General features: G+C 42.2%; 1 protein-coding gene across 1 annotated transcript; it reads right to left on the minus strand.

Annotated features, from left to right (window-relative positions):
* Positions 1-35,312: 35,312 nt before the first annotated feature.
* Positions 35,313-59,535, minus strand: LOC126175640 (general odorant-binding protein 72-like). Its single transcript, XM_049922530.1, has 7 exons — positions 59,412-59,535; positions 51,528-51,603; positions 43,232-43,284; positions 41,456-41,491; positions 41,130-41,244; positions 39,261-39,331; positions 35,313-35,498 (listed from the first exon to the last, which is right to left on the minus strand). The coding sequence occupies exons 1-7, from the start codon at positions 59,463-59,465 to the stop codon at positions 35,463-35,465; spliced, it is 441 nt and encodes a 146-aa protein (XP_049778487.1). The 5' UTR covers positions 59,466-59,535; the 3' UTR covers positions 35,313-35,462.
* Positions 59,536-60,948: the final 1,413 nt, after the last annotated feature.

Below are 60,948 nucleotides of genomic sequence, written 5' to 3' on the forward strand. Positions count from 1 at the left end.
TATCACAGCTAAACTGCCCCTTTTACATCACTTTCAGAGTTGATTGCCAATGTGGATAGATTACTGTGCAGTACATCCATTCATTGTTATTAGCGAACACAGACATGATCAAAGTATACGAGACACCGCTCTACATATTCCTATCACCTCGAATATAGTCTTTAATTTTCGATCTATCTCTCAGCGTATGGGGGTCACAGAGCATTCTCATCGTCTTAGGGTAAAAGACCAACCTCACACAGTCATTGACCAACATACCCTGCAGCACCGTTAGAGAGAATTAATCTACAAGCTAACAGAAGAAGAGCACTACACTCCACGCCTCATGAATGAATATAGCTTTCCAAGTCCCAACCTATCCATGTGCAGGAGATTTCACGAGATGTGACCATTTCGAGGACCTTAGCACTTCTGATTGATGTATAGTAACAGATTTCAAAGTGTTGTAATGTAATAGCATACAGTTAAGAAGAACAAGAAAAGACTTATTTCTATACGCGATGGAGTTCGAGACGAATTGAGTTGGATACATTTTCACTTAAATCAACGAAGCTATCAACTCTAAATTATTGTTCTAGAGTCTGGGATCTGTACATGGAAGGTATTGGTAAGATAGAGAGCATAAACACACACACTCCTAAGACTACAACGTTCTGCACTTAAAAACCGGCTGTAATGTTAGATGGAATACCTTTCCAGCCTATCAGACGTACACCCTTCTTCACAGTTTCTCTATGCTGAACTATCTTGTTGTTGTTGTTGTTGTTGTTGTTGTCTTCAGTCCTGAGACTGGTTTGATGCAGCTCTCCATGCTACTCTATCCTGTGCAAGCTTCTTCATCTCCCAGTACCTACTGCAACCTACATCCTTCTGAATCTGCTTAGTGTATTCATCTCTTGGTCTCCCCCTACGATTTTTACCCTCCACGATGCCTTCCAATACTAAATTGGTGATCCCTTGATGCCTGAGAACATGTCCTACCAACCGATCCCTTCTTCTGGTCAAGTTGTGCCACAAACTTCTCTTCTCCCCAATCCTATTCAATACTTCCTCATTAGTTATGTGATCTACCCATCTAATCTTCAGCATTCTTCTGTAGCACCACATTTCAAAAGCTTCTATTCTCTTCTTGTCCAAACTATTTACCGTCCATGTTTCACTTCCATACATGGCTACACTCCATACAAATACTTTCAGAAACGACTTCCTGACACTTAAATCTATACTCGATGTTTCTCTTCTTGAGAAACGCGTTCCTTGCCATTGCCAGTCTACATTTTATATCCTCTCTGCTTCGACCATCATCAGTTATTTTGCTCCCCAAATAGCAAAACTCCTTTACTACTTTAAGTGTCTCATTTCCTAATCTAATACCCTCAATATCACCCGACTTAATTCGACTACATTCCATTATCCTCGTTTTGCTTTTGTTGATGTTCATCTTATATCCTCCCTTCAAGACACCATCCATTCCGTTCAACTGCTCTTCCAAGTCCTTTGCTGTCTCTGACAGAATTACAATGTCATCGGCGAACCTCAAAGTTTTTATTTCTTCTCCATGGATTTTAATACCTACTCCAAATTTTTCTTTTGTTTCCTTTACTGCTTGCTCAATATACAGATTGAATAACATTGGGGAGAGGCTACAACCCTGTCTCACTCCCTTCCCAACCGCTGCTTCCTTCTCATGCCCCTCGACTCTTATAACTGCCATCTGGTTTCTGTACAAATTGTAAATAGCCTTTCGCTCCCTGTATTTTACCCCTGCCACCTTTAGAATTTGAAAGAGAGTATTCCAGTCAACATTGTCAAAAGCTTTCTCTAAGTCTACAAATGCTAGAAACGTAGGTTTACCTTTCCTTAATCTTTCTTCTAAGATAAGTCGTAAGGTCAGTATTGCCTCATGTGTTCCAGTATTTCTACGGAATCCAAACTGATCTTCCCCGAGGTCGGCTTCTACTAGTTTTTCCATTCGTCTGTAAAGAATTCGTGTTAGTATTTTGCAGCTGTGGCTTATTAAACTGATTGTTCGGTAATTTTCACATCTGTCAACACCTGCTTTCTTTGGGATTGGAATGATTATATTCTTCTTGAAGTCTGAGGGTATTTCGCCTGTCTCATACATCTTGCTCACCAGATGGTAGAGTTTTGTCATGACTGGCTCTCCCAAGGCCGTCATTAGTTCTACTGGAATGTTGTCTACTCCGGGGGCCTTGTTTCGACTCAGGTCTTTCAGTGCTCTGTCAAACTCTTCACGCAGTATCGTATCTCCCATTTCATCTTCATCTACATCCTCTTCCATTTCCATAATATTGTCCTCAAGTACATCGCCCTTGTATAGACCCTCTATATACTCCTTCCACCTTTCTGCTTTCCCTTCTTTGCTTAGAACTGGGTTTCCATCTGAGCTCTTGATGTTCATACAAGCGGTTCTCTTATCTCCAAAGGTCTCTTTAATTTTCCTGTAGGCAGTATCTATCTTACCCCTAGTGAGATAAGCCTCTACATCCTTACATTTGTCCTCTAGCCATCCCTGCTTAGCCATTCTGCACTTCCTGTCGATCTCATTTTTGAGACGTTTGTATTCCTTTTTGCCTGCTTCATTTACTGCATTTTTATATTTTCTCCTTTCATCAATTAAATTCAATATTTCTTCTGTTACCCAAGGATTTCTACTAGCCCACGTATTTTTACCTACTTGATCCTCTGCTGCCTTCACTACTTCATCCCTCAAAGCTACCCATTCTTCTTCTACTGTATTTCTTTCCCCCATTCCTGTCAATTGTTCCCTTATGCTGTCCCTGAAACTCTGTACAACCTCTGGTTCTTTCAGTTTATCCAGGTCCCATCTCCTTAAATTCCCACCTTTTTGCAGTTTCTTCAGTTTTAATCTACAGGTCATAACCAATAGATTGTGGTCAGAGTCCACATCTGCCCCTGAAAATGTCTTACAATTTAAAACCTGGTTCCTAAATCTCTGTCTTACCATTATATAATCTATCTGATACCTTTTAGTATCTCCAGGCTTCTTCCATGTGTCTTATCAATTGGAAAAACATTTGCTTTGCATGATACGAATGCAATATACACTCCTGGAAATTGAAATAAGAACATCGTGAATTCATTGTCCCAGGAAGGGGAAACTTTATTGACACATTCCTGGGGTCAGATACATCACATGATCACACTGACAGAACCACAGGCACATAGACACAGGCAACAGAGCATGCACAATGTCGGCACTAGTACAGTGTATATCCACCTTTCGCAGCAATGCAGGCTGCTATTCTCCCATGGAGACGATCGTAGAGATGCTGGATGTAGTCCTGTGGAACGGCTTGCCATGCCATTTCCACCTGGCGCCTCAGTTGGACCAGCGTTCGTGCTGGACGTGCAGACCGCGTGAGACGACGCTTCATCCAGTCCCAAACATGCTCAATGGGGGACAGATCCGGAGATCTTGCTGGCCAGGGTAGTTGACTTACACCTTCTAGAGCACGTTGGGTGGCACGGGATACATGCGGACGTGCATTGTCCTGTTGGAACAGCAAGTTCCCTTGCCGGTCTAGGAATGGTAGAACGATGGGTTCGATGACGGTTTGGATGTACCGTGCACTATTCAGTGTCCCCTCGACGATCACCAGTGGTGTACGGCCAGTGTAGGAGATCGCTCCCCACACCATGATGCCGGGTGTTGGCCCTGTGTGCCTCGGTCGTATGCAGTCCTGATTGTGGCGCTCACCTGCACGGCGCCAAACACGCATACGACCATCATTGGCACCAAGGCAGAAGCGACTCTCATCGCTGAAGACGACACGTCTCCATTCGTCTCTCCATTCACGCCTGTCGCAACACCACTGGAGGCGGGCTGCACGATGTTGGGGCGTGAGCGGAAGACGGCCTAACGGTGTGCGGGACCGTAGCCCAGCTTCATGGAGACGGTTGCGAATGGTCCTCGCCGATACCCCAGGAGCAACAGTGTCCCTAATTTGCTGGGAAGTGGCGGTGCGGTCCCCTACGGCACTGCGTAGGATCCTACGGTCTTGGCGTGCATCCGTGCGTCGCTGCGGTCCGGTCCCAGGTCGACGGGCACGTGCACCTTCCGCCGACCACTGGCGACAACATCGATGTACTGTGGAGACCTCACGCCCCACGTGTTGAGCAATTCGGCGGTACGTCCACCCGGCCTCCCGCATGCCCACTATACGCCCTCGCTCAAAGTCCGTCAACTGCACATACGGTTCACGTCCACGCTGTCGCGGCATGCTACCAGTGTGAAAGACTGCGATGGAGCTCCGTATGCCACGGCAAACTGGCTGACACTGACGGCGGCGGTGCACAAATGCTGCGCAGCTAGCGCCATTCGACGGCCAACACCGCGGTTCCTGGTGTGTCCGCTGTGCCGTGCGTGTGATCATTGCTTGTACAGCCCTCTCGCAGTGTCCGGAGCAAGTATGGTGGGTCTGACACACCGGTGTCAATGTGTACTTTTTTCCATTTCCAGGAATGTAGTTTTGCAGAGACAAATAGTGTCCACTGTTCACAACTGATCACGTTTCAGAAATTATACTATGCCTGCGTAAGGCCTACATAAAATGACAGTAGCGGGGGATACATCCCACAAAGAAACAGATAAATGCGTAGCACCAGCGTCCGACATGTGAAAATTACGAGTCATCCCGTCACTAGCTCTGTAAACAGCGCATCAGTCGGGCAAATGTGTAGACAAGGACTGCACCTCATCACAAGTTCTTACCGCTAAATTAGTTATGACCCTGAAGTCTAGATTTTTACACCCAAGACGCGACAGGGGTGGTCACATAAATCATAGCTCCTTTAGACGAGTATGTCAAGCTTCTTTACTCTTGAGATGAAAGTCCTCTGATGACCGACAGGTTTACCGTTAACGATCGCAATAGACAGTGCTTTAAAACACATACGGAACACGCAGCTGTATACGAGTAGAACACAGGCTATGTCATGTGACTGATGCATTCGGAATCACTGGTGCCTCAATAAAAATGGTTCAAATGGCTCTGAGCACTATGGGACTTAACATATATGGTCATCAGTCCCCTAGAACTTAGAACTACTTAAACCTAACTAACCTAAGGACATCACACAACAGGTGCCTCAATAGATTTTCAGTATAATGCACCCTCAATGGGAAAAAATTGACTGCCTCCCTTATTTCCTTCATTTCGATGTCTATGTTTTCCGGGATTCCTCCTGTTGCAGCATACTTGGACTGATATACAAATTGTTTGATGGGAGTCAGTAGATAGCAAAGTACTTCCTCAATTTCACCCTATTAAGCTCTATATTCGGTCAATATATACCTATTCCCTGGTCGCTTTTCGCAATTCTATCTATTTGAGGTCAGATCTATATGTGTGACCATCTCATAACATCTCGTTCTGTGTTATAAAATTGACTGTAAATGTAGCACAGATGCCACCACCTAGCCCTAAAGCATTGATCGGGACGTGGAATATAGCACTGCACTCGACTGTATCCAGTCACCTCCACATTCAGAGAGAGTTTGCTCTGCTTGCGACAGCTGAGAAATTTCTATTATGTAATTCACAACACGAAAATACACATATTGGTGGAATAAAATAGTGAAATACGTCAAAGTAGTGAAATATAGTGAAAGAAGCAAATGGAAAAGTGAACTTACCACACGGAAAATCGAGGAATAACAGAAGCTCGCCTAGACAGACAGTAACGAAAATCACATACCCACACTCACAACAAACACAACATTACGAAACCTCTCTCTCTCTCTCCCTGTCCCTGTCTCTCTCTCTCTCTTTCTCTCTCTCTCCCTGTCTCTCTCTCCCTGTCTTTCTCTCTCTCTCTCTCTCTCTCTCCCCCCCCCCTCTCCCCCCCCCCCCCACACACTCATTCAGCAACACCTCCTCCCCCCCCTCCCCCACTGTGAACTTAGCTGAGATGTTTTGGACGGTACATTTTGCCAACATGTTTGATAAAACATTTAAAAGGCAATATGTCCGCGGAATTCTTTGTCTCCACGAATACTCATCTAGGTGGCTTTGAAGTGTCGAAATATGTTTCCCTTTCCCTACAAGAGATTTCACCGCTGACCAGTACCTCTCTATACTGTTAGTGCAGGCGCCTGTGGATAATGATATAAATTCAATGTTGTGGTTTACTACAAGATGTTGATAACCCCTATCCCCTAAATCCCTATATGAAGAAAATCCGTCTTAAATAACGATAGAACCCTCTGCAACCTGTTCTTCAATTAACCTAACCAAAACTTCCTTACTTCTATTTGGTACTACTCTGAACACTACAACGTCACAATGCCGACCTGAAACTATTGCCACCCACACCCGTAATCCCACCGCAGGTTCCCCACTGTTGTACTTCCTTTTCCCAAAATGCGACTCGTCAATTTCGACCATAACACCCGCCCCCCCCCCCCCCCCCCCACCCAACGGCCCCCTATATTTCATATATTCCCCACAAACTTCCCTACAAAACTAGTACCAGTCCACTACCGTACGATTACACACGCGTCGTTCACGCATACGGAGCCACACAGGATATCTTAAACACCAACAGTAAGTGATTTTCATTATGTCTCTCAGGGCGAGCTTAGATTTCTCGAACCACGTTCCCCTCCTAACAGATCGCCACAACCGGTCTCTGCTGCTCCTCCGTACAAATACACTCCTGGAAATTGAAATAAGAACACCGTGAATTCATTGTCCCAGGAAGGGGAAACTTTATTGACACATTCCTGGGGTCAGATACATCACATGATCACACTGACAGAACCACAGGCACATAGACACAGGCAACAGAGCATGCACAATGTCGGCACTAGTACAGTGTATATCCACCTTTCGCAGCAATGCAGGCTGCTATTCTCCCATGGAGACGATCGTAGAGATGCTGGATGTAGTCCTGTGGAACGGCTTGCCATGCCATTTCCACCTGGCGCCTCAGTTGGACCAGCGTTCGTGCTGGACGTGCAGACCGCGAGAGACGACGCTTCATCCAGTCCCAAACATGCTCAATGGGGGACAGATCCGGAGATCTTGCTGGCCAGGGTAGTTGACTTACACCTTCTAGAGCACGTTGGGTGGCACGGGATACATGCGGACGTGCATTGTCCTGTTGGAACAGCAAGTTCCCTTGCCGGTCTAGGAATGGTAGAACGATGGGTTCGATGTCGGTTTGGATGTACTGTGCACTATTCAGTGTCCCCTCGACGATCACCAGTGGTGTACGGCCAGTGTAGGAGATCGCTCCCCACACCATGATGCCGGGTGTTGGCCCTGTGTGCCTCGGTCGTATGCAGTCCTGATTGTGGCGCTCACCTGCACGGCGCCAAACACGCATACGACCATCATTGGCACCAAGGCAGAAGCGACTCTCATCGCTGAAGACGACACGTCTCCATTCGTCCCTCCATTCACGCCTGTCGCAACACCACTGGAGGCGGGCTGCATGATGTTGGGGCGTGAGCGGAAGACGGCCTAACGGTGTGCGGGACCGTAGCCCAGCTTCATGGAGACGGTTGCGAATGGTCCTCGCCGATACCCCAGGAGCAACAGTGTCCCTAATTTGCTGGGAAGTGGCGGTGCGGTCCCCTACGGCACTGCGTAGGATCCTACGGTCTTGGCGTGCATCCGTGCGTCGCTGCGGTCCGGTCCCAGGTCGACGGGCACGTGCACCTTCCGCCGACCACTGGCGACAACATCGATGTACTGTGGAGACCTCACGCCCCACGTGTTGAGCAATTCGGTGGTACGTCCACCCGGCCTCCCGCATGCCCACTATACGCCCTCGCTCAAAGTCCGTCAACTGCACATACGGTTCACGTCCACGCTGTCGCGGCATGCTACCAGTGTGAAAGACTGCGATGGAGCTCCGTATGCCACGGCAAACTGGCTGACACTGACGGCGGCGGTGCACAAATGCTGCGCAGCTAGCGCCATTCGACGGCCAACACCGCGGTTCCTGGTGTGTCCGCTGTGCCGTGCGTGTGATCATTGCTTGTACAGCCCTCTCGCAGTGTCCGGAGCAAGTATGGTGGGTCTGACACACCGGTGTCAATGTGTACTTTTTTCCATTTCCAGGAATGTAGTTTTGCAGAGACAAATAGTGTCCACTGTTCACAACTGATCACGTTTCAGAAATTATACTATGCCTGCGTAAGGCCTACATAAAATGACAGTAGCGGGGGATACATCCCACAAAGAAACAGATAAATGCGTAGCACCAGCGTCCGACATGTGAAAATTACGAGTCATCCCGTCACTAGCTCTGTAAACAGCGCATCAGTCGGGCAAATGTGTAGACAAGGACTGCACCTCATCACAAGTTCTTACCGCTAAATTAGTTATGACCCTGAAGTCTAGATTTTTACACCCAAGACGCGACAGGGGTGGTCACATAAATCATAGCTCCTTTAGACGAGTATGTCAAGCTTCTTTACTCTTGAGATGAAAGTCCTCTGATGACCGACAGGTTTACCGTTAACGATCGCAATAGACAGTGCTTTAAAACACATACGGAACACGCAGCTGTATACGAGTAGAACACAGGCTATGTCATGTGACTGATGCATTCGGAATCACTGGTGCCTCAATAAAAATGGTTCAAATGGCTCTGAGCACTATGGGACTTAACATATATGGTCATCAGTCCCCTAGAACTTAGAACTACTTAAACCTAACTAACCTAAGGACATCACACAACAGGTGCCTCAATAGATTTTCAGTATAATGCACCCTCAATGGGAAAAAATTGACTGCCTCCCTTATTTCCTTCATTTCGATGTCTATGTTTTCCGGGATTCCTCCTGTTGCAGCATACTTGGACTGATATACAAATTGTTTGATGGGAGTCCGTAGATAGCAAAGTACTTCCTCAATTTCACCCTATTAAGCTCTATATTCGGTCAATATATACCTATTCCCTGGTCGCTTTTCGCAATTCTATCTATTTGAGGTCAGATCTATATGTGTGACCATCTCATAACATCTCGTTCTGTGTTATAAAATTGACTGTAAATGTAGCACAGATGCCACCACCTAGCCCTAAAGCATTGATCGGGACGTGGAATATAGCACTGCACTCGACTGTATCCAGTCACCTCCACATTCAGAGAGAGTTTGCTCTGCTTGTGACAGCTGAGAAATTTCTATTATGTAATTCACAACACGAAAATACACATATTGGTGGAATAAAATAGTGAAATACGTCAAAGTAGTGAAATATAGTGAAAGAAGCAAATGGAAAAGTGAACTTACCACACGGAAAATCGAGGAATAACAGAAGCTCGCCTAGACAGACAGTAACGAAAATCACATACCCACACTCACAACAAACACAACATTACGAAACCTCTCTCTCTCTCTCCCTGTCCCTGTCTCTCTCTCTCTCTTTCTCTCTCTCTCCCTGTCTCTCTCTCCCTGTCTTTCTCTCTCTCTCTCTCTCTCCCCCTCCCTCTCCCCCCCCCACACACTCATTCAGCAACACCTCCTCCCCCCCCTCCCCCACTGTGAACTTAGCTGAGATGTTTTGGACGGTACATTTTGCCAACATGTTTGATAAAACATTTAAAAGGCAATATGTCCGCGGAATTCTTTGTCTCCACGAATACTCATCTAGGTGGCTTTGAAGTGTCGAAATATGTTTCCCTTTCCCTACAAGAGATTTCACCGCTGACCAGTACCTCTCTATACTGTTAGTGCAGGCGCCTGTGGATAATGATATAAATTCAATGTTGTGGTTTACTACAAGATGTTGATAACCCCTATCCCCTAAATCCCTATATGAAGAAAATCCGTCTTAAATAACGATAGAACCCTCTGCAACCTGTTCTTCAATTAACCTAACCAAAACTTCCTTACTTCTATTTGGTACTACTCTGAACACTACAACGTCACAATGCCGACCTGAAACTATTGCCACCCACACCCGTAATCCCACCGCAGGTTCCCCACTGTTGTACTTCCTTTTCCCAAAATGCGACTCGTCAATTTCGACCATAACACCCGCCCCCCCCCCCACCCAACGGCCCCCTATATTTCATATATTCCCCACAAACTTCCCTACAAAACGAGTACCAGTCCACTACCGTACGATTACTCACGCGTCGTTCACGCATACGGAGCCACACAGGATATCTTAAACACCAACAGTAAGTGATTTTCATTATGTCTCTCAGGGCGAGCTTAGATTTCTCGAACCACGTTCCCCTCCTAACAGATCGCCACAACCGGTCTCTGCTGCTCCTCCGTACAAATACACTCCTGGAAATTGAAATAAGAACACCGTGAATTCATTGTCCCAGGAAGGGGAAACTTTATTGACACATTCCTGGGGTCAGATACATCACATGATCACACTGACAGAACCACAGGCACATAGACACAGGCAACAGAGCATGCACAATGTCGGCACTAGTACAGTGTATATCCACCTTTCGCAGCAATGCAGGCTGCTATTCTCCCATGGAGACGATCGTAGAGATGCTGGATGTAGTCCTGTGGAACGGCTTGCCATGCCATTTCCACCTGGCGCCTCAGTTGGACCAGCGTTCGTGCTGGACGTGCAGACCGCGTGAGACGACGCTTCATCCAGTCCCAAACATGCTCAATGGGGGACAGATCCGGAGATCTTGCTGGCCAGGGTAGTTGACTTACACCTTCTAGAGCACGTTGGGTGGCACGGGATACATGCGGACGTGCATTGTCCTGTTGGAACAGCAAGTTCCCTTGCCGGTCTAGGAATGGTAGAACGATGGGTTCGATGACGGTTTGGATGTACTGTGCACTATTCAGTGTCCCCTCGACGATCACCAGTGGTGTACGGCCAGTGTAGGAGATCGCTCCCCACACCATGATGCCGGGTGTTGGCCCTGTGTGCCTCGGTCGTATGCAGTCCTGATTGTGGCGCTCACCTGCACGGCGCCAAACACGCATACGACCATCATTGGCACCAAGGCAGAAGCGACTCTCATCGCTGAAGACGACACGTCTCCATTCGTCCCTCCATTCACGCCTGTCGCAACACCACTGGAGGCGGGCTGCATGATGTTGGGGCGTGAGCGGAAGACGGCCTAACGGTGTGCGGGACCGTAGCCCAGCTTCATGGAGACGGTTGCGAATGGTCCTCGCCGATACCCCAGGAGCAACAGTGTCCCTAATTTGCTGGGAAGTGGCGGTGCGGTCCCCTACGGCACTGCGTAGGATCCTACGGTCTTGGCGTGCATCCTTGCGTCGCTGCGGTCCGGTCCCAGGTCGACGGGCACGTGCACCTTCCGCCGACCACTGGCGACAACATCGATGTACTGTGGAGACCTCACGCCCCACGTGTTGAGCAATTCGGCGGTACGTCCACCCGGCCTCCCGCATGCCCACTATACGCCCTCGCTCAAAGTCCGTCAACTGCACATACGGTTCACGTCCACGCTGTCGCGGCATGCTACCAGTGTGAAAGACTGCGATGGAGCTCCGTATGCCACGGCAAACTGGCTGACACTGACGGCGGCGGTGCACAAATGCTGCGCAGCTAGCGCCATTCGACGGCCAACACCGCGGTTCCTGGTGTGTCCGCTGTGCCGTGCGTGTGATCATTGCTTGTACAGCCCTCTCGCAGTGTCCGGAGCAAGTATGGTGGGTCTGACACTAATACTTAGTATGTGCTGGGCTGCTTTCGTAATCAAGAAGATGGTGCATTAGTGGTGGAGCGTTAGTCCTTCACATGTAAATTGTTCGGTCGACTGCTTCTAGACATTTGGTGTCTTTATTTAGTTGAGGGAAGATCGATTGTGGTGTGTTGGACACACGTTTGCCTGTCCTCTAGACGTGGGAAAGGCAATAGTTGGTTTGTAAAGAATATTGATCATCTCGAATCTATTAGATGACCGACTTCGGTATTCGAGAGTTCGAATATCAGTCTACTCTACTTGTTTCTAGTTAGTCAATGGTTTACAGCACGCTGCACCTCGCTAAATTTGGTGTTTGTGGAGAAATAATTTACAGTGTATATGTTGGGCATTATTTTGCGTTAGCGATCGGCAGGCTAGTGCGGTATTCTTGATATCGAGAAGTACAGCGAAAATTGACAGTAGTCAGTGATATAATCCCTGGTTGGAGATCGGTTTGACGGCCCCATGTTCTTGCGAGTACCGTTTGTATTTGGTGACCTGTACACAATTTTGCAATGTTTAGTTGTATGTGGAAAATGATGATCAGTGTAAAATATTTATTAGCACTGAGTGTAGTGTCTGTAGAAAGAAAGAACAGGTTGGTAGTGTATAGATTGAGGGAACTGTCGGTACAATTTAATAATATTTGCAAAATTGCGAAAGAGTGTCAGAGAAAGAAAAGGTGGATGGTGCTTCGATAGCGACGGCGTTAATAATTTACCAGAAATTCGGTAAGAGCTAGTTAGAATACTCGATTGACTGTGGTGGGATATAGGAGTGGTGAGAACATTTTCGTATGTTGCGAGCAATAAGGTTATGTCGTTATGTGCGGGAGGAAGACTGGACTAGGCGATATTTTGGTAAACAGGTTCTGTTAGGGTAGGAATTTTGTCTCATACATGCTGAGAGAACAAGAAAGCGAGCGTTAATTGTTTCTGGGGGGCTATGGAATTTAGTAGAGTTAGACTTGATTATTATTTTAGATAGCAGTGTGAGTTGAGGATAAGATTGATAACGTTCTGACGCTGCAGTCCGGAACCGCGGGACTGCTACGGTCGCAGGTTCGAATCCTGCCTCGGGCATGGGTGTGTGTGATGTCCTTAGGTTAGTTAGGTTTAAGTAGTTCTAAGTTCTAGGGGACTTATGACCTAAGATGTTGAGTCCCATAGTGCTCAGAGCCATTTGAACCATTTTTTGATAACGTTGCTAGATGCGTTTGCGATTGTATGTAGCTAAGTGCGGTGAAGCATGAGTCTAACGTGATGTAGGGTCCATTAGAACCGCTAAGGAGAAAGCAGGTACTGCTATTGTGGAACGGAATTGTGCAGTGTCTTCGCCAGACCGCAGTTAGAGTGAGGGTACAGAGGAACGCCGAATGTGGCTGTCTCTGCTTTGAGTGCGCACTTTGTAAATAAACGATTGGTCATTAACGGCGCGTACATACAACTTTGGCCTGCCTTCAGCTGCAGCTCATGGTTGCGCTCCCGCCCGATCACGTCAGCAAGTTTGTGTAGGTGAACACATATTTGGATAGGAATTTCTCAGGTGTTACGTATGAATGTGGTCGCCGCTACCTCATGCTTGCAAAGCCGAGCAGAGGCTGTGCGCGGTTTGACACCTGAGGGATGCATCACTTACCGGTACCTCCTGTGTACTGTAAAGGACAGTGGGCGGTGGACTGTGCTTGCGCCCGTCGATTGCATTATTTCGGGGAAGGGTCTGTAGGCCGTGATGTGTGTTATTTGAACAGTTTACGAGTACTTAGCGTGTCTACACATCACTGTCCTGTATTGTTTAGGAGCAGTTTGCAGGACTGTACTGAAATTATTTCGGAAAATTAGGAGTTGTTTGGCTACTTGGACGTAAATGGTTTCCATTTTTTATGAGCGGTTCGAATGTCTGTAGGCTGTGCAATTCGTTATTTTTCATGGTTTACAATTAGCAAGTGTGTGTGTAGAGCATTATAAATGAGCTATGTAGTAGTGGTTTGCACGTCTGTATGCTGTGGGACATGTCAGTGCGTGTGTTTTGTGATACATATACTCCATCCCTAAATAAAGTACGTTCGTTTCTCCATCCATGGACCTAGTGCAGGCTGAGTCCTTTTACCAGAAACCCCTAGGAAGAGGTTGCATCCTCGAGGCTTAGGTCAGTGGTGGTGACCTTCGTTCGCAACAATTTTCTTGGGTTGGTGGCAGAAGTGCAAGTGACCTTTCTTTACTGCCAGAATTCAAACTCAGCGCCGGTTCCTAGTAAGAGGTGGCGGTCGGGTGACTTGGTTAGTACAAGTGTGCTTTCTTTCCCCCAATTTTCTTAGGTTGGTAGCGAAAGCACAAGTGACCTTTCTTTACTGGCAGAATTCAAACTCGACTGCGGTTCGTGGGAAGAGGTGGCGATCTGGACGTTGAAAAGTAGTTGCAACTAGATAGTTGAAAGTGTAGTGAACACATTTTCTTACCTACACGAGTTGTTAATTTTTTCTAGTTAGGGATTTGTGTTGGTTGCTTTGTGTTAGATTGACTTGCGGAGGTAGGTAGCTTGACGCGAGTGATGGTTCACGCGTACGCGCATGTGTTCGCGACGATCTTGGATTAGGTTCAAATGGTTCAAATGGCTTTGAGCACTATGGGACTCAACTGCTGTGGTCATAAGTCCCCTAGAACTTAGAACTACTTAATCCTAACTAACCTAAGGACAGCACACAACCCCCAGCTATCACGAGGCAGAGAAAATCCCTGACCCCGCCGGGAATCGAACCCGGGAACCCGGGCGTGGGAAGCGAGAACGCTACCGCACGACCACGAGTTGCGGGCTCTTGGATTAGGTAATTGGACCATGTGGGTTGAATAATGAGGTAGGTAGCTTGACGCGAGTGATGGTTCACGCGTACGCGCATGTGTTTTCGCGACGATCTTGGATTAGGTTCAAATGGTTCAAATGGCTTTAGGTAATTGGGCCATGTGGGTTGAATAATGAGGTAGGTAGCTTGACGCGAGTGATGGTTCACGCGTACGCGCATGTGTTTTCGCGACGATCTTGGATTAGGTTCAAATGGTTCAAATGGCTTTGAGCACTATGGGACTCAACTGCTGTGGTCATAAGTCCCCTAGAACTTAGAACTACTTAATCCTAACTAACCTAAGGACAGCACACAACCCCCCAGCTATCAAATGGCTTTGAGCACTATGGGACTCAACTGCTGTGGTCATAAGTCCCCTAGAACTTAGAACTACTTAATCCTAACTAACCTAAGGACAGCACACAACCCCCAGCTATCACGAGGCAGAGAAAATCCCTGACCCCGCCGGGAATCGAACCCGGGAATCAGGGCGTGGGAAGCGAGAACGCTACCGCACGACCACGAGTTGCGGGCTCTTGGATTAGGTAATTGGGCCATGTGGGTTGAATAATGAGACTTGCGTGATCAGTTAACTTAGCAAGAGTGTTCTTTGTCGCGCAAGCCACATATTGGACTGGCTGTTGTGTGATGTCAGGGCACTTTCCACTGTCCAGCAAAACAACTTTGGCGCCATACGACCGAGGGCTGAGACGGGAGTGGTCACTGGACCAGTGGCGCAGTCTACCGCTGACCGGTCGCGCCAGAAGTAGCCTCATCTGATGGCGACGATTTGAACTAAGTCAGTTGGAGTCTGGACGTAGTGGCGAGCGCACTGGGTGTTGCCGCCTCGAAGATGTGTACTAAATCTGTTGGAGCATAAGTGATGACCGTACTGCTTGAAATAAAGACTTCAGTCCTTTTCCCGCCAATCGACAGGAGGTGACTTAAGTTAGTACAAGTGTACTTTATTTGACGCGATTTTCATAGCTTAGCACCGAAAACATAAGTGACCACCAAACTTCAAACTTGGCAAGAATTCATAGGATCGGGTGCAACCAATTATTTTCTGGAGGGTTAGGTTAGTGGCGATATCCCAATTGACCTATCTTCCCGCCAAAATTCAAACTTCCTGCCAAAATCCGCCATCTTGAGTGATGTCACAGTGGCTCTGTCTGGTGGCGACGATATCAACTAAGCCAGTTGGAGTCTGCACCTTGTGGCGACCAAACCTGCATGATATTGTTTAAATAATAAAGACAAGTCCGGGTTTCCCGCCTTTATCATGCTGGAATTTAACTTCGTGCGATTTTTATTGGGGATGGGGTTCGGTTAGTGGAGGTAGGCCAACTTTGTAATCTTACACCACGTGGTGAATACATTTGGTGCAGCCATCTTGACTAACGGTACATGCATCATGACCTGACGTCACAGTAGTGTCCTCTAGTGGTTGCACTGTGTACTAAGTCAGTTGGAGTCCAGACCTCATGGTGAATACACTGGGTGTCACCATCTTGCATTATGTCACAGATGAGAGCGCCCTCTGGTGGTCGTGATGTGTACTAAGTCAGTTGGAGTTCTTACCTTGTGGTGAACATACCTGCATGGAACTGTATAAATAAAGTCTTACGTCAAGTCCTTTTCCCCTGAATCCTTAGGAGGTGGTGGCAGTCTGACGACTGAGGATAGTGAAGTGTCTTTTCTTTGGCGCCATTTTGTTAGCTTAGTAGACATATGGGAATTGAATTTTGTTTACCACAAAAATTAAAAGTTGGTGGCAGTTCGTAGGAAGAGGTGGCGGTCGGGTGACTTGGGTTAGTGGAGGTAGGCCAAGTGAGCTATTTTCTTGCAATTTTCTTTGCTTAGTAGAGATAAGAGCTGTGTGGTGCATAATCATGTTGGAATTTGAACTTGCCGCCATTTTCTAGAGGGTTGTGGGTTAGATTAGTCGCCGTAGCCCAACTGGTCTATTTTCTCACCATTTTCGTGGTGTGACTCATTATCATGCTGGAATTTGAATTTCTGCCCAATTTTTTCCTGGACGGTTTGGTTAGTGGAGGTAGCCTAATTGACCTATCTTCCCACCAAAATTCAAACTTCCTGCCATAATCCGCCATCTTGGATGACGTTATGCGCTGTTGCCAAGTCTACAGGCCGCCACCTTGGATGACGTCATCGCCGCCGCCTTGAATAAATTTGGCAACAATGGAATGTGGGGTGGTACATACTTTGTCCCACTAATAACGTCGCCAAGGTTGGCGATGTATTACAAATGTTTTCATACATTCACTCCTTTGCTTTTACGCACACTTTATTCAGATGTAGGCGTATTGATGCTCGAATGTTCAATTGTTGAAAGTGTTAGAAGTGATTCATGTGGTGAAAATTTTGGGTAAATACTCTTAATGTAATAAACCATCATTACTATCATTCGATACGATACCTGCAGTAAAGTATTGGTATCGGGATGAATGTAATCGACATCAGTAAGTATCGATATTCCTTCTGTGATCCTAGGCGCAGGTTGACACACTGGGTACGTCCAGCGACCACGTCAGCGAGGCCTTGGAGCGACGCATCTCCAAGGCGGGGGTCCCATTGAGGTCCGATGGCCTCCTCACTATCAGCATGTGTCCCTGCTGAACTCACTGCTTCTCGTCTATCCATCTGAGCGCAGTTCGGAAAGTAATCGAACATGAAGGTCACTGATGAAGACAATGTATCTGAACAATCGAACTTGAAAGCAGTGGTGATGGAAATCAGTATGTGTCACAGTTTGCAAATTATGAAAATCCTTGGGTATCTTTTGTGAAATGATGAATACATTTAAAAAATTAACGAATTTTTGAGGAAAAAATTTTAGTGAAGAAACTGATAGTGTTTTACGTCTAACGTTCCTGTTTGTAGAACAATTAAATTCTTTGGAAAAAAATCATATATTGTCCTCAGATTTCAAGAGACTGATGAATGTATCCTCTTTCGTTTTTTTAATGTTTAATATGACAGAATAATAAGAGCATTTCATAGCGCCACAACTGGTTTCGACCAACCAGTGGCGACAACTTTATCCATTTTCTTGATGTTACTAGTGTCCCAACGTTATCAGGATTTGCTCTTCTACACAACACTGGGCACACAAACTTTGCTAAATATGATAGTTTCTGCTAATTAAACTGTAGTACTGCATAACTTTGATGAGTTTATTACTGGTTTCAAAATATTTATCTTTTGATGTATCGCTAGCGACAAGGTACCGTGACAGTCATTAACTCTTACTAATACTTTTAAACACCTGTGCTACAGTCGAAACTAACAATTAGATGAACTTTCCAGTTAATTTAGCCTACGAGTCAGCTTCGAAACAATTTTTTGCTAAATAGAACAGGAAGTTTTTAAATGTATTTTGGTTCTTGCTATGTACACATGACGCTGCTCATTTTGTTCACTTTCGCTGACAGTTTTTTTAAAGTCCAAAGATATATGCATAGAAGTCTCCAATATCTCGTCATGTATGAAGGTGGCATGGAGGTAAAAAAAGAAGGGACGTAACCCTACAGACATAGGCTGTACGTTGTTTTGAAGCCAGAATGGGCGGACCTGCTGCCATGTTAAGTAGCCCAAAACATTAGCAGTCTGCTGTTTACGATTTCTGTTGTCCATTATTTCCATCGTGTGCGCACAACTGTTTCAAATACTAAAAGTTATACAGCTTACGTGAATAACATAGTCTCAGGAAGGAAATTTCGAACTTTTTCTGTTCTTGTATGCGTATTTTCTCTAGTAATACGACGCATTTGGACTCGTGAACGTAACTTGTTTTTGCTGCTACATTTAGGATAAACAGAAGCTGAAGGTAGTGGTGTGAAAGCATTCTTTCGTAATCCATTTAGTTCCACTTTCACTTTTTTTTGTATAGGCAACAAATGAAACCGGAACTCCGAAACCAACACTTGTGTCATTACTGGCAACGGTACTGCTTCTTGTTCGTTACATTTTCAGCTTTCAACTCGTATGCACAACATTTTTAATGTTCACGTTTGCTCTTACTTGTGTGTTCTTTCATAGCTCATAACCATGGGAAATGAGGAAAGAAGCAAGGCATTCTATCGTATGTTGTGCATATCAACAAAGCAAATGATTATTTGAATGTCAAAGAAATAGAACTGCATAGATACTTCCATGCATAATAGAATTCTTTTTTTATTAGACTGTTAGTCTCGCTGTAGTTTACCCATCTTCTTCCTCTGAAATCTTACCTAAGATGCGTCATTCAGTGTGTAGCTAATAATAACAACTTGCAGTGTAAAAAAGATGCAATTTTTAAACATCTCCCAGGATTATGGAATGCTATAAATGTAATCAAGTGAATTGTCTCAATAGCTTAAGACCCCTTAAAATGGATATTTTGCTTCAACATGTATGTGAGTAACTAATTTAGTGATGATAGGCCTACATCTTGTATAGGTTAGGCTATCTTTCCAACAGGAGTCTATTTGATTTTTTCCCGTAATATTTCTCGCCAGTAACTGTGTCAGTTTTTCAGGAACAACAAACACAGCACAATTGAGACGTACATCTACTTTGATCATCTGGATGGTTTTACTTTTGTATTACATTTTGGGCTTTTTCAACGTATGTGAGTCTATACCATGCATTAGAACATAACAACAGTTAGATACTTAATTTCATGTTCCACGAATCATTTGCAAGATAAATCGTAATGAAATGGAACGATTCAGTATATATTGACATAAATTTTTTTGTAAATTTGCGTCCATGCTTATCATTTATTAGTTTTTATATTTTTTAATTAAAGAGAGACAGATATTAATCAGTAATTCCTACCTATGCCATTTATACATTGCAGTAAGAGATAAACTTCCACAGAATAGTAGGAGTTAGAGAAACGTTATCAGTTTAGTTTGAAATTTTACTTTGCAGTGTGTCAGGAATTTTATATCAGTGGGTAAGTGATAGTGTGTTCTTAGTGCCACAGACAACCTTAACGTGGCGTAATCAATGTCATTTTTTCTTCTGGTACTGCAATTCTGTACATCATTGTTCCTGTTGAAGTGCTGTGGATTATTTACAACAAAATTCAGGAAGAAATAACTGTACTGTGAAACGGATAGATGGCTACTCACACGCCGAGCACAAGGCAGGTACGACGAAAATGCGATGCACATAAATTTTCAGCCAAAACCGTCTTCATAAAGGAAGCACAGCACACATACACATACAATCATACACACAAAACTCACGCATACATAACCGCTGTCCCCGGCTGTTCTGGCCAGAATCTTTTTTTAAAGGGGGAGAAAATGTGAAAAATGAATAATAATAATTATCGGTGAGAGTAATTTAGGGCATCAGTTGCTGCCGCAAACAATCACCACGGTTACTTAGCAGTGTGTTACGCAGGGGCAAGACTGTTGATACAGTGTGGCTCGGGTGTCGAAGCATTTGCGACTTGGAAGGCAATGAAAAGCACAGGAAAGAAGAGCACCAACAGACACTGAGTAAAGTAACGCAAATCTAAAGTCAAATGATACAAATAAAACCATTACAATAAAAGTAAAGAGTGCAACAATAATTCATGTATACAAAAGAAAATATTGCTAGAATTGCTTCACTTATGAATGAAATGTAATTCCTCTAAACTTTAATTTACATTCGGATGGATTAGAATTTTTGATGAAACAACTACGTCTCCATACAACCAAAGCGTCAGATACCCTTTGGGATACGGCCTCAAAAATCGATAGATATTCCCAATGGACGAAACTTGGCACGGGGGCGTCAGAGTGACGTCCCGGGAAGTATCAGCGCGATGAACGTAATGTTTTGAGCTAGTTAAGATGGCGAAAATCGGCTTCAAGTTTGTGACTTAATGACACGTCACTTTTCTGTTACCTTCATGATAGGTTGCGATTAATGCTATAATGCCTGCATTCGATGATTTTGCTAAGACGGCGTGGCGTCTTTCTTGATAATAACCAAATGTACACCAGAATAACTATTGACGGCATTATGTAACACAGTGATTTGAATCGAACAGGTTTTCTGAAATTTGCATATAAATTCCCACCAATGTATGGAGGAATATCGAGGTGAAGCCAACATTCTCACTTCATTCACAATTGCGATTTCTGGTCACATTTGATAACAGCGCTCCGCGACCTTTTTTTAAACAGAAAATCAGTTCTAACCGTGATTCAGTAAAAGGTACAATCTTCTGTCATTTTAAGCTCACACATCAACTTCTTTATGCTCCTAGAGCGCTTGCAGAATTTTAACAGCTTCGATCATTTGGAATCTCATATCCGTTACTCTACATTTATACACCTTATTCACTAAATGTTAGTCACTGACTTGTTCTAATCCTTATTTTTCATACATTCGATGCCCAGAACATCACTCGTAACCCTCTTTTTACTCATTGGTCTTTAACTGCGCGTTCCTCTGATTTTTCATAGATAGGCCTTTAAGCTCCTTGGGCATAGCGCCTGTGCAAAATAAAATATGCATGTTCAACGTATCCATATATACAGATTTATATTATGTGATATATAATATCAGCTTAAGAGAAAGAACGAAAAAAATAAATACACCAGGAAAATTCCGTCACGTTATGATACTCAGACTGTCAAAGGATAAAAAGAGGACACAAATAATGATCATAGAATCTATAAATTTGTACCAGTGTTCCTGTTCAAGACTTTGTGGAATTTATTAGTAAAATCTTATTAAACTGAGTGATGTCGTTTCTGCAGTTTTTTAGAGCTGATTCTTTACCATGGTTCAGAACAGCTATATTGCTTTTGTCGGCTTTTGTAACAAATACTTCTGCCTCACTTACTTTACTTTTTGCAATATCTATTTTCGAAAAGTTCTTTTTGATATAAAGTGCATGGATCTTGTAACGCTTTTTTACATTTGATTGCTCTGGTAAACGGCCTCCTAGAAGTGTTTTCTGACATTCACAGTGCAAAAGTGAGCCGTGAGTTGTTAAGTGACTGCACATAGGCCACTAAAGCACTGCAGTATACTTCTACATACCAATGTGCTGTTTATATATATGCATGGGATAAATTCTAGTGTCCGATTCCACTCGTCGGCTTTGACCAATGACGTCACCCGTAAGGCAAAGATGCTGCATATCGGCAGTCTATGAAGGGAACGCATAATATCCGTAAACAAACGAATATAGCATGCGATAAAATAATACATTTAACGCGATTTTTATTTACGCACGAATTACATGTAGACGAGTTGAAGATAACCGAAATAAATAAGGACAGGAGTGTAAAAAATTTGTGTCTAATTAGAATTATTATCATAAGGGGCAGAGAGAACCATAAACAATAATACAGTATAGCTCATGGTAAAATCGTACTACTGCAAAATTACGTTAATTCTAATATTGATTATTCATTCAAACGCGAGAAGTGCAGAAAAGTTGGAGTTTTGGGCGGGGAGAAATTAAATTAGAACAAAACATCGGAAAAATAAAGCGAATTATAACAAATACGAATTACTAACATAAAATATGGAGAAACGAACACCGCCAATCCTAAACGAAGCAGGAACTCACGTAACGGAAATCCATTAAAAATTAACAAATATTGGAATCGGTAACTAGAACTGACCTATATGGTATAAGACGTCAATTCTAGTTATCAGTTCCAATATTACTAACTTTACTGTAGAAGTTCAGAGAGCAGAGCATCTACGAGTGCAGAAATGCTATTATATTTAACCTACATACCAATTCCAGTAATCGATTCCAATGTTTGTAGCTGTTTCACGGTAAATCAGAGAACAATTAAGAGCGGAAAAATGTTATTACATTTGAGACGCCTGCTAGAAAAAAACGATCCAGTTAATGAACCACCGAATAGAAAAAAGGACCTAATGAATGAACTATCGAATAGTTGGAATCGGTAACTGGAATTGACCTATATAAGAGATCAATTCTAGTTACCGATTCCAATGTTTGTAGTTGTTTGCAGTAATTCAGAGAACAATTAAGAGCAAAAAAATGTTATGTTACGGAAATATAAAGTCCCAATTACTGAGCTTTCGAATAGCTGGAATCGGTAACTAGAATTGACCTCATATATAGGTCAATTCTAGTTACCGATTCCAATATTACTAACTTTTTCGCAAAACTTCAGAGAGCAAATACGAGTGCTGATATTGTGTTATATTTTCCACACATACTGCAAAAATGATCTAAGTAATGAACTACCGAATAGTTGGAATCGGTAACTAGAAGTAACCTATATAGGAGGTCATTTCCAGTTACCGATTCCAATATTACTGTTTCGCGGTAGAACGAAAAAGCAGTTACAAGAGCAAAAATCTTATATCATAAGAGAAACTTGCTCAAAAATCGATCTTGTTAGTGAACTACAGAATAGGACTCGATTTTCAAAAAATGAAAATCTTTGCAAACATTACGGCACACTCAAAAAAATAAAACGCAAAAATGACCAATCCTTGCAGCCGATAACTATAATTCACGAAAGTCACAAAAGCTACAGTAGCTCCAAGATAACACTCAGTAAAATTGATAGATCAGGAATGAAATAAAATTAAGAGAAATATAGCAAAAACGTCGAAGAGGAAAACAAACGTGGCTCCATATAAATAAACCTACCATATATGAACTTCCAAAGGAGTGAAAGATCGAGGCTGATAGGAAGAACAAAATAAGGGCATAACAAGAAATATTAATGTTAGGAGGTGAAACTATAACGAAATAGGCAAAATACAGAATAACCAGTCAAAAAATTAATAAGAAACGCAAACTGCCAGGCACGAAAGAAGCAGCACCCAAATAAGTTCTTCCCTACCACCCGCCCTGGATGAGACGCAAAATTTTAAAATAATAAAAAAATGATATCAAAAGTCAGTTACGTAAACGTACCAGCACAAGACATAGCAACCCACCTCGCCCCACCGTTGTAACCAAAAAATATTAAAACGACAGAAAAACCTGCCCCCAGAGAAACCAAAACAGTATCAAATCCACAGTCCAGGAACAGACAAATACGCAACATAAAACAAGAAAAAAATATCAGACCCACCAAAACCTAACTAACAAAATGAGGCTTGTACATTTTGCTGACTATTTTCATAAATGCAAGAAATACACAATAACCTTTAGGAATACTCTCCCTCCAACAGTGTTCATCGAAAACCCCTTACAACATTGAAACCGTGGCCCGAAGATAAGGCCTATTGATCGATAAGTGTACCTCTTTCCCTTCCCGACAACCGATTTTACAGCCCCCCAATACCCCTCGATAGTAGTGGTACAGGACCCCGTCTCGTAATCTTTAAACTAAATATTGTGGTTCACGACCAAATGATGATAACCCCTTTCACCCAACCGCTTGTACGAAGCAAACCCATCCGACATGACTATGAAACCTTCTTTCATATATTCTTCTAATAAAGATGTCAACACTTCCATTGTACGATTTCGTACGACCCTAACTACAACATCAGCACAATTCACTCCAGAACTATACTCCAAAAACCCAAAGCGGAACAACCTCATGCCCCCTTCCGCACTTTCTCTTTCCAAAATATGACTCGTTTACCTCAACTGTAACTCCTGCCCCCCCCCCCCCAATGAACACCTATACTTTATAAATTCCCAGCAGCATTATCTAAAAAATGATAACCAGTCAACTACAGTGCCACACGAAACCCCTGCTCCCACACTCGAACCCTACCAGCAGTTCATACCAACTGAATTCGGAGTTCATCTTATAACAGAACGTAAAATCATGTATGTCAGTAATTTCTTTACGTGTAATGTTTTATGTAAATATAGCCTTTGACTGTGAGTTTAACAACTAAGGGACGGTTATCTTTGGTCAGGGGAGAAGGAGGTCGATCTTTGGAAGAGGTGGTAATACAGATGTGGTGTAAAACAATGTCTTACTTCATATTATTGTAGAAGTGTTAAATGTGAATAAATGAATTAAATAGTGATGTGCAAAACTAATTTAACGTTTGCTCTCTAAAAATCAAAATACCACATCGCCCTACAAACCAGTTAGTCTCATCCAAACACAAAGAAAACCGCGGGAACATCGCAGTGGAATCACCTCTAGACTTCACGAAGACAACAACGCAGTCATCGATATGAGTTAAGTACCAAACTGTTCGTACTTGTTAACGACCTCGGACTATAAATTTGAATCTCCTGTAGTGCCTGACGTCACCATGTGGACGAAGGAGTAGGACTACTTATAGACTGTGGCAATCATAGGAAGAGGTCTGTTAAACTTGGGGGCTCGTCCGGGATATTACAGTTAAATGCGATGAGACTAATTGTGCTTCGTTTGCGGAACATTATAAACTATAATTCGTAAAACATGAATAACATTGTACACGTTTCATGGACCAGAAAAAGTAGTGTGAGAACCAACAAAGTGCTGGCTTATCGGAGAGGTGGACCTGTGATCGACGTCGTAGTGTGAAAAGATAAATACAATTCTGCTTTGTTTTAAACTTTTCATCAAAACTGTGTCCAAACACGTGTTGTCATCATGACGCTATCAGAAGAAATTAAAAAGGAAGCGGGAGAAATGTTAGACTCGAACGTGTGTGGTGTAAGTGACGAGCCAGATGACTCACAAACCGAAAGAAAATCGGATCAACAGGACTGGGTAAGTTTACTCTTTGCCAGAATGGGACAAATGCAGTCCGAATTAACAATGGCAATTAATTCAAATAGTGAATTCCTAGAATCAAAAATAAATGCATCCACTGAGTCGCTAGAAGCGAAATTAAACTTAACTAGTGAATCGCTGGAAGCAAAAATGAAAAGCAACAGTGATGTACTGAAAGAAGAGATCTCAAATTTAAAACTTCAATTAGGAGAAAGTTTGAAGGGCGTGAACTCCAAAATTGAAGCTATAGAAAATAAGTTTGTGACCTTAGAAAATAAGTTGGCCACAGTTAGCTCAAGTCAAGGGAACGCGATTGAAAGGTTAACTGCAGCTAAAAGAACTGTGGAGGAGAGGGTAGACAAATTAAGTCTAGATACAGAATCAAAAGTTGACTCCTTAGATGATGAATTAAATAAGATACAAGAGTCTGTAATATGTAATTTAAGTGTAATAGACAAGAGATTCACTGAAATGCAAGATAATTTTGTGTCTAGGAATTTATGTATGAATGGTGGAAGGGTGTGGAGTAATTCACCTGTAAAAAGTTTTCCTTGTGATAATTTACACCCTGTAGACTTTTTACAACACTGCTCTGACAACCTTGTTCCTGGCATGTCTGATAATCTAAAGATTAAATTTGTCAAAAAGTTTCTTGAGGGAGAAGCTTTGTCTTGGGCGAACCAACATTTTGATGAGTGGAAAACGTTTGATGATTTTAAGAAGAGTTTCTTAAATAAGTTTTGGTCTGAGACTGAACAGGGTAGAATAAAAAGTGAATTTTTAAATGGGCCTAGTTTCAGGGGCAGAAACCACTCAATGAAAGACTTTTGCAGGGATCAACTTAGGAAATTGGTGCATCTAGATAAACCCTTCGACGAAATGACGCAAATTGATGCCCTTAAAAGAAGGTTACCTGAAAGAATACAGTGGGAATTAGTGCATGGACCTGACGACTGTTTAGACCAGTTTCTAAAATATATAGACAAATTAGACAGGGCAATGGAGAGAAATGTGCAACAGTTTAGTAACGGAAACCATTACAGTGGGAGGTGGAATTCTGATTACCGTGGGGAGAACCCTAGAAGGGACGATAGAGATTTTCGGAATGAACACCGATGTGATAGAACAAGAGACTACAAGGCTAATGGGAGAGGGAGTAACTGGGAAAACAATGGTGTGACTAGGAACAATAGATGGGAAGGTAACAACAGAATGAATACAAAGTGGAGGAGTGACAATAGAGGTAGACATCCAGAAAACTCCGGACCGCCTCAATGAGGGTCCACAGCTTTGGGGCGAACAGATTTAAACATAATAGGACCACTAACTTTCACACAAAACCCAATAGTGTAAATAACTGTACCATTAACAAACAGGTTAAAAACCAGGAATACCAAGTGAATTATATAAATTTTGATAAAAAATTTTGGGATGCTATGTGGCACAGTAGACCACCACAAAATAAACATAGGAGAGATCAAAGTTTTGACTCAATTCTGGATGAGGAGATGTTAAATGATTTTTACAGCTGGGCAAAAAGGGGAGAGCAAGCTAATAATGAAGAGAGTAATAAATGTTTTAGTTCAGAATTGGGGGGGTTGTTCACACAAGAAGGTAATGGTGAATCAGCTGACGATAAACCTAAGCAACAGGAAAAAGAATTAACCATAGAAAGTGAGAAACAGAGAGAAATAGATGAAACTGGCAGTAAAGTATACCATAGTAGTGATGATGTTAGTAATTTTGATGTGGAAAATATGGTAAGCAAACCAGAAAGTGAGTACAATGTTTTTATTGAAATAAATAATGAAGTGTTGGAACTTGATGATAGTTGTGGTGACGAAGCAAAGGAATATAATAAGAATAATGAAGTGACAGCTGAAAATCAATTGCTACATGTCTGCCATGATGATTTCATGGTTAATCAAAGTGGTGATAACAAAAGTGAAAATATTGTGAAAGAATTAGATTTGTATGATATTATTGAAAGTAAAGGAAGCCAATTTTTAGAAATCCTGTGGAACCAGTATAATGAGAGTTATAGTAGCAAAGTGTTTTGGTATCATCTAAGTATAATTAGTAGAGTTTTATGCCCACGCTGGTGGGAGAGTAAAAGAAAGAGACTGAGTGAAAGGTACATAAACAATAGGGAGATATTTTGTGTGCAGCCAAAGTGTAAACTTGACACTAGTAACTTAGAATCTGAAAATCAGGTAAACCTGATGAAGACTGAATGGGAGGAAGTAGATGGAAATTATAAAGAAATTGAAAAAGATTTATTATATGAAGTCCCCGAGGGGAAGGCAGATGAAAAGGAATTAGGCTGTCCATAGATTAAAATAAGAGTAAATCAGTGGGAAGGGCACTGTCTTATTGATACAGGAAGCCCGATATGTGCAATATCAGAAAAATTTAGAGATAAAATTAGAGATGGTAAGACCTTTGTAGAAATGCTGGTTGTAGGGGTAAAAATCAGAGGTGCCACTGGTAGGCAAAGTAAGGTAGTTAAGAGTCAAGTATTGTTAACGTTTGAAATTGAAGATGTGGAATTTGAACAGGGTTGCCTTGTGGTCCCAAGGTTAGAAGAAAATATCATTTTTGGCATGTATTGGGTCTTAAAAGTGGGTGTAAGCTTCTCTTGGGAAGATAAGTGTGTTATGATTACTGAACCTGAGAAAAATAGTATTCTGAAAACAGAAATGTTCATCCTTAACTGTAGTAATTCTTGCAACCATATCAAAGCTGTTGTAAGCGAGGTAGATAATCAAGGCATAAGTGATAACACATCCTTTGACCTTATAAATGAACAAAATTTCGAAGAAGTAGTCGAAGTCAAATTGAAGGAAGCTGTAAATCTAAGTGAAAGTCAGAAAAATCAGTTAAGAGAAATGTTATGCGAATTTCAGGATACATTCAGTGAGAGACCAGGGAAGGTAAAAAACTATCAGTGCAGACTTCAACTCAGAGATCATTATCCTTTCTTCCTAAAACCATATGGCATTCCATTCTCCAGGAAAAAAGATGTAGAAAGGGAAATCCAAAAAATGGAAACTTGGGGGATTATAGAAAGAAGTAGAAGTGCTTACAACAATCCATTAGTAGTTGTGTCTAAGAGAAATGGTGGGGTTAGACTTGTACTTGACTCTAGGCACCTTAATAAGTTTTTGATTAGAGAAAATGACCATCCTGACAATATGGATGAACTCCTGCACAAATTTGATAATGTAAAATTTATGAGTAGCCTAGACTTGACATCTGGTTTTCACCAAATACCACTTGAACTTGATTCTAGGAAGTATACTGCCTTTTTGTATGGTGGCAAAAGTTACCAATATTGTGTTGTCCCTTTTGGATTGAATGTATCTGTGGCTGAATTTATCAGAGCACTGGATTATGTATTAGGCGATGAATTGTCTTCAAAATTAATAGTATATGTAGATGACATCCTTGTAACTGGAAAAACCTGGGAAGATCATCTAAACCTTCTGAGACAAGTCTGTTCAAAATTGAGGGAAGGGGGAATGACTGTAAAATTGGAAAAATGTTGTTTTGGAGTTAATGAACTGAAATTTTTGGGGCATAATATTTCAGAGAAGGGAATCTTACCTGATAAGGATAAACTTGAGGACATTGTAAACTTCCCTATTCCCAAGAACAAAAAACAACTCAAGTCCTTTTTTGGTCTCACTGGATTCTATAGAAAATTTCTTAGTACCCAAGCTTTAAATGCAAACTGCTTATGTAACTTACTAAAAAAGAATACTGTTTGGGATTGGACACAAGAATGTCAGGATGCATTCGTGGAAATATAACAACAACTGTCCCAAAGTCAGATGTTGTATAGACCTGTTATGTCGTTACCATTCTGTATAATGACAGATAGTAGTGAGACAGGTTTAAGGGCACACTTGTTTCAAAACATAGAAGTAGAAGGAAAATCAGAACACCATTCTATTGCTTTTGCTAGCCGGGTTTTACAAAAGTATGAAAAATCATATACAGTCACAGAGAAGGAACTACTTGCCATCCACTGGGCATTTAATAAGTTTAAAAGTTACCTGTTAGGGCACAAGGTAATTGTTTTCTCTGACCATAAAGCTCTATCGTACATTCAGGAGTGCAGACGCTATCATGACCGTATAACAAGGTGGGTTTTATTCCTTCAACAGTTTGACTATGAGATCAAATTTATTCAGGGTAAACATAATGTCATTACAGATGCCCTTTCCAGACTACCAGTAGGTGCAGATGTTGAAAATACTTATGGAAAAGAGGAGAAAGAGTTCAAACTTATGTACTTAAAGGGTGTAAAAGATGAAGCTGAAATACTGAAAATCTGTAATGATATTCGTAGAAACCAAAATCATGATGAAAATTGGAAGTTGGTTAAAAGTTATATAGGGAAAAAGGGAGGAGAAAAGGCAGATCAGTATTATAAAGTACAAAAAGGGATTTTGTTTAGGAGACCTAGACCTGACTTAGATAATTGGAAACTATGCTGGCCTGAGCAATGTATTGACACGTTAATCAGTTACATACATGAAAGCTTCGGACACTGCGGAGCAACAAAATGTATACAGAAGATACAGGAAAATGTATACTTCTATAACATCAGTAGGAGAGTGAAGAAAAAACTTGAAACCTGTGATCGTTGTCAGAGGGTAAAAGTGAGTAACCAGACTTCTAAAGGATTGCTGCAAAACATTTTACCAAATAAAAACATTGAATTGACAGCAATTGATCTATATGGACCACTACCAAGATCAAGGGGAGGGTATAGTTACATCTTCGTTATAGTTGATGTTTTCTCTAAATTTATAAAATTGTATACATTAAAGAGAGCAACCAGTAAACAAATTATCATCAAGCTGACAAAGCATTATTTCACAAATGTTGGTATACCCCAGGCCATCATGTCTGATAATGGGTCACAGTTTACATCTAAATTATGGAAAAATTTTATTGAAGATACAGGAATAAAACATATTTTGATTTCGGTTTGTCACCCATCAAGTAACCCAGCAGAAAGGTACATGAGGGAAATTGGAAGGCTCTGCAGAACATACTGTAGTAAAAATCATATTAATTGGATTGAAAATGTTACTGACTTCGAGCATATAATGAACAGCCTACAGCATTCATCCACTGGTTTTTCACCTTATGAAGTAATGTTTAATAGACGACCTGCAAATTTGATTTCTGAGAATGTTGATTTCCCACCTTGTCAAACTATGACACCCCAGGAAAGAGAGACAGCTGTTAGGAACACTATGAAAAGACAAGGAGAGGTAAGAAAACGGAGACATGATGCAAGAAGTAAAGGAGTACAGTTCAGGACAGGAGATCTGGTTTTAGTAAAAACACAGGAAAAATCTAAATTGATGAGTTCTGAAATAAAGAAATTTTTGACATCTATATAGGCCCCTTTGAAATCAAGGAAAACCCTCACCCTAATGCCTATAGGCTAATCTACCCAAAATCCAAGAAGTTATTTGGACTGCGCAATGTTACAGAGTTAAAACTCTACAAACATGACCCATAAAATAGTCATTAATAAGTAAAATGCTACTCGGAAAGAACTAGTTGACCGGCCCAACTATACCACTTTATTGTTTTATCATTCAAGGAAAACTTCATGTCAAAGTGTGGGACTATGTCAGCTAAAAGTATAAAGTAGATTTTGTGTTAATGTGAATTGTGTCTGTACTATTTTCTCTTTGTTCTCTAATATACCCATCCTTTAAATTTGGTATGAGATCAGTGTGTTGGACTATGAACCATTCTACAGTGTCATAGTAATGTCTCTTAACAGAAACCGAAGTTAATGATGTGGGCACTTTTAAAGTAATAAGATATGAATAGTGATTGTGTGTAAGAAGACAAGACCTTGTCATTTGTAAGCTATGTCAGATGGAACATTATTTAATGGATAAAGCAAACTGGAGGTACTTGTCAGATTACGAGAGTGTGCTTTGAAAGACCAGGTATGTTATAGTGTGTTAAAAATATAGTGAGTAGTCTTCATTTTAATTATGCAAATTAAGAATGTATTGAGGTTTAGAGCATTATGGAAACAGATGTTGGCGTGTTACTTTTGAAACCCTTGTGATGGATCGAAAGTTATGTGATACTAATTTTGAAGTTTATGTTGTGGGAGAATATTTTGTAATAGTTTAGATAATTTAATGTTAAAGTGAATGAAGAGCTGGTAGGAATTCATTCCATACCCTGTTACACAATTTGGAATAATTTCTATTCATGGTAATATGCTATTTGAGCACAGGAGAGTAAACAAAAATGAAACACTGCTTAATAATGATGTAAAGTTAAGGTATAAATACTAACAATCTTACACAATTTAAGTGTAGAGTTTGTCATAATTTGACCTATAAAGCTGACATAGATGTACAATGTGTGGATACTGCAATGATAGTCACAATCATATATGGAACGTCTCAGCTACCTCATTATAAAGGAAACATTCAATCATAAATATGTAAACCAATCTGACTCTGAAAATACAGTGCTGATCACACATAATTGAAATTGCACTGAATTCACCATGTGATTACATTCATCACGTATACATGAATTTTCCCTAAGAGACAACCATTTAACATTGTATATAAGTATTATAATATTTTGAACTATGTCTATTTTATGTATGTGGTTAAAAGAACCTGTTTATTTTAGAATAATGATTTCTTTAGATTTAATGGTTGTTTTGGGCACAAGCCATGCCATAAAGTATTTTATTGAAGCACTTATATTAAAAGATTGTGAGGGATGCCTGCGTTCCACAGTTCACTTAATATATTCTAAAGAAACCACTGACAATTTTTCCTGCTATCAGATGAGTGAATTTAACTAAGGTGCCATATTTTGTTGTTAGTTATAAGCTCATTACACTTATTACTTAATACAGCCAATATAACCTTCAAATTGTACTTCATGGAAAGTATATATATATAACTAAGATCACTGGGGAAACCAATTTTATTACTAACTTTTGGAACTGGAAATTTTATTATGATGTGTGTATTAGATATATTTTATTCCATAGTGATACACAATCCCATGCATGGACTTGCGTGTGTGTGTGTGTGGGGGGGGGGGGGTATTATAACAGAACGTAAAATCATGTATGTCAGTAATTTCTTTACATGTAATGTTTTATGTAAATATAGCCTTTGACTGTGAGTTTAACAACTAAGGGACGGTTATCTTTGGTCAGGGGAGAAGGAGGTCGATCTTTGGAAGAGGTGGTAATACAGATGTGGTGTAAAACAATGTCTTACTTCATATTATTGTAGAAGTGTTAAATGTGAATAAATGAATTAAATAGTGATGTGCAAAACTAATTTAACGTTTGCTCTCTAAAAATCAAAATACCACATCGCCCTACAAACCAGTTAGTCTCATCCAAACACAAAGAAAACCGAGGGAACATCGCAGTGGAATCACCTCTAGACTTCACGAAGACAACAACGCAGCCATCGATATGAGTTAAGTACCAAACTGTTCGTACTTGTTAACGACCTCGGACTATAAATTTGAATCTCCTGTAGTGCCTGAAGTCACCATGTGGACGAAGGAGTAGGACTACTTATAGACTGTGGAAATCATAGGAAGAGGTCTATTAAAATCTGACCAGGCTACGATTTTCGAGTCTCTAGGGCCCAACCGATATGTCACGATCCCAGCAAAGTCGCTGCAGGCGATGTCGTGCTGTTTTCAAAGGCACTTGCGTAGGTCGTCTGCTGCCATATACCATTAACGCCAGATTTCGCAGCTCTGTCCTAATAGATACGTTAGTTGTATGTCCCATACTGATTTCTGCGGTTATTTCGCGCAGTATTACATGTCTATTAGTATTGATAATTCTACTCAGACGCCGCTGCTCTCGGTCGTTAAGTGAAGGCCCTCGGCTGCGTTGTCCGTGGTATTCGCGGTACACTCTTGACACTATGGATCACGGAATATTGAAATCCCTAACGATTTCCGAAGTGGAATTTCCCATGCGTCTAGCTCCAAACGCCATTCCGCATTCAAAGTCTGTCAGCTCCCGTCGTACGGCCACAATCACATCGGAAACTTTTTCACATGAATTACCTGAGTACAAATGACAGCTCAGTCAATATACTGCTCTTTTATACCTTGTATACGTGATACTATCGGCATGTGTATATGTGCATATCGCTATCCCATGACTGGGAGTCGTGAGAGAAGTGAAGGTCTTTAAAGTTCGAAAACCCGCCTGTCTCTAACGAGGCGATATTGGACAAAATGAAAAAGTTGTGGAATGGTTGTCAGATTTCTGCATACAGTTTCGAACATGGCAAATGTCGCCGTTCACTACGTTTCGTGACTGGTCACACGCGTTCAGATAATCTACTGAACGGAGTTAGCAGCGGAAATGCTGAGACTATGGCAGGCCAACCACATGCAAGATTGAGAAGGCTAATCACATTAGACGAGTGCTGGGTTTACCACTATGACTCCGAAACAAAGGAGCTAAGCAAAGAGTGGAAAGATGAGGATACCACATTACCTAAGTCCAACCATCATTGGCTTAGTATTTTTGGCTGTTTCAAGGTATGGTGTTAACAGAGTATGCTCGCAAGAGGCAAACCGTATCAGGAGAATACTACCGAAACCTCCTGACGAGTTTACGGGAGGCTGTGAGGACAAAACTGCTGTGTACAGGCTGTACGACCTACAGTGCGGCATTCCTTCTCACAGCAGTGGTTTGCCAGTACGCTAACCTCAAAGGGGTTACATAAGTAGAGCATCAATCACACACGTTGCCTAGGCCAGCAGGCGGCAGCGCGAACGCCGACCACACGGACCTATTTGTCTCCGTGGGCCACGTGACAGGAACTAGTTCCACTAGTCTCTCTACGTGGCTACTGGCGTGTGTATTTAGGGTAGTGTAAAGCAGCTCCGAAGCATCTTCCTTCGAGTATGATGTTTGCCCCATTTGAGATGTGCAGCATTAAACGCCGCTCTAAGGTACCCGACTCAAAATGTCCACTGCACGCAGTTCCATTGGCAATATTCGGACGAAAATTGGTTGTGATAGTCTTGTATGTACTGGCAGCAGTGATTCCTGTCGGGGGTTGAAACCGGTTGTCATTGACACGCGTGGCAGTTGTCTCGGGTCGCTGTAGGCCAGAAACTATTTACGACCACTGTTCTTACGCCATACTAAATGGTTGCCATTGTTACACCATTACTTGTAAAAAAGTTGGACACTCCACATTGATAAACCAACAAAATTAGCTACTTCATTCGTAGAGTGGCCAAGGGCCCGTCCATTCTGCCACATCTCGACGGCGATCCCTCTTATTATGCTCATTCCATACAACCAACTGCCTCCCCTCCCCCCAAACCCCCCTCCCCTACATACACACACACACACACACCAATTAACTGCTAAGACACGTCAGCGCCTGAGTGTAACATGACTAGTTCTACAACGTTTACAGCGCTCCAAAGCAACTATTGTGATCTTTGCCCACGGAAATTATGTTTGTAAATACGGGGTATAACGGGTATAAGTGCACATATTTCTATTGGTGTCTGAGGACGGTTTATGGAATAACATTACATCAGTATTTACGTCTTCTGCGGATTAATAATTATAGCTATTACAAGTCGTATGTATTTAGGTTGGTTACTGCCTCCAAGTACATGTCGCAAGAGCAAGCCATTAATGCTTCGTTTCCCCGGGGCTGCAGCTCAGGTGTTCAGGTATGGACGTGTCTACGCAAAACTGTTAGTCTATACTGGCAGGCGTAGTCCACGTAGTGCTGCAGTTACGGCCGTGCAGAGAACATCAGGTCGTTAAGTTTGTGATGTGTTTGTGCGAAGACTATTCGACGCAGAGAAGAAACAACAGACACACGGATGTGTGTGCATATTAAGGTACTACGTATACAATCTCTTCACTTATACACGTTACACCTGTATATGTCTCCATACAGCTGAGTAGGTTACCTTGAGTTCAGTACTATTATGATAGAGAAATTGTGCCTGAAGAGGAGTTCATTTTAAAGGTAGTTATGAAGTGGACGACAGTTGCTTGGCATTTAATATCTACCGTTATTTTTTATTTAGTGAGCACAGAGCATTACAGATATCAACACTTCTTCTTGTCTGGGTGCCGTCGATGTCACTCAGTGTGGACCCACATGGTTGCCGGGTCGTCGACTTCAGCATCTTCAACGACGCACAGCCTTTATTTGGACGGGGCGTGTGGGAGGGCAATGTCAAACTGCAAACACAACAGAGAAATGTCACGTACAAGACAGGTCTTAACGTAAGGCATTCAACTGTTAGTCTGTACAATAGGTGAAGGCCTAACTCAAGTGCCTTGTCTCTTACTTCTATGTCGACATGCGAAGAAACGTCCTTCCAGTACTGGCAAAGAGTGTGCTCAAATAAGGCTAAGTTTTATCATAAAGAAATAAAACGACAGATGTATGAATAATATGACAGAAAAAGAGGACACAAAAAAGGAAAACGTGTCGTTTCAGTATAGACTTTTCACGAGCTAATATTCGAAAAATAACAACAAAAAATCTGCCGTGTGACGTTTATCTGAGTGTATTTGTTTAAAGGTGGGCTTTCCGGCCACTCGGATGAATCTCGCGGGAAAGTAAACTATTAAACAAAAATAGTTAATAAATGGTGGCATTCATATCTGAATAACGTGAACATGTTCTTAATGTCTACAGTTGCTTTGTTTAACTCTTGGCTACGAACTGAAATCCAAGTGCTAACGAAGAAGTAAGTCAGATCTCTCTTTATCATGCAATTTTCACTCTGTTGGATTGTACTTCCATAAATATCCTCCACGTTCCACTTGGAGTGAACATATCAACACCGTAAAGTAAACGTGTCCCAATTACGTTCCTGGAAGCCACTTCATCTGTTAGACACACGAATCATTTAAATACGAACGGCTGTGCAACGGCGTGATTCCCAGGTGGATAGTGTTGTACCATTGCTATAAAGTGCGAACAACGAATTTTAGTACATGATGTTCATATTGTAGATGCTTCAAGCATATGCGAACCTGTACCCTGAAAACGGTATCCATGTCTTAGAGGATATTTGCTATTATGTTTACTTTGACCGTTGTTTTTTGAATAACGTATAAAGAAATGTTATTTGCTTTTCACTAATTTTTGAACATTTTATATACTTTTTCCTTCATGTTCTCGTAACATACTTTCACTATATTTGCTATTTGTTGCATAAGACAACCATCTAGCATATGTTATACAATTTCAGTAACCATTACATTATAATTTCTGGCGTATTTTATCATGTTCGGAAGTGTTTGACATATTTTGTGGATGTAATAAAAGATTAAATATTACGAAAACAAGACTGAAATGCCAAACATGTTACGTAAATCCGTGTGATATTACTGACGACAACATCGTGATTGTGGTTTCTCTACCGACTGTTGAATTATGTTCTATATTCGTTTTCTCCTTATTAGATCACTGCCACCTAGTAAACAAGCCTTTACGATTTTGACCACAATTAAACATCCTTGACTTTGGAAGCTTATGTAGCCGGGAAAATTCGTCGATACAACCCACAAAATGATGTAAGAGTTTTGTTCAGCGAGTGTGTATTTTACATTATTTCTTCATATTCTGTATATGTAGTGAAGTAAGCAAACTGCAGTTCATGTACCTTCGTTATTGTTCGCCTGTTTTCTCTTAAAAACGATTCCAGCAGAGTGTAATATATTAAATGTCACTTCGCTTAAATTTTTTAAAAACTTGTGTATTCAGTAAGTACGAAACACTTTGGAACGTATTAATGACGTGATAAGAATGCATCGATGTTTGATATGCTTTAACTGTTGATTAAATGTCTGTGAGTAGGCCTAGGTATATTCTGAAACACTATAGTTTTTAAATCTTGAATTCCGGAAATTTTTGCCGGTTGTGAAAGGTATCCTATGAAGGGAAACTAAACAAGTCAAATTGGGGTGTAGCTACTTTAGCATTCAGATTCTTCTGAGTGGGCCCCACAGCCTCAATAAATTTGAAGAAAGACGTTATTCTACCAGGCTGTGTTTTAAATTACTTTATTTAGACTGCCAGTTTCAGACACAGCTCGTTTTTCAAATTCAGATATGAATCTCCAACTATTTGTGAGCACTGCTTGGACTGATTCTCCTTCAAATAAAAAATGAAACATTTTTCTTCCTTTTCATTCTCATGCAGATGTGGTGAAAATTAACGAATCTCTCTCACTGTAAACAACAGTATACTATAATCAGTGGTGGTACTGAGAACATATAAAATTTATTGTCTCTGATATTCTGTTCGTGCTCGTCACAGTTGGCCAAGAGTGAGAGCGAGTGTAAATACATCAAAGTCTATTTATTTGTCACTCTCACACATGGCTACGACCTGTTTCGACTTCTACACATTATCTTCAAACAGTTCTGAGAAACAAAATAATTCTGATTTGTAATCTAAAGAAATATTTACAGATCGCTTATAATGAGTTGTAGAGATATTATACTATGATGTGTATCAGCTAAACCTCAGGTCAGCTTGAGCACTCAAGGACCAAATTGATCATACGATTTAAGAATAAACTTACTGAGCTATAAACATAACAAAAATGGTTCAAATGGCTCTGAGCACTAAGGGACTTAACATCTATGGTCATCAGTCCCCTAGAACTTAGAACTACTTAAACCTAACTAACCTAAGGACATCACACACATCCATGCCCGAGGCAGGATTTGAACCTGCGACCGTAGCAGTCGCGCGGCCCCGGACTGAGCGCCTAGAACCACTAGACCACCGCGGCCGGCTATAAACGTAACAGCATTAATGGCAATCTCTCTACGGTAGACAATGGTAAGCTGACTTCCGCTTTGAAAGAAACAGAAATGTACGAAATGGTGAAGAAATCTGATAGTGTGTTAGTTGAAAAAGAAGAATGTAACATAATTTATGTTCTAAATATTTATAAAAAATATATGATTACTCTTTTCCGAATAACGTGGGACGCTACTGCTTACAGTTAGTGATTTTCGTCAGCACACATTCACGATACTGCGCTGACGAGTAAACATGTGTTGGCAGTTAGAGCCACTTGGAGGCTGCATGTAGTGGGAGATACAGGGTGCTTCAGCGACGTTGTTCACCTCATATTTCCGGAGCTGTTTAAGGTATCGTATTTCTGTTGTCACCCAAAGTAACTGTAAGATATTCCTCACTAAATTACTTACAGTCTTTCATCATACCTATATAAATTATTGACTTAGCAGTGTCAACTTCTTTTTCCAAAATTGACCTATAGTAATTTCCGCTGCTAGTGTCGTACTTCATTCCAATCGCATTCGTTCTCAGAAATTTGATAACAAGTTTCAAAGAAATTACATTTTTTGGGACTTAGTATTTAGCTCTTTTGACAATCTCTGTACATCTATTTTCAGTTTCATTGGTATAAATCTATTTAATTTGTGACATTCACTCTCTTCCTTGGCTCTGCAGAAACAAGATCAGAACTGCTACTGTAGTTACCGGATGAATTATCCTTGGATACTACGTCATGTGTTTTACAGTTGCTGTTTCGGCCCAGCCACATGTAGTGTGATTAGTATCAGTTTTAAAGTTTCCGCAATTATTCAGAATAAGTGATCAGACTCCTCTAACTGTATCAAGCTGAAGCGTTCCACTAGCCGTATGCGACACTCCCAATTGAAAACACGAACGTCCGCATAAGACGGCAGTCCCTCTGATGTTCAAATCAGATGTTACGTTAAATACAGTGAATTCCCCGAAGCAATTAATCGGATTTCAAATACTGAAATGGCGTTGAATTCTTCTAATTCGCTAATTCGCCCTCTTTTTCAGATCTACGGTATTTTGTCTCCTGTTAACATTATTAGGGAACATCCTTTTAAACAGATGGCAAGAAATTACATCTAAACGAAGCTGAAAATAGTATAGTAAATAGGCAACATGTTCAATATTACCCAAATCGACCTTACCTCTGGGGCAAACTGCTTGATACACTCCATCAGCTTCGGGCCAATTCCGCAGGAGTCCTTCTCGCCATCGACTGCAACAAGATTCAGAGCAGTCAATGAATTGTTGCATCAAAAACCCGTAATGTCAACTCACCGTAAGGAACTGTCGATAACCTTCTACACGAGCATATGACATCACATGTGCAAATGATAGAAGTTTAGAGATGAAACTAGCAACGTTCTCAGATATATGTGGAACAAACAATAGATGACTGAAAAAAAACACGGAAGGGGACATGATAAATATTTAGTACGAACATAGTTGTTCCCACTTTATTATTTGGAACTGAGTCATGTGTCACATCGGCAACAAGAGAATAGAACTGAGGCAGCAGAAACGAATTTTGTAGGAGCAAAAATAGGTTGTAGTAGGTAAGACAAAATGACTTCTTTATCCGTATGTTCAGGAAATCCGTGTACCCCTCCTGATGAGGTATAATTTGGGAAGTACTTGTTTTACTGATTTCCCTGAGTTGAAGTTGGCGGAGACCATTGGAGTCAGTATTGTATTTTTTTAAATACAGTATTGCAGTGTTACAATTTTGATGCCATAGCTGACGTGGGCGGACATAGTTGCACCGTTGAGGAGCGCTTAGTGGCATGTACATTGGGGCACAAACGTCCACAAGCAGGGTAAACAATGTCAGAGACATGAGAACCTTTTGAGGACGCTTTGGCTGGGGCCCATGTCGCATAGGAAACATGCTTGATGGAAAAGTGCTTTTCTTACAAAGGCAAGCAATGTAATTTACACAAAAAAAACGTGATAAAGAAAGTGAACTGACTTGTCACTCGGCCAGTTCAAGCGTCTCCAACGAAATGCCCTCGCAAAAGATTAGGTCAACAATGTATGAGCACATTAAAAAAGATTTGAAAATGACAGGATTTAGTTCGATGTTTGCAAGTGAATTATCTGATAACGACATGGAAAGTCGAGTTGCAACGTGCAGTTCATTTTTGGTACAATTTCCAAATGCCATATCTCGCTCAAGAGCGTTATTTTCTGATGAATGTGCCCCAGAAAAATGGGGAGGATAACAGGTTTCCGAATAGAGCTTAGTGTAAAGACAGAACGGATGTGAAAGGAATAAATGTCAGCTCAATTTAACGCATTATCTGATTTTACCTTACTGCAACTTGAACTTCAGTACACATGTGTACTTCAATTATACCATGACCTGTGAGTGTCGAATTAATCGTTGCCCCTGGTGTTTACACGTCCAACGATATATAGTGTATACATTAAAGTCTTAACATCAGACATGTAGGGGTGACAGATCGCGTCATGAGGAACAACTTTTGTTAGTGACAGAATGTTCGCTGATGCTTCCCACAACGCTAAGATACTTTTGTTATTTGTTATGCCCTTGAGAAGCACCAGGGCGTAGGCTCTCTGAGATGGATGTATGAAATGTGTATTGCCTATATCCAGTCATAAGCTCCGTGTCAAAGGGGGTAGGCCAAATACCTGATTCGCTTCTAAAATATCTTTCTCTGCATAAAGACACCCATTCTTAAGGTTTCCTTGCAGAGAATCATTCTGTCGCCTTACTCCGATAGCTATTATGAAGATGCTGCACAGCTGTTTAGTGGACCCTGCTAGTTCCGTGAAACCTCATCGTCCCAGGGCCGGCTAATGCTGAATTACACCTAATGTCACTGGCAGGAATCAGCGGACATCTGGTATCTAACAAAAGTTGTTCCTCAAGACGTGATCTATCACCCTAGGCGATTGATGCAAGGACTATGAAACAACCTGTATAACATCTGCCGCAGTAACATTTAACCCTGACACTCTGCTGAGTGGTCTCCTACGTTCTGGTTTCTTACCTTCTTGGCTGCATTTGTCAATGAGCTGCATGTGCTTCTCCAGCTCGTCTTTGTCGGACATCTTGGCTGCGGCGTGTTTCTTCGCCTCCTCCTTGTCGAACTTGCCATCCTTAACCTACAAATGAATTCACAAATCTGTTATGCTGTATGCTGTCTTTTTTTTAACTTTCGAAGTATATATATTATATATAAGTATATATTCTAAGCTTCTTCCATAAAGAATTCGTGAAAATTAATGTGCACGTGGTTGAAAATCGCTCAAGATGGTTTAAAATTCTTAAGAATAATGTAGTGATATCACAGACCATTGTGTTCTGAGTACTTACCACTCCAACTTCCTGTAGAACGCACCCCATGAAGCACTGAAAAGACAGAAAAAACGAACATATTATTGTTTGTAGCGTTTCACACTGCCTTAGGTTGCAATTAATCAAGGTCACATGCGTAATATTGTAACCTAGAAGCCCCAAGAACAAGGGAGAGTTTTCTGGCAGTGTTCTGGTAATCGGCTGAAATACAATAGCGCCTTTTTTCCCGTCACTGGTGATGATCTACGTACAATCGCTCATGAGTTCGTATTCTAGTGCAATTTGCGAAGCGGTACTTCCATGTCATCTTACATATTTGATATTCATACTGGAATCATTCACATTCTTCTCGTCTCGTGATATTTACAGGAAAATGAGGAGATATCGCAGTAGTTGGCTCTGAGCACTATGGGACTTAACATCTCTGGTCATCAGTCCCCTAGAACTTAGAACTACTTAAACCTAACTAACCTAGGGACATCACACACATCCATGACCGAGACAGGATTCGAACCTGCGACCGTAGCAGTCGCGCGGTTCCGGACTGACCGCCTAGAACCGCTAGACCTATCGCAGTAGTTATAAAATATTTACTTGTAGAGCTAACATTTTTGAAATCCGTACCACAGTGACATCAGAAAATCCTTTTCGTTTACCAGTTATTGCACGAGATATTGTCATACACTGTTTGAAACTATTTGAAAAAATATTTGCAACTATATTTGTAACGCTCAAAACCCGTACTGCTATAGCAGCGTATTCTTAGTGGCATCACTGTTTATCACCCTCTTATTTCATTTACGCATGCTACGTGGGAAACAACGTCCTACACCTTCCTGCAAGTGCTCAAATCGCTCCAGTATTATCATAGTTTTCATCACAGAGACTAGAATAGTATGTATCTAGAATATTCAGTGAAAGCGGACTCTTGGGTTTTAAAACAAGCAAAGGTCATGAGGTCATGAGGAAGACGATGGTTTTGTACAAACTGAGTTCCCAGTGGAACTTTTGGGCGTCGCAACACAACCGTCATGCCGAACGAACACGTCGTCGCGAACCGTGCAATAGTTCTTTGAATTTACCCATTCGCAATTATTTTTAGGTGACACGGATGACTGAATCACGAAAGTTTCTCGTAAAATTTTCTTTCTTTTTGGGGAACTGCGTAGCTCCAAAGTTCTTCCAGACAAGTTACGTCTTGTATTTACGTTCCCGTCATAAAATTCACTTCTTTATTCAATTTGGTACCTATATGATTCTCAAGACGAGTTATTCGGCCTAAGCCACACATGCCAGTTATTGTAATCCCAGTGTCTCTCACAAAGTAGACTATATTGATGTTCACGTTTTATCCGACCTGCTCCCCCCCCCCCCCCCCGTATTTACAACGAAATATCTGTCACTTTAGAAAGCGTTGATTTTGCAGTACCAGGCGAGGTGCAGCGGTGCTTAAGACACTGAACTTGCGTTCGGGATGACCATGGTTCCAGTTCCAATCGGGCCCTCTAGACTTAGGTTTTACATGGTTTCCTAAATATCTTAAGGTTTTGTAAGTCTCCTAAGGTATGTTCCTAAATGGATCCCTCGAAAGGGGACAAGGTCTGACGCACTCCGAGCACGCATCGTCGGCCGGAAGTTAAACTTCACTGTAAGTTGTGCCGGATTTATCTACAGTTTTATCAAATCAAATTTTTTCTGAGAAAAAGATATCTGTGAATCGGTAGGAACGAGGGTGAACGTTTTTTCAAGTCCTGTTGCAAGCAGATATCGGAGATTTAGCTGAAAGAAACTCACCTTGCCGTTCGCGCTGTCTGGAACCTTCATCATCATGATCCCTTTCAGCTCATCTGAAAAAAAGGTAATAATTTCTAAGTTTACGGTTTTCGATTCACTAACGATCATAGAAATATCGTTTATTCCCAAGTACTTTCTCTGTAAGGAGTTTCAAAGCAAAAAAATGTAAAGCAAGTCTTATGTCCGCTCTTTGATGGACTGATCAATTGCAGCTTCCTTCAGATAGGTGATATTATTGACAATGCTGTTCCAATAATGTGCTCAGCAAACTACTGTCACCAGGAAGGCAACGTAAAGTATACTAGAGTCCAAAAGATGAGCATAATAACGAAAAGAGAATATACTGGCTAATCAGAATGTCGGAAAGATTACTGAACACGCCACAGGTTAATTACAAGACATTTAGCATACAATAGTGCCCGAAATAAAATGCTAGAAAACTTCTGATAGCTGAGATTAATGTTTGTAAGAAGATAACACTACTGGAAAATCTCTTCCACAGCACAAAAGCTGTTAGTAGTGGACATGGTTACCCCTAACAGCCACACATGCCGCACAGCGAAGTATCATGCCCTCTATGAGATGGTTCAAGAGCTGTCTTGGCGGTCGATTCTATTCCTCTGCAAGAGAGGCGAGGAGGTCTGGAAATGTCCTTACTGCAGGCTGACGGGATGCAATTCGCTTCCCTAATGCTCCTCAGGCATGATCTAGTATAAGAATCAGATCCGAGGACCTCGCTGGGCAGTCCTTGCGGTGGATATCTCCACCTGCAGGAAATACATCCACGATTGCAGCTCGATGCGAACGGGCGTTATCGTCCATAAGGAGGAACTTAGGACCAACTGCAGCCCTGACACGGCGAACTTGTGGTAGCAGCTCCTCATCTCTGTACCTCTGCGCGTTTGCATTATTCCCCCGACCACCAACGGTGATGTGCAGCTCAGTACAGCCATTCAACATCATGCGTCCCCGTAGCATCACGCAATCACCACCAAACCGATCTCTTTCCACGATATTTTCGGGTTTTGTATCGGCTACCAGGTTGCCTCCAAGGTATTGTGCGATTCGTATTAGTTCGCAAACTGAAGCAGAATTCAGGTGTGAACAGCACATTTTCCCTTTCAGTCATGGTCCAATCTGAATGTTGCATACTCCACAGTATAAGGGCCAGTCTCGGTGTTTGAGGAAGCGGGTTGCACACGGTCGGACGTCTGACAAACAGACCTGTTTTCCTGATCCTCCCATACACAGTTTGTCGGGGAACACCAGCTCTTGAGGCCGCTGCGACCTCTAAAGCCAACTATCTGGCAGTTACGGGCAGATATCGGTCTTTCTGTGGGGTATTTAGTCTTGATCGACCTTGTACTGGCCTGAGACAAACGTTATCCCTTTGTCGAAACCGTCGCCAAAGCTTCGAAATGACACTTTGTGTCACATACTAGGATAATGAGACTTCGATCTGCGCCTGGCCTGCTCCCAGGGGGCCGAATATTTTACCCTGCAAAACAGGGTTCAGGTGGCGTCTTTGTGGTATTATGTTGTCAACGTCACCAAGAGACTACACTCTGCTCACTGTGCCAAACAAGACTGAGACATGATTGGTCTCATGCATTGTTAGTGTTTACCTTTAGGTTTCGCCGCTTTTCACTGTACGGAGTACTCCTTTCCTATACAGAGTATAGGCTCGTACGTAAATATTTACGGTGATGTTGGATGATTGCTTGTATTTTCTCTTTTTGTTTTCGTATTTTCGTAATTGCACTTAACTTTTGGACACAAGTGTTCATTAGTTGGGACAACAGCTTCAGTCAGCAAGTTTTATAAGGTAGTTTTGCGCAAAGGAGATTACCAGGAACTCCATATGAGTCTCTGTTAAATCATCACTAGTTATGCCCGGCCAGATGGCAAACGAGTTAGAGCAGTAGGGATCGAGACCGTAGGTTTTTAGGCGAGTCGTGCAAACGTCCGTCTGAACAGAAAAGAGTGGCCGAAGCACGCTCTTCAATGAGTTCTTTTGGTGACAAATTGTTCCTCGTGTCTCGATTTCACCGAAAATGTTTTTACGTCTTTTCTGTTCACCAGATGCCCCGTTGAGTGTATGAGTACCTAGACTATCCACCGCTCCACTTGTTTTGCACCGAGCGAGGTGGCGCAGTGGTTAGCACACTGCACTCGCATTCGGGAGGACGACGGTTCAATCCCGTCTCCAACCATCCTGATTTAGGTTTTCCGTGATTTCCCTAAATCGTTTCAGGCAAATGCCGGGATGGTTCCTTTGAAAGGGCACGGCCGATTTCCTTTCCAATCCTTCCCTAACCCGAGCTTGGGCTCTGTCTCTAATGACCTCGTTGTCGACGGGACGTTAAACACTAACCACCTACTACCTACCTACTTGTTTTGCAAAACTTTGGGAAGCCATCAGGAGGATTTGCGGTAAACACAGTCGTTTACCAATAGAAGCAATGCTGAAACAGGGTTGTCTCCAAACGACGCTCAGAGATATCGCTCCGACGCTGGCAGAGAATTTTGTAAAAACTGCTGCCCATTCCAGCTAAGATGTGACGTTTCGCGCCTACCGTGCGACTATAGAGAGGAGCAAGCCAGACTTTCTATGCAATAGTTCTGAATCCTACAACTCCTCTTTCTCCATGTGAAAGCTGGAAACTGCACTGTCTGAGGCACGTGACACTGCAGCCGGTCATGACCAAATCGGGTACTGCAAGCTTCGATATTTGCCACGAGCGTCGAAGGTAATCCTCCTCGAATCTTTTAATCTTATATGGCAAACTGGTAACTTCCACAACTCGTAGAGGGAGGCAGTTCTGATACCTCTCCTCAAATCAGAAAAGGACCGCACGCGTTCCAGTAGTTACTGGAATATTGCCTCAAGAGCTGTATCGAAAAGTCCCTGGAGCGAACAGTTAACCGTCGTCTCGTGTGGTTGTTAGAGACCAACAACTCCTAAACTGCTCTTGGTGCGTATTCCGGAGATTTCGGTCCATTGTCGACAACCCGACCCTGATAGAGAAGTCTATTCAGCGGGCCGACGCGTCACTGTATCGGCATATTCTTAGATATCAGTAAGGCATACGATTCTTCATGGAGACACAGTATTCTCATACAACTGCATCAACAGGGCTTTCGTGGCCACCTCCCTATATTCATAAGATCTTTCCTGTCTCAGCGGTTTTTAGGATTCGAGTTAGTGTCATGCTGTCAGAATGTTTTGGGCAGAGTGCTCTTTGCCATGGTCTACAGTAAGAATTTCTGCGCAGTGCTCCTTATTTGTGGACGCTTTTGATGTTTTCTGTTTCTCTTCCATTGTTGCAATAGCCAGCCATCAGTTGCAGCTTATACTGAGGAGGTTGAGGGGTGGGGCTGCAGAGACGAGTTTTCAGTTTTATGCAGATAAATGTGTGTGTGTCTTCATTTTAATCTTTCTCGTCGTATTTTAAATCTACCTGACTTGCAGGTGAGGGATTCCATTCTACATTTTAGAGACTCAGCGAAGTTTCTGGGTCTCATTTTTTACTCTAAATTGTTGTGGTTGCCACATTTGAGGGATCTGAAATCAAGGACCCTGAAGGCACTGGACATCATAAAGTACTTTAGCCACAGGTCTTGGGGAGCAGAAAGGGCACGTCTGCTCCAGTTTTATAGGGCTTTCGTGCGTTCGCGGCTCGATTATAGACACGCGGTGTGCGGATCGGCAAAGCCTTCTTATTTGAAGATCATTGACGGTGTTTACGGATCGGCAAAGCCTTCTTATTTGAAGATCATTGACGCTGTTCACCATGAGGGGATTCGGCTGGCCACAGGTGCTTACAGGACCTGTCCCACACCCAGTTTCTTTGCTGAGGCCGGGGAATCACCATTCACCATCCGACAGCTGCTCATGGTGCGCCAGACATGCAAGTTCCTTGCAGCTCCGTCTTCGTCCGCATGCCACATTGTTGCTCGTCCGCCTCTGGAATGTCTTTTCTTCAACCATGACCCATAACGCCGTTTGGCATCCGTGTGTAGCGTGTGTTGGAGTCAGTCGGTATGGCGCAAATACAACCTCAAATCCAGGGTCTGCCATCCTGGTTACTGCAGAGGCCCAGAGTGATTTTAGATTTGGTGCAGTACAGGAAAGACGCACTCCTGCCTCTGTTTTTAATGCGATATTTTCTGGAATTTTGTCTGAGCAACACAACTATGTAGCTGTCTTTACGGATGGGCCCAATCTGAGGGCCTCAGTTGTTTGCTCTGTTGTTTTCCTGGATCGTATCTTCAAGGCCCAACTGCCTCAAGACTTTACAGTGTTCGACGCAGAATTTTATGCGATCTTGCGGGCACTGGAGCAGATTAGACGTTCTTCCAGTGCTAAACCTCTTTTCTGTTCCAATTCTCTGAGTGATCGGTGCCCTTCAGTCTACGCAAAGTTTGTACCGAGCAGACTAAGTAGTCCAGAATACCCAGGATGCCCTCCTCCAACTACAACGGCTGGGAAAGAGGGTATCTTTCTGCTGGGTACCAGGGAACATGGGTACTGCAAGTAACAAAAGCGTGGATCTAGCAGTCAAGGAGGCATGTCGTGATTCTCAGTTATTTCAGTGTGCCATTCCCCTGCATGCTACAGTCTCGCTGTTGAGATCCCGAGTCTTGTGTAGGTGGCAGGATGAATGGCTGTAACTGACAGACAACAAATTTCACCTTGTGAAACTCACAATGTGGCCGTTGAATACCTCCTTCCAACCACGTCGACGGGACGAGGTCCTACTTTTCTCCGTATTGGCCATAGCCCTATGACACATGACTTCTTGTTCCGGCGGGAGGAGTCTCCAATGTGTGGTGCTTGTGGCGTCCAGGTCACTGTGCGCCACATTTTATTGGACTGTATCTTGTTTTACGACCAGCGGGCCGCGGCGGATTTGCCGACGCATCTGCCCTCTGTTTTAAGTACTGTTATAAAGAATGTGGTTCGAATTAAAAAAATTTTTTAACTGCCCAATATTTTTCCCAAGATTTTAGGGATATTGTTTCAATGCGTTGTAAGTGATCAGCCAATTACATTACCCTGTACTTTTCTTTTAGCCCCTTTGTTGTTTTACTTGTGTTTTAACCTCATATACAGCTACTTTTACTAGTTTACATTGTTGTAGTGTACGTGAAATAGGGTGATTGTGTGGCCAGTTCGAATACATGAGATTTTGCCCACATTCAGTTTGTTTTAATCAGTGTAAGGGCGCTGATAACCTCGCCTTTGAGCGCCCATCAGCTCCAACCACACACACACACACACACACACACACACACACACACACACTCACAAGCACGCGCGCCAGCTCTGTAGGTTTGGTAAAAAAGAATATATCTGATTAGGGCTGAAAAAGGAAGTGCTCTGTTGCTTGAGGGCTCTGTAGCTATACGTTTCACGTTTTTAATGGAGAATTAGACAATATCGCGATCTGAAATAAAGCGACTTCCGATAGGCTGGTGTTGGATTATACGAATTATGCTATATGATTATACGAAAGAGATTAAATACATTGCAATAAAGTGATCGATGGATTGGAATCTACATTTTCTACATCTACATCTACACCCCGAAAGCCACTTTATGGTGTGTGGCGGAGGGTATTTTGTGTATCACTATCACTTGCCCTTTTCCTGTTCCAGTCGCTAATGGTGCAGGAGAAGAGAGAGTGACGGTAAACCGTGTGAGATAGAATCTCTCTCATTTTACCTTCATGGTCCTTTTGCGATACATACTTAGGAGAAATTAATATACTGGCTGACTCTTCTAGGAACGTCCGCTCTCGGAATTGTAACGGTAAACCACTTGGTGACCGACAACACCCGTCCCGCCGAGCGAAGTTGGAAGAGGAGCTCAGAGGCGCTTTCGGGCTTACTAAACGAACCTGTCACGAAACACGCTGCTCTCCTTGGGATATTTTCTATTTTGTCTATCAATACTATCTCGTAAGCTGATAAGCAAGACTCAGTTATCGGTCGATCGAGCGTTTTGTAACCTACCTCCTTCTTGGGTAGACTGCACTTTCTGAGAATTATTTCGATGACTCTCATTCTGGTAGCTGTCTGAAGACGCCTTGATATGAAATAACATCAGTGCGAATCGTTCAGATGATCACGGCAAGCAGTAAATCTGGCTTCTGCTCCCCATCTGGCGTAATTGTTCCATTGTCACTACGCATCTATACAGTTATCTTCGCGCATGTGAGTAGACAGCAGGATAACAACCTGTTTCCCGAGGTATAAATCCTACAGCAAGTCGTCTTTTATATATCGAAGTGATACTAAGTTAGTAATTACCTAACATTTTCTTACAGTACGAAAGTGATGCTGACTATAAAAATTTTGTAAGAGAGACGCTAACTATAATCCGAGATCGCTTTGGTCGTCGCTCAGGGGAGACGAGAAATGTCGTTATGAGGTGAAGTCACCCAGCAGAGGAATGGTCGTCAAGACTTTGAGTTTCCTGAGGGGGCGTTCACAAAATCTCCGTGGGGGATACCCACACTATTGCAATCATTTGAACCCCATTATGGAGCGAAAAATACCAGGTCATCTTAATTTTTATATGAACTGGATAGCCCATTTTTTTTCTTTGACAGAGTAAATCTTCTATTTAAGTTGGGTGCACAGACATAGATAATCATGCCACTAATGCCACAACACGCTGCTGAATGAAAGTGGACTTTCTCATACTTCTTTCAAGGATGTAGTGAGCTCACATGGGGTTTCCGAAAATAATAACATAGCAATATCCTTTTACTCGGTAGACGTAATAACCTGCCTTTTTCGTACCACCAAGAAACAGTACGGAAGCTACATCGATGGTGCAATTAATAATGCTCTGCAAGCTTGGGGGAGAGCGCTGTGACTATAACGTCCACCTAAGAAAAAATGCAAGGTGTTTTTTACGCTTCCCCTGTTGTTGCAATTAAGAGTAAGTTTGAACAAAGGTAAGGCACAATATTGTCAGTGTACTAGATGATAAATCCATGTTTTACTATTTTAACAAAAGAAGTAATGGGAATGCTAGCATATTGGACACAAGTGCTTTCGAAGCATATGAAATTTGTCTCCAGCTCTAGTTTGTAGCCAGGTACTTCCAATAGTCATTATTTTATATGAAAGATGCCTTGTTACGTAAGGAAAAAGTCAGCTAAGTTGCGAAGTAGAAGAGGAAAGTGTCGAAGGAACATAGGCGACGAGGAAACGTTCTTAAGAGGCAGTTTTTTCAGAAACTACGGAACATTACATTTCAGTGGAAGCTTAAGTCAACATAACTGTAATAAAGCTGATAAATTATGCCGTCCGCGAGTGATGGAAACGTATGTGTACCGTGCCGTCAATTATAGAAACGATACTGGGTCTTCCTTTCCAGAAAGATTTATTGTGAATGCAGCCATCGTGAAAATGTTGCAGTTTGCTTTATTAATTCTGAAGACAGACGGATGGTTTAAAATAAAATATCCTTGGGCTCCCACACGCGTTAATGGTTCACGCTCTCCGAACCCTCAACCAAGTACCATCCGACCATTTTACTCACGGCCTCGTAAACAGGGATATTCGGTTGTGAATTTTCAGTTCTGGTTCGAGTCCAGCTTCCCATTTGGGGCTATCTGATAGGAGTAGGTTACCTCGGAAGCGGAATCGACCCTCTCCCTCTCCTTCATTCAATAAACATACGTAACAAACATACAGTGTAAAAGTGGTCTGTATACCATCCACGCCTTACATATAATCTGACACGCCATTCTCATGTGGTGGGAGGACGTCAGTAACGAACCCGTTTGTCTAAGACATTGCCAAGAAAGCAGCGAGCGTAGTAGCGTTAATGGTTGTAGGACTAAACGTGTTCGAAAGGGACAATAATTCAAATATCTGACTAGTCTTCCTCATGTAGGTTTCCCATGAAATTCCAAAAAATATTATGTCCACGTTGGGATGCTCTTTTTTCTTTTTTATATTGCACAGCCAGTTATTAGCTTCACTTTTCCGCCACCAGTGATATTGACCAACTGATGTCTTAGGAGTCGACGGGACGTTCAGCTCTGTCTTTCTTCCTCTCATAACAGAAAGAAGGAGTTGGGGAGAAGGGGAGAAGAGGATGTTGCGTATAGTTTCCCAGGTTCATTACTCAACACATAGGGGAGGACGTAAACAGAAATATCGTTCGATAATGAAACGTCTCGCACGAAACCATCAGAATTAAGCACTTGATTACTCTCATATTCCTTCTCCTATACAGTTTCTCCAACTACAAGCACTACTGCATACGGCTTACCTTCAGTGGGCTCATGTTTTGTCTTGCATTTGTTAATGATCTCCATAAATTCCGGTGTCAGCTCCAACGCCGATACCTGGGAACAGATCGAAGAATTCAATCAGAATATATGAAATAGAAACTTTTGAGACCTTTTGAAAGAGGAGCATCAAAAGCCTCGAGTTAATGATAAGCCGTAACTAAAATCAAATAGTCATTGGCCACACGTGATATTTCTGTGGTGTGCTATACAAACATAAGAGAAACATTCACGTTACAAGGAAAGGTGTAAGAAGCATTATTGGAGTATTGCAGACAATTTTTCTGGAGCACTGAAATAGGTAGTAAAACAACGAGTATCAGACTAATACTAGTGTGCTGATGTGAAATCTCAAATGTGAAATAAAGATGATAGGTCTCTGAACTAGCACGGCAAAAGCTGAAGAATGATCGTTTCATTCTCCAGTCATGTGAGTGCCGAGGCGCATCTTCCTGTGGTATTAAAATTTTGGGCCGCACCGGGACGCGAATTATGAACTTATTACTCGCTCGCAGTGCTTTCAGCGACTTAGCTATCCATGAATTCCTTTACCGGACTCTGACAGGAATACAATGTTATCGGCAAACATCAAAGTTTTTATTTCATCTGTCTGAATTTTAATTAGTGTTCCAAATTTTTCTTTGGTTTCCTTTGGTGCATCATCGCGGTAGAAATTGGACGACATGTGCGATGGGCTACAACCCTGTCTTACAGCTGGTAGATAACCTTTCGCTTTCTGTGTTTTACCCTTCGTGACTTCAAATTAAGAGAAAGTGTTCCAATTAACACAGATAAAATATTTTCCTAAATCTACAAATGCTATAAATATAGGTTTAGCCCCTTTTCCAATTCATCGCCTAAGATAAGTCGAAGGGTATGTACAGTCTCTCGTTTCCATACATGTCTCTGACATTCGAACTGATATTTTCCCACTTTGGATTTTACCAGTTGTAATCTCCCCCCTCCTTCCTTCTTCCATCTATTGTCCACATTAAACAATGCCGAGTCCAAGTAATTAATAAGCAAAGTATTTTACGAAGATTTGAGAGGAGCGAAGATTACAATAAACTTTCAAGGTTACTCAGCTTGTCATGTTGAGATGGCTCCAGTTCTTCTGGTCTAGGTGTCTCATTCTTGAAGCTAAAAGTCTAACATCAGGTCCTCACCGTTGGTTTGACCTGAATGAATTGGAAGATTGTTGTTCCAGAATATTTCCACTAATTTTCTCAAATTTTAGTATACCATACAGTATTTTGATTTTTAACGTTAACAAAGCCGAAATTTCATGATTCGCAACTATTATACAAAAATACGTCCGATCACATCAGAGTCAAGCTTGCGACTCTCACACACTGCCGAAACAACAATATTCCAAAGGGTTTACAGCTTTTCTTAACTACTGAATTCCTACTAGTTTTCGTTACATTATTAATTTCGATTATTATTTCATAAATGAATCCAGAAATAAACATAGAAAACAGTACAGGATTGCGTATTTAATAATATAAATTTTAAGTGTGCAAATAATTCTTAATTTCAAATGTTTCTAAAAAAATAACTTTAACTGCTCTTTCAGAACTAGTACTTATCGATAAAACATTGTAACTAAAATATTTTATAAATTAATAACTTTTCACAAATCTTAGCTTAAAATACAACATACTGTGTATGAAATTATGTGAAAGTTTTTGGAAAAGTAACGGAGATAATACTAACCGGCCCAAAATTCAAAAAATAATACTGGTACCGACAACTACCACTGAGGAAAAGTAATGCTAGAGGAGGATGTCTTGTTACACAGTCTTGCCATTATTTTGTATATAATTCGTGATAGTATTCTGGAAACGTGGTTTATTAAACCGTTGGTTCAATATTTGGGAATTTTCAGAAATTGGTTCCTTTTCCATATTGTCTAAAAGTTTCATTCTGAGTCGATCAGATTTGGTTCTAATTTGATTCTACCTTCTGGAGATTCTTCTACCATTCTGAGATGCAGTCTTGATGAATCCGACTTCTTGTAATCTCAGTACATAACATATCCATTTAACCCTTTTACAGGGTCTGCTTGTCACTCGACTTTGGTCAGTCCGTCTCGGAAGGAACTGTGCCACATTTCATTTAGCATTTTGGTGCGACATTTCTCGACTGACACAAGTCTCTTGAGGTTGGCAGAATCGTGCTGCCAGCGCTGTTTACCCTTCGCTATTTGTTCGTGGTTTGAAGGATGTCGCAGGTCCAGTGAGGTCCAGTGGCTGTTTGCACTGAGAGAGCCAGTCTAGCAATCTATCGTCTCGTCTCTTTAAAACGGGAATGACAGAAGAAGGGGATGAGGATTCGCAATTCGCGTAAGTACTGCATATTTACTATGAAACGACTTTATAATATCATGCAGAAAGATTTAAAGATTTTCGTACACGATGAAAGAGAAAAAAATTTAAAAAATCGACAGCGGGATTAATTATTCCGTATATCAAGAAGCACTTTGCGCTGAATTTGAGGAAATGAAACACATAAAGAAATTGGTGGTACGAATAGTAGAATTTCTGAAATTGCACGTATTATTCCACTGTCAGCTGCAACAGTTTTCAATGTAACAGAATAAAGAGTACGGAGACTGCATATACAACTGAAAAGCACGGCAGTTAAGTCAGGGGGCATGCCTGGAAAGGTTTTTCGATTTAAACTAGCTGCTGTTGAATTTATGAAGGAAAAAAGAGTGCAGGAACGAAAATTAGTACAACCGGAATGGATTGCAGACTTCGCATTTTAAGTGGGCTTGATTGCTAATTGCTCACAGTAAGACATTGCGAGATAAATTTTTCTGATTTGATGGGGATGCAATTAAAAAGAAAAAAGCGTTTTAGGAGGGATACATTCTGACAAAGAGAATCCAGTTATCTAAGCTCAGTGGTGTTATAGAAAACACGAAGTTTGAAGAATTCATTGTGAACTTTCCTAGATGTTTTGAGAACACTGTCAATCTTACATCTGTTTTCAGGCCGTTTTCGGGACCGTTTGCCTTTTCAGTTGAAAGCGCTCCTGCACATGGGTATATGTAGCTGTTTGATCTGCAAGGTAATCCCCTGTAACGTTAAAACTGTCTACATTGCTTTCCTTAGGTAGTGTTTCCATGTCTCCACAAAGAGGTTTCAAAAGTGCTACAATATTTCGATCAACATACGTGAGTGAAAAACGATTCCTCGAATATGAAACTGAATGAGTCACGGTTATGTGGCAACATCAGTGTGGAAATCTGAAATTGTCTGCATCTGTCCGTATTCCGAGAATTTGTACCAGAAAAAATATTATAATCTTTTCAGCGCGCCCAAAATAATTAATACTGAAAATCTGTTTGGTTTTCATCCATGTTGTTGAGGAATATCAAATATATAAAGCAGTGTGACTGCACTGCCATTCAAGTACGGCGAGTTCGCAATTTCCTCTTCTTGTCTCTCCTCGCGGTCAGACAGCGTAGCGCATTGGTGAGGGAAATGTAACATCCAGGTCGAGCACAGTGCCACTTCTGCCAGGACATGGTTCGCGAGCCGAATCCTTGGCCACCCCTGTGCTACAGTGCTATAATATTGAGAGAGATTTTTTAGAACTAGTAATTCTCCACTAACAGCGTCCTTCCCTGCTAAAAATAAACTTAAAGGAATATTTTCTACCCGAATATCCCGGGGGCCTTTCATCTAATTTTTGTCAGTGGCCAAGCTTCACAGTCATGTGTTGGAACTGGTAGTATGAAGTACTTATAAATGGATATTTCGGTTTTTGCAGAGATCTGGACCTATTCTTCATGGCCAACTATAAAATGCACGGAAGGGGATAATTTTGGTACCACATGTCTTTTGTGAGGAGATTTTCCTTTTATATAAGGCGTCTTCCTTCGAATATTATTCAGTTATTTTTCTGGACTCTCCCTCCATTGAAACATCTCTGTGGCTATTGCGTTCCTTGTTATTACGTACTATAAAACCTTACACAAACGGACAGTATCTCACTACAGTCTGCAACAGTAATCTGTAAGCAATCTCTTTTGTATATGAACCGGAGTTTGCCCATAAAAAAAAGTTCAAATGTGTGTGAAATCTTATGGGATTTAACTGCTAAGGTCATCAGTCCCTAAGCTTACACCTCACTTAACCTAAATTATATTATTATAAGGATAAACACACACACTCCCATGCCCAAGGGAGGACTCGAACCTCCGCCGGGACCAGCCGCACAGTCCATGAATGCAGCGCCTGAGACCGGAGTTTGCCCGTATCTTACTAAGAAATCGAGGTCACCCGTTCACTAGGGAATCGGTCCAGGTTATACCACGGTCCACACCAACATGTGGTGTGCCTTGTGCATGAATGACTCGTCCTGGACATCTTTACTCGTACAGCCAACAGCTACTGGTTTATGTGTATTCAATATTTTATATTCGATCTTATTCAGAACTAGGAGTGAATTTTTAAAACAGATTCATATTTTGTGAAAATATGAGTCGATATTCCTAAATTTTTCTCGCATAACGCATCCTCCTAGTCGGCAGTGTTATATGTCTGAGACTGCAACTAGTAATATCCGCTAAGTTATTAACATACATCACGAGCCGCACTGGCTTAGCTTTATTTATTATTTTCTGTCTAAAATAATGTGATTTTTGCTGCATGTTAACAACTTCTGAATTCATTCGCAGACTTTAGTATTTGAACTGCGCTACGGGTTAGTCGGCTATTTTCTCAACATTATTAATTCAGTCCTTCCGGTGAGGATAATAAAAGAAAAAAAATACTATTGTAAAAATTATGCAAAACCTATTTATGTTTAACCATTACAAATATAGCAGTTTCGTAGTAAGAAGACCAGACAAACAAAACGATTTGACTGTCAATTTTATTCTGATAAAACACACAAAATTGTGAGGTATAATTAGTACAAATGTCAATTTCATAATTTGAAAGTTCACTACTTCGCCGGTGACCTAACAGACCAGTCGAAAAAAGGTTCAAATGGCTATAAGCACTACAGGACTTAGCATCTGAGGCCATAAGTCCCCTAGACTTAGAACTACTTAAACCAAGGTAACCTAAGGACATCACACACATCTATGCCCGAGGCAGAATTCGAACCTGCGACCGTAGGAGCAGCGCGGTTCCGGACTGAAGCACCTAGAACCGCTGGTCACAGGGGCCGGCAACGGACCAGTCAACGAAGACCCGAGAAGGTCGACTATAGGAAATAAAGAAAATAATTCGTGTAGTCGCACTTTTTTCTACAGTGATAAGAAGATGGACCATGAAGAAAATACTAGAAATCCAGACCGGTAGGAGAGGGCATGGAAAGTGTGTATGTTGGGGTGCATTTGAAAACGGCTTTTTTAAGTTTGTCTTGGATATATTTAAAACTGCGGTCTCTGGCGAAAAAGTATCCCAGTAAAAAATTAAATGACATTAATTCTCCTATAAAAAAGGTTGTTTAATTTTTTATCTATAACTAACAGCTTGCGTGAAGCAAGAGAATAATGAAAATCACTCGCAACGGGCGTTTGCTGTTGCTTAGATACGTCTTAAGGCCAGTTTGAGGTAATTTGCCGACTTGATAGACCACAAGTGTCCACTATCAAATTGTTTGACTAGATTGACTGTGCACCACTGTAATACGTTGTAGTCAGTTATCGTTTGCATAGTGTATCCGGTAAATCCGTAAGTTTCTTTTGAAACGGATAATAGAGTCCCCTAGGAAACAAAAAGAAAAAAAATTCATCTTCAAGATAATGTATTGAGTATGGCTACTGGCACGATATTTGTTTCTTTGTGATCAACTAAGCGAGTTAGCGCTGGTCTCGCATTCGGGAGGAAACCCCATCGGTCATCCAGACTTTGGTTATTCGTGATTGTCGTAATTCGCTTTCGTCAAATGCTGGGATTATCCCTTTGAAAAGGGCACGGCCGAATTCCTTTCCCGCCCTTTGTAATCCGAGCTCGGGTTCAACTTTAATAACAACACTGTCGACGGGACATTAAACTCGAATTTGTCTTCCTTTCCCTATGGTCGAAATGTTTCCTTTGTGTAACAATTCCCTATGGACAACTAAGGAGCTGTGCTGGTATTCCAATGTTCATACTAGTTGAGAGACGAATGTGTCGAATCTAGCCTATGAGCATGGGCTACTGAAATTACTTTTGCAGTACATTCGTGATTTCAGTGTCACCTTACCTCAAAAACAACATTTTTAACAGCGATAAAACGGGAAAGCGGCTAAAAATTAAAAAAAAAGGACCCTTTATTTGGTTTCAGATCCTAACCAAAGATAAAAATCTAAGACTGCACTACTGACCATTAAAATTGCTACACCACGAAGATGACGTGCTACAGACACGAAATTTAACCGACAGGAAGAAGATGCTGTGATATGCTAATGATTAGCTTTTCAGAGCATTCACACAAGGTTGGCGCCGCTGGCGACACCTGCAACGTGCTGACATGAGGAAAGTTTGCAAACAATTTCTCATACACAAACAGCAGTTGACGGGCGTTGCCTGTTGAAACGTTGATGTGATGCCGCGTGTAAGGAGGAGAAATGCGTACCATCACGTTTCCGACTTTGATAAAGGTCAGATTGTAGGCTATCGCGATTGCGCTTTATCGTATCACCACATTGCTGCTCGCGTTGGTCGAGATCCAATGACTGTTAGCAGAATATGGAATCGGTGGGTTCAGGAGGGTAATACGGAACGCCGTGCTGGATCCCAACGGCCTCGTATCACTAGCAGTCGAGATGACAGGCATCTTATCCGCATGGCTGTAACGGATCGTGCAGCCACGTCTCGATCCCTGAGTCAACAGATGGGGACGTTTGCAAGACAACAACCAGCTGCACGAACAGTTCGACGACGTTTGCAGGAGCATGGGCTATCAGCTCGGAGACCATGGCTGCGGTTACCCTTGAGGCTGCATCACAGACAGGAGCGCCTGCGATGGTGTACTCAACGACGAATCTGGGTGCACGAATGGTAAAGCGTCATTTTTTCGGATGAATCCACGTTCTGTTTACAGCATCATGATGGTCGCATCCGAGTTTGACGACATCGCGGTGAACGCACATTGGAAGCGCGTATTCTTCATCGCCATACTGGCATATCACCAGGCGTGATGGTATGGGGTGCCATTGGTTACACGTCTCGGTCACCTCTTGTTCGCATTGACGGCACTGTGAACAGTGGACGTTACATTTGAGATGTGTTAAGAGCCGTGGCACTACCCTTCATTCGATCCCTGCGAAACCGTACATTTCAGCAGGATAATGCACGACCGAATGTTGCAGGTCCTGTACGGGCCTTTCTGGATACAGAAAATGTTCGACTTTTGCCCTGGCCAGCAAATTCTCCAGATCTCTCAGCAATTGAAAACGTCCGGTCACTGGTGGCCGAGCAACTGGCTCGTCACAATACGCCAGTCACTACTCTTGACGAACTATGGTATGGTGTTGAAGCTGCATGGGCAGCTGTACCTGTACACGCCATCCAAGCTCTGTTTGACTCAATGCCCAGGCGTATCAAGGCCGTTATTACGGCTAGAGGTGGTTGTTCTGGGTACTGATTTCTCAGGATCTATGCACCGAAATTGCGTGAAAATGTAATCACATGTCAGTTCTAGTATATTTGTCCAATGAATACCCGTTTATTATCTGCATTTCTTCTTGGAGTAGCAATTTTAATGGCCAGTAGTGTATTAAATAAAATGTCTCATAGTGTGCGGACAACACGTTAATTATTTTACTGGATTAGTGGCGATGTACGATGTGCTTAAAATCTTGAGTTTCTACATTAGCTAAGGGCGTCGACAGAATTTGCAGGCAGCAAGGTACTCACGACGGTGGCGAGTATGAGCAGTGCGGCTCCAGTGGCGGCTGCGAAGGTCCTCATGGCGCTGTGGCGGGTTGGCGAGTCTGCAGCACCGCCGGATGGGGCCGCTCTTATAGCGGCGCGGCGGGGGCGGCACTGGCGTGACGTAACGCAGCCTTGCCCTGTGGGCTGTCGCTGTGAGAACCGCTGAGGTGTCGCACGTGAACTCATCCGCAAGGTGGCATCTCACGCCTCATCCAGGATGTTCCGGCCTCACTGTTGAAATCTTGCGCAGAGTTTCCCCAAATGGATCAAGAGTACGCTTGCAGGTCTTTACTATGTAGGTCGGATAATATGTGGCGTAGACTGGCGCACCTCGTGTCGATCCCTACTTACATTGGGATCTCAGTAGATAAACTGGCAGAAAAAATGCAGCAACGAAAGTTAAGGTTCACAAATAGGTCATCGTTGTAAGAGTATATGATGACAATTTCAGACCAAATAAAACACAAATGGCACCTTAAAGAGTGCCTAAACTGCTGCATCAGTACACATCGAATTCCCCTCTGGCGACAATGTAGGCCGGTATTTCCGCATGCAAACGATCTTTAAGCAGCCGAATGCCATCCAGCGATAGTCTGTCCCATGAATCTTGCGTCTTTTGAAACTTCCTGGCAGATTAAAACTGTGTGCCGGACCGAGACTCGAACTTGGGACCTTTGCCTTTCGAGGGCAAGTGCTCTACCAACTGAGTTACCCAAGCTCGACTCACGCCCCGTCCTCACAGCCTTAATTCCACCAGTACCTCATCTCCTACCTTCCAAACTTCACAGAAGCTCTCCTGCGAACCTTGCAGAACTAACACTCGTGGAAGAAAGGATATAGTGGAGACATGGCTTAGCCACAGCCTGGAGCCTCGGTCCGGCACACAGTTTTAATCTGCCAGGAAGTTTCATATCAGCGCACACTTCGCTGTAGGGCGAAAATTTCATTCTACCTTGCGTCTTTTGTTGCCGTTCGGCAATGCTTCTTGCAGACCCTGGAGACCGAGTAATTTCCCGCCTAATCATGTCCCACGCGTGGTCAACTGACGAAAAATCTAGTGATATACAAACAATGGAAACTCCAGAAAGGGATATCAAAACTGTAGGAAGAGATAGACTGTTACTTACCGCAAAGAAGACATATCAAGCTGCAGACAGGCACAACTAGAAGAATACTGGATAAGAAGATGATCCAATTTATCAGCAGGATGAATGCTCGTCCACATACGGGTACTGGGACGCAACGTGCTCTTTGTGATGTACAAGCCCTATTTTGTCTAGGAATATCACTAGATTCGTCAAGCCGCAGACAGGCACAATTAAAAGATACTGACATAGAGCTTTCGGCCACAGCCTTCAACAGAAAAAGAAAAGAACACAGACCATTCATAGACAAAAGCAAGCTGCCTCATGCACACATGAGAGCCGCCTCCAGTATCTTGGCCCGAGATCCCAGATCTCAGGTTTGAAAGAGCAGTTTTAGCTTGCAAGAAGATTGCAGAATGAGATTTTTACTCTGC

This window comes from Schistocerca cancellata, chromosome 3 (assembly GCF_023864275.1).
Source record: "Schistocerca cancellata isolate TAMUIC-IGC-003103 chromosome 3, iqSchCanc2.1, whole genome shotgun sequence".
Taxonomy (NCBI): Eukaryota; Metazoa; Arthropoda; class Insecta; order Orthoptera; family Acrididae; genus Schistocerca; species Schistocerca cancellata.

Coding starts and splice junctions, on each gene's coding strand:
- LOC126175640 (XM_049922530.1), bottom strand. CDS start 59,465: ATGAGGACCTTCGCAGCCGCCACTGGAGCCGCACTGCTCATACTCGCC. Junction 41,245..41,455: donor TTCTACAGGAAGTTGGAGTG/GTAAGTACTCAG, acceptor ATTCATTTGTAG/GTTAAGGATGGCAAGTTCGA. Junction 35,499..39,260: donor TCAAGCAGTTTGCCCCAGAG/GTAAGGTCGATT, acceptor TTGTGTTTGCAG/TTTGACATTGCCCTCCCACA.